Below are 72,089 nucleotides of genomic sequence, written 5' to 3' on the forward strand. Positions count from 1 at the left end.
TTAGAAAAAGATGTACACAGTTATTTACTGTATAAGTCAATATAAATCATGTGACTTCTGGTGCGTTGCCTGTTTTGACCCCAGGGGGCATGATTTGATTTTTGTTGAGGACCACTAGACGATGTAAAATATGAACTATTTAAAATCTGCGCCTTTCGGATTCAACGGAGTTTTTTAAAAGAATAAACGTTAAAATCTATTTTTACCTCTAGTGACCTTAATATGCACAGACCGCAACGATTTGAACAACTTTGAAAGGCCGTCATTTTTGGGAAGTTTCGTGGCTATGTCGTATGGAGCAAATTGTTGACAACACACGGTAAGCAACACATTTCGCCGTGCGCCAGAGAGACGCACACCACAAAAGCTCATAGTGAGCATTTCGTGCTCAGGTGAGCTAATATAGCATCTTTCCTTGTGCGAAAATATGTGTTCTTTTCATTCTATGCTGAACTACAGACCAAATAATGGCAAAAGGTAGGGTCTTTGTTATGATTAGATGTGTGAACTTTAATACACGCTTTTTCCGTGATGTTAAAGATTAATCTGAATAAGGGACAGATATCTATTATTTTAACAAATGCAGATCTCGTGTGTAATGATGATAGAGCAATCTGCAAATAATTGTTATTTTATATTGTCATATATGTTTGTGATCTTAAAAAAATGTCAATAAAATTGACAGCATAAGTAAATGTGTTGAAACAGGTGTTTTATATTAAATATATCATGAAGTTAACAACTATTATGTTTCATTTTAATCAACTGAATGCAGTTAATGTTAATTCATGGTGACAATAATGTTAATTTAAACTCTTTAACTGTGTAAAAAATATTGAAATAATCAAAATCAGATAGCTCCAGGGCGGGGTCAGTTTGAACCCTAGGTGCTTTAGGAAACTTGGTAGAAGGCCAGCATACGATTACAAATATTACTTCTTTTGGTCTTATTGCTTAAGCAAATTTGTTTTATGTGACCACTTGGGTTTGTTCAAGTTTGACCCCAGGGACACGACAAAAACAAATTGATAAGAGCAACACTATCCGATGTTACACAAATATTAAAGACCTGACCCATCTGGTTAAGGGAATTTTTTTATGAAATTTCTTTATTTCGAATTTTATTTTTAGATCTGTTGACCTACATATGTCATGAACCAAACTGATTTAAACAATTTTAAAGAGTGTCACGCAAAGATTATATCTGTGAAGTTTCGCTAAAATATGTCGAGATGTTAGGACCGAGTTCTAAGAAGACAATCTTCATACACGCACTACACGCACCGAATCCCTGAAACCCGACGGACATCAGAGTATCCTTAACGCTCTTCATGAGAACTACTTGCTCAGGTGAGCTACACATTGATCGATGAATGACGAAGTAACAGTTTAAATAAGCTTGACCATCGACCATTTAAAATGGTATTGACCTTTGAACAAGAGAGACATGTTTTTCATGCGACACTAATTCTCCTCTTGCTGGTTGTCGTTTTTTGTAATTTGTATTTTAAAACAAGAGCACCGCCTTGCGGGTGCAGACCGCTCATCTATTTTCTTTTTAAAGGTGAAGGGACTCTCATTTTCAATCACAAAGGAGGGAGGAGTGGAGTGAAGAGGGGTGTATAGTGTGGGGTTGTGGACATTTATTACATTATCTTCCAAAAAAGCGAAAAAAAAAAAAATAATAAAAAAATCGGGGGGGGGGGTATAGTGTGAGGGTGTGGTGATAATTTGTGAGATGATCTTAAAAAAAAAAAAAAAAAAAAAAAAAAATCAAAAAAAAAATTTGGGGGGGGGTGGGGTGGGGGGGTGGGGTGGGGGTATAGTGTGAGGGTGTGGTGGTCATTTGTGAGATGATCTTATAAAAAAAAAAAAAAAAAAAAAAATAGGGGGGGGGGAGGGGGGGAGGGGGGGGAGGGCACGGGGGATGGTTTGGGTGAAGTCTATTGTGGTATGTCAGGTAAGAGTAGTTTCATCAAAGTATCAATCAAATCTAATCATAAATAAAGAAGTTATGGCAATTTTAGCAAAATTTAATAATTTGACCTTGAGAGTCAAGGTCATTCAAAGGTCAAAGTAAAATTCAAGTTGCCAGGTACAGTAACCTCATGATAGCATGTAAGTATTTGAAGCTTGAAAGCAATAGCCTTGATACTTCGAGTGGATCGAAACACAAAATTTAACCATATATTAAAAGTTACTAAGTCAAAAAAGGGCCATAATTCCGTAACAATGACAACCAGAGTTATGCAACTTGTCCTTTTACTGTACCCTTATGATAGTTTGTGAGTGTTCCAAGTATGAAAGCAATATCTATGATACTTTAGGGGTAAAGTGACCAAAACATAAATCTTAACCAAATTTTCAATTTTCTAAGTATAAAGGGCCCATAATTCCGTCCAAATGCCAGTCAGAGTTACATAACTTTGCCTGCACCGTCCCCTTATGATAGTTCATAAATCTTGCAAGTATGAAAGCAATAGCTTTGATACTGTAGGAATAAAGTGGACCTAAACACAAAACTTAATCAAATTTTCAATTTTCTAAGTATAAAAAGGGCACATAATTCTGTCAAAATGCCAGTCAGAGTTACATTACTTTGCCTGCACAGTCCCCTTATGATAGTTAGTAAGTGTTGCAAGTATGAAAGCAATAGCTTTGATGCTTAAGGAATAAAATGGACCTAAACACAAAACTTAACCAAAATTGTCAATTTTCTAAGTATAAAAAGGGCACATAATTCTGTCAAAATGCATGCCAGAGTTATCTAACTTTGCCTGCCCAGTCCCCTCATGATAGTAAGTAAGTGTACCAAGTTTGAATGCAATAGCATTGATACTTACTGAGAAAAGTGGAACTAAACGCAAAACTTAACCAAAATTTTCAATTTTTTAAGTATAAAAAGGGCACATAATTCTGTCAAAATGCACGCCAGAGTTATCTAACTTTGCCTGCCTAGTCCCCTCATGATAGTAAGTAAGTGTACCAAGTTTGAATGCAATAGCATTGATACTTTCTGAGAAAAGTGGACCTAAACGCAAAACTTAACCGGACGCCGACGCCAACGCCAACGCCGACGCCGACGCCGACGCCGACGCCGACGCCAAGGTGATGACAATAGCTCATAATTTTTTTTCAAAAAATAGATGAGCTAAAAATCATTATGAATGATGAACTTACTGTCTGGACATAGTCCGAACAACACACTCATTATCAGACACTCGAACGCACACACATTAAATTAACAATTAGGCCAGATTTATCGTGCTTTTATGTCCGATTCGACTAAAACACTAGAGCTTTGTCTCAATTGTGACCATTGTATACACCCCACCGCTTTTTCAACGGAAGGACGTCATGGCTAAGATCAAGTTCACATAACTCTGCAAGTTTGGATCACTGCGCAAGAAAAATGTGTCTTCTATATATCTGCACTTAAGATGTAATAGTTGCCCCACCTATTATTAAACTTGCCAGAACACTGTATTTACAGTACCGTCAGAATGATGAAGAAACAATAAAAAAATGCCCCTCAACCCTAACAGGCACATATTCTTAATCGGTCAAGTATAATACAAGCAATTATTTTAGGCTAGTTTGGATAAATGTGGAACTTTTCAGATATTAATAAGATTTTCTTTTGCAATATATGGCACACTAGCCTGAATCATGACATATATTTTGTAAGCAGAGTCAGAGCCATTTGTGAACAAACAGAAGATATTATTAGAACACATATGGAGAGTTCGTATGTAGTGCATATATGTCATTACTAAAATTGCAACTTTACTTGTTGTGTTAGATTCATGGCTAATACTATGGTTGATGTGTTAGATCGATGGATGATGACTATGCTTAGCATCCGGCTATTGATAAACTATTAAGTAATATGGCTAATGATTCAATGCATTCAAGGGTATGAAATTTTTAGGAGCATTGCAGTGAAAATAATATTTTAGTGTGGCGATCTTATTTGATACATAAAAGCAATTATTTCTCTACAACCGAAAGAGAAAAAGAAATGTGGCTGGATGGCAATGTTTTGTTTTAATTCTCAAAACACTCAGATTCGACAGATGTCTGAGCAAACGATGAATACTACTGTCTTCAAGTATGATATATTACTGTGTCTGTTCATGTTTTGAAAGAATCAATTTCGTTTTTTATAGACAATTTTTTTAGAGAAACATGTTAACATGTGTATGTTCCCTTTAATTATACCATAGCATTGACAACTTATTTGTTAACATTGATGCAAAGGCTAAACCATAACAATCCGCTTAAATTGTTTAAACATGAATTAAGGATTTATTTTCAATACCCATTCCATATCGGAATAAACTCGGCAATCTGTATCGCATCCTATGGCATTGTACTTTGTATTGCTCATCTTAAAAATAATAGTCTCAGTATACTGTTTTCGTATTGGCCATCTTTTACCCCTCAGTTTCGAGGGAGGATGCGACAAGTAAGGTACTGGTGGTCATCCAACGACTAAGTTTGCGACAGAGGGAACATCCCTGGGTACATTAAATGTAGGAACCCTTCATGCGTGCAGCAAGGCTGAACTGATGCACGAGCTAAAGCGCTACCGCTTTGAAATCATCGGACAAGCCGATGGCAGATGGCTGGGCTTCGGAGAGACATCAACAGATGAAGGGTACAGTACATGGTTCATTAGTGAAAAGTGTAAACACCGCCACGGAGTTGCTTTCATCGTTAGGAAGAAGGTAATCAACAGCGTCATCAGTTGCACCTCAGTCTACAGTAGGTTGATTTCCATCCGTATCTCAGCGAGACCTCACAACATCAACGTCATCCAGGTCTACGAACCTACATCAGACTACATAGTCAAGGTTCCGAAGAAATACACACTCATTTTCTAAGGCGACTGAAACGCCAAGGTTGGACCATACTTCTACAATGACTGGGCATAAAAAGTAGGTAGACTTGGCTTAGGAGAGGCAAAAGACAGAGGGTTGAGACTTATTTTGTTCGCCAGAAGCCACCAACTCATTTCGGCTAACACGCTGCACCCGCACAAACCATCCAGAACAGCAGCATGGCATGCTCAAAACGGGCAAGGACAAAACCTGATCGATTACATTCTGACGCTGCAACGGTTCCCCCAACGGGCAAGTACACAACCAGATAGATTTTATGCTGACGACGAAACGGTTCATGCCCAGCATCAACAATGCGAATACAAGAATGTATCCTGGCGCCGACATCGGCAGTAACCATGGCATAATACTTTCCAACATCAAACTAAAGTTTCAGAACAAGCGCATCACCAAGAACCCTCGCATCAGATTTGACAAATTGAAGGATCCAACGTCCAACGATAACAGAGGCATTTCAAGCACAGATAGGTGGCAAATTTGCAGACCTGAATATCCTAGACGATGGCATCAAAACCTCCAACACAAAATCAAGGATGCTCTGCTGTCATCGGCCGAAAAAGTTCTTGGAAGAGAGAGAAGTAAGATTTAGCCATGTGTGACGACCGAGATCATCGATCTCTAAAAAAAATGAAGAAAGCTGAGACATGAGAAGTACACCAGCCTGGACTCTAGGGCAGAATACCAGAAAATGCAATGGGAGGTTAAGACGAAGATGAAAGAGGCCAAAATGTAGATTAAGGAGCGATTTATCAAAATTGACATATGTGATAAACACAGGCAGCAATAACAAGGCATACAGCACCCTGAATACCATAACGAAGACCAATTAGCCCAAGGCTAGTGTTATAGCATATGCTGACGGTTACCTCCTGTGCAATATGCCAACAGATCTTGGGGAAGTGGCCAAATGTGTTGGCACAGTCTCTTGTCATCCCCACCGATAAAAGGAAGCCTCATGTTGATTTAAAATTATCGCACCATCCGCCGTTTTAGTTATCACATCACACATCACCGTCAATCGATTGAAAAGTAAGGCAGAGAAACAGCTTGTGGAATAGCAGGATTCCGAGCTTGGCGGAGTAAAGATCATCTCCAACTTGGGATTAGATGATGACATTGACATCATTAGTGGCACCAGCAATGAACGCTAATAACCCACAAACGAATCTATGAAAGAGCAAGAGCATAACTAATACCAGAATACCTTAACAAGATATTTTTTCGAAAATTCAGTAATGCACGTAGAATGTGACTCCCAAAGACAGCCTGGCTTGTTTCTTTTCGTAGCATTATAACTTTCAGACGGTCTGTGTATTTTTTTCATCGTCGAATCCTTATGACGTTTAGTAAAGTCTGACTATCTCTTGGACTTTTATATTTCCTGGGCGTAGCCTGATGACCCTCAGAGACACCGGACAAAGTTGCTTGTTTCCGTACGTAGCCTATCGACATCAAAATACAGTAGACAGGCCAGTGACTTGTCGTTGCCTTATTTCACCTTAAGGCATCAAGACAGTCTAGCTGGTGACAAGTCGAAGTGTAGCAACTCTAAAAGAGTCTCTGACTGTCTGTCTTGCTAGTTCCAGGGTGAAGCCCTGTGACTGCCAATTCCTTCTAGCATTATGGATAGTGTCTGATCGTACCCTGATGACTCCCAAAGACTCACAAACTGTATGGATTGTCCCTGATCGTAGCCCCGTAGCCTACTAACTTTGATAGAGGGTGCGCGTGGCCTTCCAGGGGCGATTCCTAATGCCTCTCAAACGATCTGTCAGGCTCTTGGAATTAACCTTGTGATTTTGAAAAACTCGCACAGTTTCTGCTACCGCTTAGACCTCAAAGCACTAAAAAACTCTAAATTTGTCTTGATGGGTCTTGGGCGTACTCTTGTGCCCCTCAAAGGCTCACAAACCGTCGGGCTAGTGACTAGTCGTAGCCTATTTTCTCGCACAGACTCCAAGACGATCTGGTAAACTTTTTTGTATAACATAGTGACTCCTTACGACCGAGGACAGTCTGGCTTGTCCCTGAACTCCAAAACATTCCCAGACAACCAGGCTTGTGCCTGATTATAACCTCAAAACTCTTAAAGACTCCCAGACAGTCCGGCTAGTTTATGGCTTTGACACTTACCTAGGATCCATAATGACTAGATCACGCGTGTTGTACTGATTTTAAAATAGCACGAAGATATAACACATGGGTAGTAATCGCTGAATGTAACAGCAATATGTAGGATATTAGTTCATGGGTAAGTACGCCCTCTAATGAAACTTTGCAAAAGCCAACATGTGTAAGCGTTCACATATATGTATGCTTTCACAGTTTTAGATTGCATTATTCGTGTTCTCACATACACTAGTAATAAACTGAGTATAATGCATTTGCTTTTAACATACGTTCATATAAAAGACGTCATATGTATCGCCATTTATTTCATATGAGAGCGTTATTCAATTGAAAACTGGTGCATTCGTATACCAAGTTTCTATGTATATTATCAAAACCAACAGAAAGCAAAATGGATTTTTTTATCGATCAGTGTGTAAACAATAGTTGCTCATTTAAATAGATCTATTGGGGATTGAAGCTCATACCTAAAAATGGCATTTTGCATTACAATTTATGTATTGTAAAATAAACCATGCATTACATTTAAATATTCGTGATTATACATCACTCATTCGGTTTAAGGCCAAATGTTGCATGAAGCGAAATTACACATTCTCAGCAGATACCTAAATGATTCTTTCTGCCTACGTGAATCCGGGATCCAAATTACGCCTTTTATCATCAAAAAACCTAACGCGTCTTTCCACCCACGTGAATCCGAATTTCTATATATATCGAACAGGATTTCGAAGTAATAAAAATGTATACAAAACTCGGAGGTAGAAAATAATGCACTCGTCATTGACTGGCTGTAACATGTTATTTCAGTTTTTTGCAAACGTTTCACACTCTGACAATTCGCGTTGTCATCACATACGTAAATGCTTTTTGTTCGCCTACGCGAATCCGGATTCAAATAAAAAGATTGAACGAGATTTCAAAGAATTACAAACTATTTATGACTATACATGCTATAACCTTTTCGTTCAGGCTTTGACAGACTAGAGCTATAGCAAGAGGTAGCGCAAAATTTTCTTTTAAGATGCTATCATGCTTTCAATAACACGCAAGTCACCTACCCGGCCCGAATTGTAATGATTGATGTGGTTTTTAATATGTAAATTGTATAATTGCCTTTTAAGATGCTATCATGCTTTCAATAACACGCAAGTCACCTACCCGGCCCGAATTGTAATGATTGATGTGGTTTTTAATATTTAAATTGTATCATTGCCTTTGATCATTGTATCATATTAAAACCAAAACACAATTTCCTTTTTTATTCACCAAATCATGTGGCAGCTTCGTTTCAATAAGGCTGTAAAAAGAGTGTAACTGATATGGTTAAATCGTTTTAACGTAACATTGCACTCAATGTGAGCATAGTTTTCTGCTGTAAAATTGCTTCAATTAATTTTAAGTGTATGTCTTTGTAGATGAAAAGTAAACTTTCAAAGGCTATGTATCATTGATCAAGCATTCTTATGCGAAATACTGTATGCAGCATTAAAATAATTTTATAAACTAGATGCATGTCTTCAAAATTACAAGCCGTGTGTCAAGAAGGCATGTAATTACTTAGCAAGCTGCACCAATCCCATTATTTGTGGTAAATAAATACTTGGTCTTGCACTTCTCACGGCAATACATATCAGCTGGTCAAGCCAAAAATAAGACACAATCACTACCAACATCTTTATTTCAAACAAATACTTGGTCTTGCACTTCACACGGCCATACATATCAGCCAGTCAAGCCTAAGATAAGACACCATCACCACCAACATCATTATTTCAAACAAATACATGGTCTTGCACTTCTCACAGGCCATACATATACGCTGGTCAAGCCAAATATAAGACAAAACCTCAACAAATTTCATGATTTTAGACAATTACTTGGTCTTGCACTTCTCATGGGCAAAACATAACAGCTGTTCAAGCCAATAATATAAGACACAACCACCACCAACATCATTATTTCTAACAAATACTTGATCTTGCACTTCTCACGGGCAATACATATCAGCTGGTCAAGCCAAAAATAAGACGCCAACACCACCAACATAATTATTTCAAACAAATACTTGGTCTTGAACCTCTCATTGGCCATACCTATCAGCTGGTCAAGCCAAATATAAGAAACAACCACAACTAATTTCATGATTTTAGACAATTACCTGGTCTTGCGCTTCTCATGGGCAATATGTATCAGCTGGTCAAGCCACAGATAAGACACAACCTCAATCAACATCATGATTTTATTAATTACTTGGTCTTGCACTTCTCATGGGTAATACCTATCTGCTGTTCAAGCCAAATATAAGACACGGCTACCACCAACATCATTATCAGACAATTACTAGGCCTGGCACATTTCTTATGATAGTAAGTGTCAGTTGGTCAAGCACAATTAAATACAAAACCACCATCAGCCTTAATTCAGGCAATAACTTGGTCTTGCACTTCTGATCCGCAATAAGTATCAGCAGGTCAAGCCAAATATAAGTCACAACCACAACCAACATAACTTTATTTCAGACAATTACTTGGTCTTGAACTTCTCGGGGGGGGGGGGGGGCAATTTGTATCAGCAAGTCAAGCCAAATATAAGACAGAACCACCAACATCAATATGTCAGACAAATAATTGGTCTTGTATTTCTCACTGGCAATTCCTATTAGCTGGTCAAGCCAAAGATAAGACACATTACCAATGCCAACATCATTTTTTTCAGCCAATTACTTGGTATTGCACTTCTCACTGGCAATAAGTTTAAGATGGTTATGGCAAATTTATAAGACACAACCACCACCAATTTTATTTTTTTAGACAAATGATTGTTCTTGCACTTCTCACTCGCAATAAGTATTGGCATTTTAAGCCAAATATAAGACACAACCACCACTAATATCATTATTTCAGACAATTACTTGGTTTTGCACTTTTCGAGGGCAATTATAATCAGCTGGTAATGCCAGTCTGTAAGTTTGTTTTGCAAATCTAAAAGGCAAATATTTTTGCAAGCCATGAAAAATATAATACATGTACACCGCTACCAAGTTACCAACATCATTATTTCAGTCAATATTAAAGTGAGTCTTACATGAATCAAATGTAATTATATATTATAATAAATGTATTACTAGCTATAGACAATACGTATAGAACATCACCACAATTATAATTTGAAACAATATTTTTCGGAATATAAAAAAATGGGAAAAAGCTAGAAAAGCCATTAGAAATATAAAATATTTCCAAGACCAGCACAATTATTTTGGTTAATTACTTGACGAATGATGAAATAACTGTAAATGTATTACACAATAAAACAATATTCACTTTTTGGTTCCTATATCTTAAGTAAATTTGGCAGGATTTAAAAAAAATTAATTTACCAAGATAACAAATCATTATAATTCAATCTAAACACTTACAAATACATAATACCTTAAGAATTAACCATATTTCCACATATAAGCGTTCACAGAATGTGTGATATCTAAACGTTTTAAGTATACTTGTGGTAACACGTTAGTATAAACATATTCATAGACATTTGGGTTATCATTCTATTTTTTTTAATTTTGTACATGTTATTTAGATTGCTACATTTTTATATTTAACACATAATTTAGCAATATTTTACTTAGTTAGAACTGAATAGATCTACTAAGTTACTGAATTTTATTTAACTTTCTTTTTTTGGTTCTTAACATTACATTATGAATTGCAATAACAAAATAGATATAACATATGATTCAGTAATATTTTACTTAGTAAGAACTGAGTTACTAAGTAAATCAGTTTTATTGAACTTTTTTTTCCAAATTGTCAAAACTTTTCTGATAGCAAGAAATAAATGATTCAGTACAATGAATTGCAATGTTATAGTAGACAATATTTGATTAACTCACATTTGACTCGATCAACACTTATTAATGCTCATTCACACTGCTATGAATCAATGGACAACACCTTCATAATATATAGGTGGTACATAAAGTCTCAAAGTGGTACATAAAGGGACTGGTACATAAGGGGTCACACCCTTTCAGGACAGCTTGGTGTCGAAGTTGGTGATATGCAAATCCCATGTGATATGTTGATATCGGATATCATAGTCATTCAATAAGTCGCAAAAATGCTCGAATACAATTTCCAAAGCAAAATTTGACTTAAATTGATAACAAAAAATACCAATTTTGCTGTGTCCAGCTGTCAAGTCTTCAGATCCAAAATTAAGTCCTGCATTCACATCGAATATATCCTTCGAATTCAATCCATTGTTGACATAAGCGGAGATTTAGTTAAAATAAATAACTCATATATCCTAAATGACAGTTTCTAAATAGCCAAAAAAGCCGATGTACGCTGTAAGAAAGTTTTGAAACGAAATTGAACATTCTCTCATGGACGCGGCCATTGTTGTCGACACGAACGACAACTCTCTGGAAAATGTGGATCGCACTAAAACGCGGACCAATCTGAGGACGATATAGATTATAAATCATAATCTAAATCGTCCGCAGACTGGTCCGCGTTTTAGTATCTGCCGGAGATGTTATCAATGCAAATGAGCGAGGTATGCCGATTAGAAAAACTGCGCTATCTCAATCGGACTGGCTCGGTCTTTCACATAGCTTGCCATTGACATTGTATGTTAACCCAGGGACCTATTTGTTTGTATAGGTCCCTGGTAGTCCAAATAATTAGACGTAAGCTACCCCGTAAATCGACCTCATATTTATAGGAGTAAGGTCCCTGGTTAACCTTGACTCGCTGCTGAAGCAGCAACGTCAAAAATTATAAGATGCTAGATCTTTGAGATAGGAACATGTAACTCGTTTTAAGATTGATTTTTTTTCGGCGTAAGCTGCATAAGCCAGCTTTTCACCCTGACTTGACCTTTGTAAGTGTCCAATAAAATTCAAATAAAATTTCCCGCGGCTAGGTACGAATGAATACACTTCATTTATTCCATTGGCTGATTTGAGTATACCACCAGAACATTGGAAACATATCCGCGTCTTTGTAACACTGTTTTACTGTATGAAACAATTTTATCTCTAATGAAAAGGCTTAATAGATAGAACAGTTTTACACTCAATTCTCGACATCAATACAGTTTGTGCGTACACCTTTTATTTTCAGAGTATTACCAGCGCAAAAGCGTTTATACTTAAAAGGCTATGTTCTCATATTTAGTACTTACTTCCATATTCCTGTCAACATGTTAACATGTAAAAGTATAAAGAGCAGTGGAAGCGAGGCCTCACTTTAAAGAATTGCATTTCAACCCGCGAGGTTTCGGGTCAAGTCGCGGACATTCAGAGTTTATATACAGGTCATCACCGGAGTTCGCGGTCAGTAAAATAATCGTTATATAATAAAGACGCTATCCGTGAACTAGGTGACCTGGAATTTTCTTTAGACCAGAAATATGTTAAAAGAAGATATTCAGCAATATAATTATGGTATGTCAATAATAGATTCTTAATGTGTTTTCAACAATACAATGATAAATATTATTTTTAATAAATTTAACAATAATTATTCCACCATATTGCCTAATGTACTAAAGTGATATTATGAGCATGTAACAGTTTATAGGTGTCTATCGCAACCGTTGATTATTTTTGATGTTTCTACTTCATATACACTTATAGTAATTAATGCAGCATCAACATACTAAAACAATATACCAGAAAGAGAAAAATAATGCATTTGAATATTAACCGTACTTTCGGTTGACAACTGATCATGCGTTTACGAGTTGAACCTAAATTTAGTTTTAGTGCAGATTTGTTCATACGACACAAAGACACAATATTGTTTTACGGATCATTTCGGCTTACAGGACTGGGTGGGTCACGTAAGAATATCGAATATAAAATATATTTTTATAAACAACTGGTAGCAAGGTGAGTTGCAGATAATTGATCAGTAACCACATTTTAACTAACTATTTTGACCTGTTAATTCTTTTCAGCTCAATTCAACAGTGCAAAATGCCCATAATATCACTTTAAGCATGAGCACGATGATTCTCGATACTGTTGATAAAATCTGTAAATCAAATAGCAATGCCCGACAGACCACTAAAACAGGTTTGTTCTCGTGTGGCCGGTTGACTCATATGTTTAAATTTCACTTCCATTCTTCTTTTGGTTTTCTGTTTTGTATCTATAGGTTTATGACCAGCAATATGTTATAATGAAAAATAAGCCGCGAAAACTCCCCGTAACATCCCGTACTGCGTGTGATGCAGCTAAGAACTGCACAGAAAAAGACATTCGCTATCCTTGATCTCATTCATTAAACTATTTACGCCGTATATCTTTTTTAAAGATATTTCTTGTTTATGCATTTGCATACTATAAATAACCTTTAAACTGACCTTGCAGGACAAGTTAATTTCTTGTGAAAAAATGTCAACATACGATGTAGCATGGTAAATACTCATAAATAAACAATTTTTTTTTGTGTTACTTTGAAACACTATATGAACAATACATAAATGAGGAAATACTTCATAAGGACCTATCAAGTTTTGGTGAATTACACTATTTACTTGTTTTTGATGCATTTTTGATCGGAAAAAATGGTGACCGTGTCAAAACATTTTTCCGCAATGAACTGCATCATGTGCGATCGTTCTATCGCGAGATTTCACGCGATTTCTATACCCACGAATCAAACAGAACCCACGACTCAACCAGTAACAATTACTTAATTATTGCAACAATTATAATATTTTGAACACAATCATGTCCATATATTTATTAAAAATACATGGTTATCAAAAAACTTAAAAAAGCTTTAGCCCGTAAATAAGGCAGCACCGATTATCATATTACTTTTTTTCACAAGGAAAAAACTGGGAAAATTATTATTATCGAATTATTTCCGACGACGGTTGTTGTTCTGAGTTTATTTACAGGTCCCACGCCCCTTCACGGTGTCATTTTAGCTGGACCTGTCCCGACGACGGTCCGACGACGGTTCGGCCTAGCTTGACCTTTATACATGTGCCTTGACTGCGGCATGCATTCGGCAAAGCGCCTTATCTGTATAAACATTTGAGGAAAACTTAAACAAAATTATTTGAAAGGAACTGGCAACGATAAGGCGATGGTTCAAGGGGCATTCATGAATATTTTAAGATGGTAAACATAACAAGAAAATTATGGCCATGGCATAGCTAGGTATATATAATCATTATAATGTGTTATCTAACGTCTGACCAATCAGGCTAATTTTAGAAATGATAAAAATAGCCTAGGCATTACCAAATATGGTTATAGGAAATCCCTCTCGTCATTCTCTCAGTCGGGTTTGCATTATATGTAAAGTAGCAAATGAGCGATTCACTATAATACAGAAACGCTGAACCAGTCTAATTGAGGAAGCTTGAATTGTGACACATGCAGAGCGAATAAACACTACATTTTTCGAAGAAAAGAGGAAAACAAGGACACATTTGAGTACACCATGCAGGTGAGTTGTTGTTTTTGTATTTAATTTAATATAGTTGATACTGGTTGTCTCTTAAAATATCCGTAAAGGTATTTTTAAAGTATTAGATCTGTCTTTATGTGAGATTAATTTCGGATCGAATTTTCGGATGGAACACATTTGGTGTAACTGTTATTTTCCTCAATCTATGTCTAAAAGCAAAAATGTTATTTAAATCTAAGGCTTAATTTACGACTGAATTTACGGTTATACTTTGAAAAACTGATTTTTGTTAAAGCAATATTTTAACATTGAGACAGAATTAGCCAAAAACATTATCAGTTAGTCTACTCCTATAAATATGAGGTCGATTTACATCGACCTCATATCGTTTAACGTTATTTTGCAATAGCATCGTTCCAACATGAATTAATGTCGGAAGCTTTAACGGCATCAAATTCATATAACAGCACAGAATAATCATGCAATAAATTATTAAACATAAAATATAAACATTATTTTACTAATTGCATTAGAAGAATGTTTATACAAACTTACAAGTAATGATAGTCCAGACCTTAAAACACTACCGCTGTTCAAATTCCATATTGTTGCCATATAGCACTGTGTAAATTGAAAGTTGCATAATGTTACCTCATTGGTCGGTTATAAATACATTGTTTCTCTATATATAGTATTTGATTTAGACGAAAATAATAATTTACATGGAATGTCATATTAGTTTTCCATTAAAACTTTGATCTTGCCATGTGTGTTTATGGACGTTATTAATTATGTTATACTTATTTTTGTATTTCATTAGGAATTAGAATGTATAGCCCTTTTTGTTTACTGTTTTTAGCAAACGATTCGCGGCTTATTAAGTTAAGACACGGAAAATAGTTAAAGCGACACTTTCCTTTAAAGGTTTAATTTGAACAATATTAAATGTAATCTTTTTTGGTATTTATATATTTTATTGACATGTTAAATTCGATACTTGAAAAGGTGTTTAGTCTTTAAAAAGATGTCGCTGATATTGTTAATTTCAATAACTGTTAATATTCCAGGGCCCTCAATTTGTCAAATCCACGGCCGAAATTCGGCCGCATTCCCCCCCTGAAAAGTATACTTTTTTCCCTTTTTTGGGGAATTTTTTTATTTTTTTTTATAGATAGATGTGTCTCATGATTATTATATCTCAATTCCATTTTAATTTAATCTTGTCAAACATACTAAATTATGAAAAAAGCAATGAATATAGTGCAAACATGTACAAATGTTATAATTAGAGAGTAAGTAAACAATCCTCCCAAAAGGGAAACGCCGCGAAAATTCCCCCTGCTACATGTATGGATAGCGACCCGCTTCCCCTAAAATGGATTTAGGGCCCTGTATTCTCAATGTTATATAAGAAATTGAATAGTTTCACTGAGTTGTATTCCCGCCTAAAATCCGATATCGTAAAACGCGCAACGGTTAAGAAAAGGTCTGAATAAGTTTAAGTATTCAGATCCAAATATCAGCAGCTGTGCCAGCTGGGAAGCCCCGTTTTGGCTTAAACAACCGCAAGCGAAACAACATACTTTTTTAAGTCTTGCACTTAGACTCCATGATCACAGAAATAACATTGAAATCCCCAAACCAAGATGATATTTGCATTTAGAGTATGGAGTATGCACAAGAGTTAAATTGGTTGATAGAACGAGAAAGGGTAAATTATCTTAAGGATTTAAGTATAGTGTATGTCCATTAATACAGTGTCGGAGACTTTTTTCGCTTTTAATGAACTATTCGATTATCAGTATTATGTTTCGATGATTATTATGTCTCACTCATAATGAGCTTCTCCACCTTTATTCATGATTTAAATTTTGTTCATGTACGTTTATGTATGTTTTGTTTACTTGTGAGTGTGTGCGTGTGAGAATAGGGCTGGTGCGTATTTCTGCATTTTTGTTTACTTTTTGTTGACTTCTTATGAAAATATGTTGTTCTCGTGGGCCTCATATGGCGTATTAGATCGTAATAAACACCTACCATATATTCTTAAAAAAAAAATGTTTTATAAAAGGGGCCTTTTTACAGATTTTTGGCGTGTTTTGAAGTTTGTCATTAAATGCTTTATATTGATAAATATAAACATTGGATCTAAAAGGCTCCAGTAAACAATCAAGAATAAAATTAAAAAAAAGGGAAAAAAAAGTAGCCCGCATCAAGGCTTGAACCAGTGACCCCCGGAGTCCTGGAGTAAAAACCAATTAGACCGCTTGGCCATCCTGCCAAGTATGTATAAGCGACCTATTTTAAACTTTATATAAGCAATCTTCGTAGTTTCACAAAATTAAACAACAAAAACAGGATTCTCAAAATTATTCAATCGTTTCGCGTTGCAACGCGTTATAATTTTCAGGTTTTTAAATCGCCAAAATTGCGTATAATGGCTATATTAGACCATGGTAAATGTTCAGTATTACTGTTTCCTCACAAAAATCATAACTAAAACAAAAATTTGCGAATCTGAAACAACTTTTTTCAATTTTGTCAATTTACCAAAACGTGAAAAGATCCCTTTAAGTATTATTCCGTGTTTGCTGTCAAACACATTTTTATTAAAGAATACATTTCATAACGTTGCGCAACAATTAATGATGCATACAACTGGTAGTTTTAACACACACATATAGGTTTCATTTAATTAAAGAGAACAGAAAGCTAAAAAGTGATGTGGTTTGTTGTACAACAACAATTGGTTATTTGTAACCTATTCAAAAAATAATTTCGTTCAAGATAATTCAATGTAATTCTATAAACGACAAACACACTTCGTGTGTTGTGTATGTTTATTTTTAAAATGTACAAAAGTGGTTTAAAAGCACAATTTTTACACATTTAAGAGGAAATCGCTCACATTTATGTCTAATTAATGATAATTTTATGCATTAGCAAAGATTTAACGAGAAAAACTGAAGTTTAAGTTGAAATCAATTTGCTATAGGAAAACGACGTTAGACGTTTAGACGTAATCGGTAGATAAAGTCTAATTATTTGGACTACAGTTAGTCAATCTATCAAGATGGTATAGTACCAGAAAGTCCGTTTACCAAAAAGGCAGCACCAAAAAGGCCGCATAAGTGAACCAAAAAGGCCTTATGGTATACCAGAAAGGCCATACAATATTTTGTATTATCATTGAAAAGTTATGCTGAATATAATTATCATATCTATGAAATAGTCATAACTTGTTTATTAATCTACTTAAAAACCGTTAATTTTATAATCAAAGTCGACAAAAATATAGCGAATTATCGCATACAGTATGAATTATTCGTTAGTCACAATAATTTTCGTTGAGTAATAGATGTTTCAGTTTTTTAATTAAAAGCCGTTAATTTTGTAATCAAAGTCGGCATAATTATTGCCAATTAGCACGTAGGAATAATCCGTTTAAGAAAATTTAAATTTTCTCTTAACTCTCTGTTTGCATCAAAAAGTGTAACAAATGAGTAATGAAGGTGTTGTAAACTTACGTATCGGCCAAATATATATAAGATCCAGAATTATTGAGAAATATATAACCCGTTCATGTGTCAAAGCTGTCTATAGTAGTTGCTTTGTTTTATTCGTTATATTGAAAAGTATATCAGACTTTATTTGGCGTTTGAAATATAGTGTTTTTAAATCATGTAAATTATACGAATTTCTTCACGAGTGTTAATTTATTGTGTGTTGATATTGTGTGAGTGTTGTGGTATAAGCATTGTTATAATCGTATAACATAGTCAATGTCGTCAAAAAGTAGCATACACAATAATTAGTGTACAACGTTATTCTTGAATACTATGTGAAGCAATAAAATAAATAAAATAAAATATACGCATATGGATTAGTGACTGCTAAAAGACAAATATTTAATATATTTAACATATATAATTAAGTACAAAATATATCATTATATATTATTAATTTCCTCTTAAACTATTTTTTTGGCAATTTTTAAAATATAATAAGTTGAAAGAATTTGCATGTACAAAAAACCACAGGTGGTTAGCGTGTGGCTATGCTATTAATTAGTGAAAACATCATTTTGAATGATAAATAATCATATTATAACGAAAAATTAACTTTTCTGAAAAAAAATATTTCACTATCAAATATATATATAACAAGGTATGCAACTCAAAATCAGCCCAAAACGGGGTGCATCGCTTTGAACAGCCATATCTTCATCAATTTTGCAGCGATTTTCACGATCTCGGTCTTATTCAACGCAGAAATGAATTTCCTTTCTGGAAATGTATATGTCTTGCAATATTTTTACAAATGCTGGGTCAACTTTTAAGAAATAACACGATACACAACACGCATGACCCAGTTGACAGTGATCATGTATTCTTTATGAATGAAATCTCCAGTTGTAAAGACACACCTCCGCATTGGACCAATGAAATCACTCGTATGTTTAAAATGTCAGTTAGTTGAAATGTATGTAAACAAAGGTTTCAAACGGCGCTGGACAGTTAGTCTTGATGCAGAATGTAACGACAAGAACGGTAATAATGTTTTTTCATACGTTTTATTGAATTATGGTATCGAACTACATGAACTTTATAGGGAAGTTGCCCTTTACTCCGTGAAGATTTCAGTCTTAAAGACAGCATGATCACTGTCAACTGGGTCATGCGTGTTGTGTATCGTGTTATTTCTTAAAAGTTGACCCAGCATTTGTAAAAATATTGCAAGACATATACATTTCCAGAAAGGAAATTCATTTCTGCGTTGAATAAGACCGAAATCGTGAAAATCGCTGCAAAATTGATGAAGATATGGCTGTTCAAAGCGATGCACCCCGTTTTGGGCTGATTTTGAGTTGCATACCTTGTTATATATATATTTGATAGTGAAATATTTTTTTTCAGAAAAGTTAATTTTTCGTTATAATATGATTATTTATCATTCAAAATGATGTTTTCACTAATTAATATCATAGCCACACGCTAACCACCTGTGCAAAAAACTCGCTTATCAGGCCGGGTATCCAAGTGTCAAGGGTCATTCACAGTTTGCGGCATCTGTTTTGATAACGGATTAGTAGAATGCTCACATACATGTATGGTGTAAAATGACACTTATTGGCACCAATTGATAATGACTTGTGCATTTTAAAATAGTTTCTTAACTTTTAACGATATAAAACTAGCTACATTAAATTTGGAAGACTTAAACCGTCAGGGGTGTCAATTTTCCGGATTATTCCGGAAATCCGGATTTGAGCCGTCCAGGGTTGATTTTGAGGTGAATGTAAAATTGATGAGTTTGTTTAAGGCGGGTGGGGGTAGGGACAAAATTCTTTTAGTGCGGGATCATTTCAGAACGAATGTTGTTATAGCATCGTCGGAATTCCGGACATTTGCGCATGGTACCGATTTTATTTATTGATTTCTGATTGGTAAGCGGCTAGCACTGACATGAGCAGTAACTGACAAAGTAAAGCACTGCAATATCATATTTTAAAACAATATGTTAATCAAATTACATATTGACTGCGTATTTGCTAGGTTACCGGTTACTGGTTTACTTTTTCTGCAGTCAAATGATATGCATATTTTATTTCATTTGCAAATGATGTATCGCGACATGTTTTCGGACAGTTGTTTTCGGATACGGTATGGTTTGTCGATTTTAATTTAATTTTGAAGTTCTTAATATCATTTGTTTAGAATGACAAATACACATGCGGTGTTACGGATGGTTTGGTTTAAAATATTTTGCATTGTTCTCACCAGAAATTGCACCTAGAAAGACTATAAAAAAAGAACAATAAGCTAGGGGCTCGGGGGGGCTCTCTTCCCTTTATCCTACGGCCTCAGACTCTCGGCTTGATTTTCCGGATTTCAAATTTGGGACAATTGACACCCCTGTAAACCGAAATAAATAAAAATGCTTTATTCTATGTGATATTATTAAAAATTATAACAGATTCATTGATTGTCTATATTATTAATTATTACGCATTTCATTATCATTAAAAATATATTAAGCAAAGTTAATAATGTCTTTTTTTAGCCGACTGCATTCGAATGTCAGATTTATTTTATGTTGGCCACCTTTGAAAATATAGTTTTAAATGTTCCATTCTAATTTCTCTATATAGAGGACAAACAGGTAAAAAGTGACACTCATTTTCTATAGCGTGTCCGTTGCAAAACTTACATTTTCTATTTTCGCGTAGTATCTTATTATAACGACCACTTTTGATCTCTAATTTATGTGACAAGTATGAGGCGAAACAGTGCACCACCTTCGAGTTCCCGGCCAAGGTCGGTCAAGTGTTCGGTGTTGTGCTGGAGTAATGCACATGTACATGTATATTGTTGAAATTCTGTTGTATTTTGTCATGTTCACTGTATATTCTATATATTTTTTGTAAATGTATTTTTTGTAATAAAGAAAATAAAAAAAGTTCATACATGTTTAATGTCGTACTCCATTTTAATTTAATAGAAAATAGAATAAACATGTTAAACAATATTATTATGTACTTGAAATTAATTGAAATGATGTATATTTTGTAGTAAAGAAAAAAAACAACTTCATACATGTTTTATGTCGTATTCCATTTTCAATTAATTGAAATATGTATATTTTGTAATAAAGAAAATAAAAAACTTCATACATGTTTATGTGGTACGCCATTTGATTTAATAAAAAATAAAATTCACATGTTTAACAATATTATTATGTAATTATGTTGTATTTTGTCAGTGTGACTGTATAAAGTCTGTAAATGTTTGCTTGTAACTGTTTATTTTGTTTTATAAATTGTGTGATTGTGCTTGTACATTGACTGTATATATCGTAAATGTATATTTAAACATAAACAACAAATGAAGAAAATAATTAACTTCATACCTGTTTTATGACTTATTCCATTTTGATTTATGTGTATTTGTTTGTAAACAAAATTTGAAACCTAAAATAACAATAATTGCTTTAAGGCCTTTTTGGTTCATTTTTTTGCCTTTTTGGTACGCTTTGGGGCCTCTTTGGTAAGGCCTTTTTGGTATTCGGCCTTTTTGGTATGTGGCCTTTTTGGTTTTCGGCCTCTCTGGACCTAAACCATCAAGATTATTGTTTTCAGAGTCAGAAGATACCGTAAATACCATAGAATTGTTGTAAGGCTAGTAAGTAAAGATCAGGATCCTTTTAAGCCTACATCTTTGTTTTATGGTGACTTGACTTCACTTGCATATGCAAGCGGTCGAGTGGATTCTTCAAGGCCTGAAATGTTTCTGTTAAGTTAGTTATAAACCCTTCAATTTATCCAAGAACACGGGTAGTACAATACTACCTGTATTTTTTAATATTGTAGTACAGGTACTAATTGATTTTCAGCATTACTCCTTTTTAGCTCACCTGAGCGATAGCTCGGGGTGAGCTATTGTGATCACTCACTGTCCGGCGTCCATCCGTCTGTCTGTCTGTCTGTAAACAATTTGTAAACATCTTCTTCTACTAAACCATTGAGCCAATTTCAACTAAATTTCATGTGGAGCATCCCTAGGTCATGGGACAAAAGAATTGTTAAAAAAAATTTGATCACATAACCAAGATGGCCGCCATGACCATATATGGTAAAAACCTTAAAAAATCTTCTTGTCAGAAACCGCTCATCAGATTTTCAAAAAAATTCACAGGGATGACCTTTGAAGGCTCCCCTGAAAAAGTTGTTCAAAGAAATTTGATTCGTCAAAAAACATGGCTGCAGGAGCTCGTTGAACTTTGCATGTTTATTCGTTTTTGCCTATTTTGTGAAAACTTTCAAAAATCTTCCACATTTTTTGTCCGATCCTTTCCAAATTTGCACAGTGTCTTTATATCAATGAGGACACGAACCCTACAAAAAATGAGCATCATTGGTCCATGAAGTACAGAATTACCTCCCCTTGAATTGAGAAAATGGTGTTTATGCAATAAAGTCCAAATTTTTCATCCAATTCTTTCCAAACTTGCACAGTGTCTTCATATCAATGAAAACTCGAGCCCTGATGAAAATGAGCAACATCAGACCATTAAGTCCAGAATTATCTCCTTGAGATGGCAGATTTAGAAATAATTATAGTGTACTCTTTTTTCCAATTAATAGTGCTATTAGAGTAAAGGATTTGCTGGCTACAGGCCAGGTTTCTCTGACACGATTCTCTTCTGATGGCTTTGCTGCAGACCACATAAACCCTTAACCCAGAACAGTTAATTCTTTCTGCAAATGTTTGTGACTGTGGAAATCGTTGAAATAAAAGAAGAAAATGCTGAGATTAGCATTTTCTCCTTTCATCACAATGCTTCCTACCCTATTAAATCTGTTTATTCTTATTCCATAATAACTTAATTTGTCGTCTGCAACCTCTTTCAATTTGAAAAGGGTAAACACTCAGAAATCAATTAATGCTGTAGTTTTGTTGATGAGAAATTATTTTTCCTTTAAAATGGGAGGTGATTATTGCTTAGGAAATTGCTCTGGTAGGGTTGAATCATCGTGGGAAATTGAGAAATTGTTCAGTCCAAAATATGTTGATTGGTAAAAGGATTTATCCTTATGCAAACATGGGTTGCCTGTTTAGTCGATGATATCTTGTCAATTTTGAGAAAAAGGAGGAATCTCTTCAAAACAAGCAAAAAATCCTTTTATCTCAATGTTTAAGTTTTTAGCGTACCTGAGCAGATCATATTCTCCTAAACCATTGAGCCAATTTCAACCAAATTTCATGTGGAGCATTCCTACGTCACGAAAAAAAAATATTGTTAAAAATAATTTGGTCACATAACCAAGCTGGCCGCCATGCCCATATATGGTCAATACCTTAAAAAATCTTCTTGTCAGAAAGGGCTCGTCGGATTTTCATTTTTTTTTAAAAGGATGATCCTTAAAGGCTCCCCTAAAAATTTGTTCAAGAAAATTTGTTTCTTGTCAATTACCATTGGGCCTAAGGCTATTAAATTTGTCCAGGTGAGCGATTCAGGGCCAATGTGGCCCTTGTCTTTCTGTCTGTGGCAGTACTGTTACTAATTTCACAAATCCTTATCTGGAGCAATGAGATAGTACGATGGCGACACTGCGATAGTAAGATGGCGACAATGCGATAGTACGATGGCGACAATGCGATGGTACGATTTCGACAACGCGATATTACAACGGCGACAATGCGATAGTTATCGTATTGTCGTCATCGGAAATTATCGCCATTGTACTATCCCAGTGTCGCCATTGTATTGTCGTCATCTAACTGTCGCATTTTCGCCATCGTACTATCGCAAACATTTCTCGTGTGTGTCGTGTACAGATGAAAATCATTCGATAATTAGACTTCATGTACAACATCACATCATTCTTCCTCGGGGGAAAGCGTAGTCTTTAATATTTGATTGCTAAATAAAATCTTCGTATCGCAGAGGTCGCTAATATTATTGTACACAGCTACATGTGGGGTGGCGTGTATTCGGTTGCCTGAGCGCTGAGCCAGATGCGCTTATCAAGAAGAATTTGATTGACAGCTGGAAAATCAATATTGGCCACTCGCTGAGAAATGCATTGAAAACAGTAGCTCTTAGGCGAACTGAATGACCAATTTACTGTTGAGTGTTGACATTTCAATGTGTTGTGTATTTGACAATAGCGTACATGCAGATTATAGGACGTCCAAGGGACTTCCACTGTGCATAATGGACGTACAACTGCCGTTTTCGAGCGTAATTTACGCCCGGTTGTCCACCTATGTCAGCCTAGAGAGACTGCTAATCCTTTGTGTGTATGTTTGAGCATCAAATCACTCTTATTAACCTAAATAAACATTAAACAAACATCGATTTTTTTTCAATTCAATGTTGCTCATATTATTCAACCGATGCCCGCTATTTTTAACCAGGTTTTCCAAAGGAAAAAACTGGTTATTAGATTGGCGAATGCGGGCGGGCTGGCTGGCTGGCTGACTGGCTGGCTGGCTGGCTGGCGGGCGGAACAAGCTTGTCCGGGCCATAACTATGTCGTTCATTGTCAGATTTTAAAATCATTTGGCACATTTGTTCACCATCATTGGACGGTGTGTCGCGCAAAATAATTATGTCGATATCTCCAAGGTTAAGGTCACACTTTGAGTTCAAAGGTCAAAAATGGCCATAAATGAGCTTGTCCTGGCCATAACTAAGTCATTCATTGTGAGATTTTAAAATCATTTGGCACATTTGTTCACCATCATGGGACGGTGTGTCGCACGAAAGAATCACGTCAATATCTCCAATGTCAAGGTCGCCACGACTGAAAATAGATTTTTTTTAAAAACAAACTTACAAAAGGGTTTAATTTTGTTTGTTCATTTCAAAAGTTCAGTTTGAGTTTTCTCCCTTTATCAGATTTTTTTTTCACAATGAAAACCTGGTTTTGTGACAATTTTGTCCCTTGTTGTTTATAATCTCACTATGTAACATACATGTAGTGGGTGGGGTAAACATGATGAAAAAGGCCGGAATAAGGAGAAAAACATTTGAATATAGGGGTTTATTGCATGAACCTTCATTTGTAAGGTACATGTAAGATAAGATGATTAAACTTTCAAACTCAAAACCACGTCGTTTGTATTCGTCAAATATTCAGTTCGGGAGGTGGCGAATAACGAATACGATTCGTCCACAGCCGTATTCGAGTAATTCGAATATTCGAATGTATCGTTACAGCCCTAATGGTAAGACGACGGTGTCTAGCCATTATATGACAGCAAAGTGTTTTTTTGACACCCTTCCGTTACGCGCAGACATATTGTTTTTTACGGGTTAAAGAGTACAGAAATCACGCGACAGAATAGACAATAAAACCGGAACCCAGTCTACAATTTCTTGGTAATTTAAATTAATGAAAAGCGTCGTTAGGTTAGAGACAAGCACATCACGCCGCGCTGACGCGAACGTATCGGTACGGCCAGATTTTTTTCGTAAATTTGTAAAAAGGATATTAAAGTCGTAATTGTTCGTCCTTTTTAATAAAAATAAAAGCGTAAACCTTCATTAAAAAGCCGTATTTAAGGTTGTACGGCTCTTATCTGGAGCTCTGAAAGGTAAATTATTCCATTCATATATATACCTGATACAATTTCTGATATGAATTATTACGATGGTCCTTTTGAGCACAAAGTTGCAAAACAAATGAATATTAAGCTACTTCATTAATTTGTAATATTTGCGGGCATTACAACTGAATACTAAGAAATTTATTGGAATAATTTTTATATATATTTTTTTATATATCTTTTGGTGTTTATGCCGGTTACAACTCAATCAAAGTTTGGAGTTAAGAAACACAAAGTCTGTATGTATTAATATAGTAGCCCATTTAAACCAGTGTGTATATCATATTTTGCAGAATTGTGCACGTTGTGTACATGCCACACTAAATCTATATAACAGAAAAATACACAAAAAAGTGCAACATATATACACAACAAAAAATGTTCACAACTGAAAGTATGCAGTATGTATAACACAGACATGTACACTGCATGTACATCGCAAGAATGCACACAGATGTAAATTGGAAGAATGTACACAGAATGTACACTTATTTAAGCAAACCATTAACTGACCTACTGTAAGTTTGTCTCATGTTCACCCCAGAGCAGCAGTACTCTGGAGGTTGAAGTGTTCACGCCGTGTACTCGCTGTCTATATGGAGTTCTCATGCTCTGTGTTCCAACAAATGCAGAATGCCCCATGCAAACCATAGAGATTCTCTGGAGCCAGTTTTTATGTTCCCCACTATAGTAGTGGGGGACATATTGTTTTTGCCCTGTCTGTTGGTCTGTCTGTTGGTCTGTTGGTCTGTCTGTTTGCGCCAACTTTAACATTTTGCAATAATTTTTGCTATATTGAAGATAGCAACTTCATATTTGGCATGCATGTGTATCTCATGAAGCTGCACATTTTGAGTGGTGAAAGGTCAAGGTCAAGGTCATCCTTCAAGGTCAGATGTCAAATATATGTGGCCAAAATCGCTCATTTAATGAATACTTTTGCAATATTGAAGAAAGCAACTTGATATTTGGCATGCATGTGTATCTCATGGAGCTGCACATTTTGAGTGGTGAAAGGTCAAGGTCAAGGTCATCCTTCAAGGTCAGAGGTCAATTATATGTGGCCAAAATCGCTCATTTTATGAATACTTTTGCAATATTGAAGATAGCAACTTGATATTTGGCATGCATGTGCATCTCATGGAGCTGCTCATTTTGAGTGGTGAAAGGTCAAGGTCAAGGTCATCCTTCAAGGTCAGAGGTCAAATATATGTGGCCCAAATCGCTTATTTTATGAATACTTTTGCAATATTGAAGATAGCAACTTGATATTTGGCATGAATGTGTATCTCATGGAGCTGCACATTTTGAGTGGTGAAAGGTCAAGGTCAAGGTCATCCTTCACAAGGTCAAGGTCATCCTACAATGTCAAACATCATATAGGGGAACATTGTGTTTCACAAACACATCTTGTTTTCTAATGGATTCAAAGTTTGGCTGCCCAGTTTGGGCACTATTTGGTAGTGGTACACATGTTTCTCACCTAGGGGACCGGGGTTAAATCCCTGTTCCCAAGGCATGTGAGTTTAGTAAGTGGTCACCATAGGGGACAGGTGGGGTTTCCTCCCTATACTCGGGCTGCCAACAACACAAGACCAAACCAAAAATAAAAAATGTATCTTTCAGTAAAAATATTTAATGGTTTTTAATTGCGGCTATATTTCCAAATTCGTCCCAACTTTTGTGAGTCAAATAATTAATCAAGTAGGAGTGCTGGGACACATTCCGGCTCAACACATTATGCAGCCTCAGGTGTGAAAAGACCTCATTATATTCAAAATAAACACATAAATGGAAATAAAGCATTATATTATATGATGTGTAAATATTTTCTAGGACCCAAACTTGGACACAGAGTGGAATGATGTACTCCGAGCAAAGGGCATCTTGCCTCCAAAGGAAGAAAAGGAGATTACAGAAGAAGACCTCATCAAGATGGTCGAAAGCACCATAGAAAATAAATCCAAAGGTAACGCTCAAGGGTTACCGGTAATTAAAAGCATCATAGAAAATAAATCTTAAGGTAATTTTTAAGGGTTAATAAAAAGCATCATAGAAAATAAATCTTAAGGTAATTCTTAAGGGTCAATTAAAAGCATCATAGAAAATAAATCTTTAAGGTAATGCTTAAGGTTTAATTAAAAGCATCATAGAAAACAAACCTGAAGGTGATGCTCAAGGGTTAATTAAAAGTATCATAGAAAACAAACCTGAAGGTGATGCTCAAGGGTTAATTAAAAGCATCATAGAAACCAAACCTGAAGGTGATGCTTTAGGGTTAATTAAAAGCATCATAGAAAACAAACCTGAAGGTGATGCTCAAGGGTTAATTAAAAGCATCATAGAAAACAAACCTGAATGTGATGCTCAAGGGTTAATTAAAAGCATCATAGAAACCAAACCTGAAGGTGATGCTTTAGGGTTAATTAAAAGCATCATAGAAAACAAACCTGAAGGTGATGCTCAAGGGTTAATTAAAAGCATCATAGAAAACAAACCTGAAGGTGATGCTCAAGGGTTAATTAAAAGCATCATAGAAAACAAACCTGAAGGTGATGCTTTAGGGTTAATTAAAAGCATCATAGAAAACAAACCTGAAGGTGATGCTCAAGGGTCAATTAAAAGCATCATAGAAAACCAACCTGACGGTGATGCTCAAGGGTTAATTAAAAGCATCATAGAAAACAAACCTGAAGGTGATGCTCAAGGGTTAATTAAAAGCATCATAGAAAACAAACCTGAAGGTGATGCTTTAGGGTTAATTAAAAGCATCATAGAAAACAAACCTGAAGGTGATGCTCAAGGGTCAATTAAAAGCATCATAGAAACCAAGCCTGAAGGTGATGCTCAAGGGTTAATTAAAAGCATCATAGAAAACAAACCTGAAGGTGATGCTCAAGGGTCAATTAAAAGCATCATAGAAAACAAACCTGATGGTGATGCTCAAGGGTTAATTGCGCTCTATTGGTCGTTGTAGGCTCAGTTAATGCATAAAAGTACCCGGGGTACTCTTAAGTATTCTACAATGGACACTGTATTGAAAATACGCTTTAAGACACCTTGCCCTACTCTAGAATACTTTTTAGTATATTTTCAGGACCAAGGATATTTTGTTATTATCCCCCGCCAAAGGCGGAGGGATATTGTTTTGGCGTTGTCTGTCCATCCGTCCGTCTGTCAGTTCGTCTTTCCGTCTGTCCTTCCCTCCGTCCGTCCGGAGCCATATCTTGGAAGTGCTTTGACGTATTTCATTGAAACTTGGTATGAGTATATCAGTGCTCACTCTGGCCTTCAGAAAATAATAGCCATCATTTTTTCCTTCAAAAAAAATAGCCAAAACAGACGCGGACTTTTCCGCAAAATGGTACTGAAGGTATAAAGAAAAAAAATGATTATCATGTTATCTATGTTTAATCAAATGTATATCTATATCTATCCAGACCATCCGTAACACCGCATATGTATTCGTCATTCTATAATTTTTTTATAAAGAATGCCGAAAGCAAATTAAAATCGACAAACCTAACTGTATCCGAAAACGACTGTCCGAAATAATGTCGAGATACCTTTTTTGAAAATAAAATAAAATAGGCATATGGTTTTACTGCAGAAAATTAAACCCCGTAACCTTGCGAATACGCAATCAATATAGGTTGAAATATTGTTTTAAAATGTGATATTGCAGTGCTTTACTTTACTCATAGATAAATGATTTAAATTGCGAGATGGCGGACATTTGCAACATGCGTAAAATGGTACCGTTTTCAGAAAGTAGCGAAAGCGTGAATACATGCAACATTGCAAGTTTTTATACTACTTACCTTTTGAGAAGTGTCAAATGTTTTCAACGTTAATTAGTATTTTGAGCAACAAAAACACATTAATGAAAGAAAAATAACAAAGTCGGCTTCTTTATTATAAACAAAGATCTATTAATATATCTTTGGGTATCATTTGAGCAACGTAAACAAAATAATTACAAACAAAATTGAAATCATTATCACACATCAAGACATGTTGAAGCAGAAGACAGATAGCGGTAATGACGGGGATAATTAGTTGATGGCGATTAAATAATTATTTAATCAAGAAATGTTCAACGTAATCTAATTGCAGAAAAAAAACGGTGTGAAAAACTAAACCAGCCGACAATATTCGTGGCGATTTTCAATAATTACGCTTTAAAAAATAATAAATTGGCGAAAAAATAACGAAAATTTAACAGTTACCGATACTTGGTAAAGCACTGGGAGATTAAAGACGTTTTTTTTCTAAATATATCACTTCTGTATGGACAATGATTCAGAAAAACGCTCTAGGCCACGATGTCGCAGAAGTTATTGACACGTGTATGACAATACACAGGGTCGAGTGTGTACACAGGTAATCTTGTTATTGATTTTTCCTGCTTGATGGCCCAAATTTACAGGCGTTTCGCATTCGCCAGAGGCAAATTTATTTTTGATGTAGGCGGATGAAAAAATTGCCATTTTTTCTAGACAATTTTAAGAAATACTAGCCAGTTGGATTAAATAATCGCCATTGGCGATAATGTCTGGGAGCAGCGTGAGCACTGAGTATATATATGGATAACAGGATGATGCACGCAAACTGGCATTGTACACCATCCGTTAATAACGGAGTTATGGCCCTTTTTATCTTGAAAAAATGCCTTTTTTGTGTGTCCGGAGCCATTTCATGGAAGTGCTTTGGCAGATTTCATTGATTTGAAACTTGTTATGAGTATATATATATATATATATATATATATATATATATATATATATATATATATATATATATATATATATATATATATATATATATATATATAAGAAGATGATGCAAGCCAAATGGCATTGTACACCATCTGTTAATAACGGAGTTATGGCCCTTTGTATCTTGAAAAAATGCTTTTTTAGTGTCAAATATAACACTTGTGTGTCCAGAAGCATATTGGCGGGGGATATCAATTCAACGAATTTGCTTGTTTTTATAGTACCTGGGGTTCCTGTAAGTAGTACCTGAGGCAAAATGACCAATAGAGTGTGAATTGTTTTGAATTGTTTATAATGCTAAGCAACTTGAGAAGTTTAAAAGCATCTGTAAATTGGTAGAATACAATGTTAACAGATAATTTAAGGGTGATTGGACTTCATGAGTAAGAAATACGAAAACAGTTACCATACAGTTGTTTTTTAGATTGCATTGTTTAGTGTACTTATAATAATGCAGAAGCTACCATTTTGACTTAAAGACATTGTTTAAACAATTAAGCTGTAACCCCACCATTAAATATATATTTAGCCCAAATTTAACCCTCTGCATTCAATTGAACTATTTTGTTGAGAACTCTATATTCTTAAGTAATTAGACTTTGCTATTAATCTTGATATTTTGATGTGTACTCTTACATTTCTAAAATAAATTGTTCTTGCATTAACCCTTTCAGTGCTGGAACCGAATTTTGAAGGCCTTGCAAACAGTTTGGATCCAGATGAGACGCCACAGAACATGGCATCTCATCAGGATCCAAACTGTTTGCTATTCTGATAATATTTTTTGAAAAAATCGAAGAAAATGCTAATATTAGAAATTCAGCAGACGACATTTTAGCAGACGACAAATTTCCCAGCATGCAAAGGGTTAAGGTGGTGATATATTTGAGCTGTGCTCTTGGTAAACAACACTTAACGCATATGCGAAAAGTGTTGTCCCAAATTAGCTTGTGCAGTCAGGTTTTTTTTTTGGCCTGATTTTATAGCCGAAATTCGGCTATGTTCCCAATCCCAAAAAGTATATTTTTTCCCAAAAATGTGGCAAAAAATTCCCAATTGCAAAAAAAAAAAAAAAAATTTTTTTTTTTTTTTTTTAGAAAGAAGTCTTATGTGTATTTTATCTCAATTTTAATTCAATACATCTAACAAAGTATTAAATGATTTTTTCTTTTAATTTGAATGATTATAAAGAAATAAATCAAATTTAATATTTCCCTAATCAGTGGACTTTTCGTGTCGAAAAAAAGGCTAATGAATTTATTTTCCCAATTTCATGAAAATGCCGATAAAATTCCCAGTTCCAAAGCCATGGGCTATCTTCCCAAAAAGTGGAAAAAACCCTGGCAGTCCACACAAGCTGATCAGAGAAGACACTTTCATTCTGCTTTTATTTAATTTTTCATTAAAAGGAAGTCTCTTCTTTGCCAATGTTCATTATAGGCAAAAAGTGTCGTCCCTGATAAGCCTGTGTAAACTGCACAGGCAGGCTAATCTGATAGGACACTTTACCCACATTCATTAAACCCCATTTTCTCATAGCGAGGCTCAATTGTATTCCGCTTTTAGGTCGTAAACTGCACAGGCTAATCCGACACAACACTTAACGCAAAGAAGCCCTGTATTCAAAGACCCCAGCCAAATGGTATTCCGCTTTCAGGTCGTAATATGGGAGAAATGAGCCTTGATGATCTCAATGAACTCGAGGACAATGTTGATGAAGAAGAGGAGAGAATATTTGAACAGTACCGGTAATTAAGAATGCGATATTTGTACTGAGATTTAAAAGGGAAACAGGGCTATAGATAACTTTTGGGGTATATTGATAATTGAGTAATTCACCCCCTGTTTTTGACAACAATAGGGTTTTTGTAAATTCAATAGAGTTTTAGCACAAATTTTCACCCCCTACATTTGAGCTAAATTGGGTTTTTCACCCCCAGTTTTTACCCCAACGTGCTCATGGTGAGCTTTTGTGATCGCTATTTGTCCGTTGTGCGTTGTGCGGCGTCAATATTTGCTTTGTTAACTATCTAGAGGCCACATTTATTGTCCAATCTTCATGAAATTTGGTCAGAAGATTGGTTTCAATGATATCTTGGATGAGTTCGAAAATGGTTACGTTTGCTTGAAAAACATGGCTGCCAAGGGGCGGGGCATTTTTCCTTATATGGCTATATATGGCTATAGTAAAATCTTGTTAACACTCTAGAGGCCACAGTTATGGTATGATCTTCATAAAACTTGGTCAGAAGATTCATCCCAATAATATCTTGGACGAGTTTGAAAATGATGCCGGTTGGTTGAAAAACATGGCCGCCAGAGGGTGGGGCATTTTTTCTTATATGGCTATAGTATGGCCGCCAGAGGGTGGGGCTTTTTTTCTTATATGGCTATAGTAAAACCTTGTTAACACTCTAGAGGCCGCATTTATTTTCTGTTCTTCATGAAACTTGCTCAGAAGATTTGTTCCACTGATTTCTTGGATGAGTTAAAAAATGGTAACCTTTGCTTGAAAAACATGGCTGCCAAGGGGCGGGGCATTTTTCCTTAAATGGCTATATATGGCTATTGTAAAATCTTGTTAACACTCTAGAGGCCACATTTATAGTCCGATCTTCATGAAACTTGGTCAGAAGAATCATCTCAATAATATCTTGGACGAGTTCGAAAATGATGCCGTTTGGTTGAAAAACATGGCCACCACAGGGGTGGGGCTATTTTCCTTATATGGCTATAGTAAAACCTTGTTAACACTCTAGAGGTCACATATATTTTCCGATCATCATGAAACTTGGTCAGAAGATTTGTCCCAAATGATATCTTGGATGAATTCGAAAATGGTTTTGGTTGCTTTTAAAACATGGCCACCAGGGGCGGGGCATTTTTCCTTATATGGCTATATATGGCTATAGTAAAACCTTGTTAACTCTCTAGAGGCCACATTTATTGTCCAATCTTCATGAAATTTTGTCAGAAGATTGGTCTCAATGATATCTTGGATGAGTTCGAAAATAATTATGTTTGCTTGAAAAAAAAATGGCTTCAAAGGGGCGGGGCATTTTTTGTTATATTGCTATGGTAAAATCTTGTTAACACTCTAGAGGCCACATTTACTGTCCGATCTTCATGAAACGTGGTCAGAAGATTCATCCCGATAATATCTTGGAAGAGTTCAAAAATGATGCTGGTTGGTTGAAAAACATGGCTGCCAGGGGGCGGGGCATTTTTCCTAATATGGCTATAGTTAAACCTTGTTAACACTCTAGAGGCCACATTTATTTTCCGATCTCCGTGAAACTTGGTTAGAAGATTTGTCCCAATAATATCTTGTTATCTCAGGTGAGCGACTTTGGGCCTTTCAGGCCATCCTGTTTAACTCAATTAGGTAATTTAGGGAGTGACATATATAACATTATACAAATCTACTAAGGTTACTATATTATTTATACAAATGGAATTCAAAAAGGTACCTGTACATAACAACAAACAATTACTTAATTTCTGATCAAAGTTCATTGATTTTTGCGTTGAATAAGACCGAGTTCGTGAAAATCGCTGCACAATTAATGAAGTTATGGCTGTTCAAAGCGATGCACCCCGTTTTCGGGTCATTTTGAGTTGAATACCTTGAAAATGAAAGTAGAAATCAGACGTGTCTACGAATAATTACAATACTACCCCAAAGATTGATAACCGCTGGAAAGACTGCCTTCTTTTCGTCATAGGATGGCATATAAACTATGCGGTACATTTTTGTACGGAAAATAACCAGTCTAAAAAATATTCCCGGTGTTCGTAAGAATTGCGTTTCGTGGTGCAAGGTTTTTTATGGGAATTACGTTATTAAATTTGTATTTGCGTTCTTGTACGCTTTATTTTGAATTTAATTACGTTTTTGGTTATTTTAATTTCGTAATAACGCAAGTACGTTTGTTATCTATAGCCCTGGGGAAAGATGTGAAAATGGTCTTATTTTAACTTTTGAATAGCATATTGATAGAAGAACCTTGTGACAAATTGATATATGTTAGCATTTCTAACTGGGTTTAATACAATATTGTTTGTTAATTCTAAGTTTTCATAATATGGTTACAGTTGTTTTTGATTTATAGGTAATAAACTTATTTTTGTGTATGTCATTTAATAAACTAAGTTAATACAGATGCTAATATTCAATATTCAAGGTTGAAAGTAAAAATATTTTAGATGCATATATGACTGTGACATGTCTAATTTGTTCTATGATTAATTGGTTGTATATTAAAATGTTTAAAAAAAATAAATATAATATAAATTCCAATTAAATTAATGTCAATATTTTCAAATACATTTAAATTTATTACTAATATTTACTCCTTATTTCTAAACTATAAATTATAGTTTAGAAATAAGGAGTAAATATTAGTAGTAATTATTATATTTTTGTGACTGAAAATTCCTATTTTAAGGCCAGAATTTAAACAGCAGCTGGCTGTGCATTTGTTTGTTTGTCTGTCAGTTCCTATAAGGTTAGCTGTAAATGACATGTTTCGTTTAACATCAATAATTCTCAATACAAAGCTTTAATACTATATGTATCACCACAATCTCATCCCCCTAAGTCATTTTGATTGTGATATTGAAGTCCTTCTGGACAAATTTTGTATCACACTTGGTATTCTTCATTAATGCAAAATTACAATTTTCATCTAAAATCAATCCTGCTTTCTGCAAAGCTTTGACACTTGCTTGTGTGATATCTTTGAACACTTTCAACACAACCACTCACTTTGAGTCATCTTTACCTTGACCTCATTTTGATCTCGACATTGTTTGCGTACTTCGGCCACTTAAAAAGGTCCATATTCTTTGTTAATTGACTGTTCTCTTAACATTATTACTTCTTAATGAAAAGCATTGATAATTCAATTTTACACTGTATACACTTACATCACCTGGCCTAGTTTTTGAGCTCGGCTGTTTTTGGAGAAAACCTGAGGTATTGTCATAGCCAGCTTGTCGTGTTGTGTCTTTTTGCCGTCCGGCGTCCGCCGTGCTAAAACCTTAACATTGGCTCTAAAATCAAAGTGCTTCCAACTGCAACTTTGAAACTTTAATGTAGATGCACCTTGATGAGTTATACATGCTTCACCCATTTTTGGGTCACTAGGTCAAAGTTCAAGGTCACTGTGACCTCTAAAAAGATAAAATTCTGACAAGCTTTCATTTATTCAAAAATGCACCTGCAGCCGAGCGTTGGCACCCATTATGCGTTGCTCTTGTTTTACATGCAATATACATTTGAAATGTGTTGACCTTAACATTCTGCTTCTTTATAACACTTGAATGGGTCGATGAATCAATGCTGGCAAAGCTTCCAATGGTGGCATCAGTTTTTATTGAATGCAGCATTTTGTTATTATTATTGTTGTTTTATATATCAAAAGTACATAAATTAATTCAGCTTTGAAAACTGGTACTTTCAGTCGACAAAGACTGGCAGAAATGCATGCAGCTCAACAAAGAAGCAAGTTTGGTGAAGTCCGTGAAATAAGCAAATCCGATTGGGTAACAGAAGTGAACAAAGCAGGAGAAGGGATATGGGTTGTAATTCACGTATATAAGGAAGGGTAAGTTGGTGAATGAAAACAAATTCAGTACAAAATAGTGTTACCCTTGATTTTGCCAGATATATTACAACAACACTAATTGGTATTATAAACATAGCTTACCAATTTAAAATCTTTTCAAAATAACATTTCATGTCTCTTGCTCATCCTTTGCCAATATCATGGTGAAACGCCTGCATATATACTACAATTATCTGAATGAAACCGCTATTTGTATATACAAGTAGGAATATGATGGGTTGTCTTAAAGTTGTTAAGGTCAAAATTTAAACTATTAAAGAGATTGTATGTTCAAATATATATTAAATTAAGTTTATGGCTGTGAGATTTGGGTTTAAATTTAATTTATCCTTTACATGTAATATACACTTGCTGATGTACTTTTTTGATATACAATGCAGAAATACGTCATAGGCATCCAATATAGGCCCTAACTCCCCTCTCCCCTAAAAAAAATGTTGGAAATTGTTACATATTAATATTTTGATTTTCGTTGATAACTTTTTACTTTGTTAGCGATAAATTATGCTATGAAATAATTCTTCTATTTTTTTCAGAATTCCATTATGTAAACTTTTGAATCAGCATTTATCAAACCTGGCACAGAAATTCCCGGAGACAAAATTCCTACGTAGTGTGTCGTCATTGTGTATACCAAACTATCCTGATAAGAACTTACCAACAATATTTGTCTACAAAGAAGGGGAGATGAAAAAACAGTTTGTTGGGCCTCTTGCATTTGGCGGCATGAACTTGAAGAAAGATGGTAGGAATATGTAACCATTTTTAGCTTGACTATTATATATGAAATATATATAGTGGAGCTATCCTACTCACCCCGGTGTCGGCGTTCCCGTTAGCGTTAGCGTGCAAATGTTAAAGTTTGCGTACTACCCCACATATTTCCTATATCCCTTGACATATTGCTTTCATATTTTGCATACTTGTTTACCAACATGACCCCATCCTATAAACAAAAGCAGACAACTGTATCAAGCATTTTGTAAGAATTATGGCCCTTTTTCACTTAGAATATGCATATTATTGATAAATCTATGTTTAAGTTTGCGTACCACCTCAAATATTACCTATGTCCTTCTACATATTGCTTTCATGTTTTGCATACTTCTTTACCAACATGACCCCAATCTATAAACAAGAGCAGACAACTGTATCAAGCATTTTGACAAAATTATGTCCCCTTTTATACTAAGATAATTGAACATTTGGTTAAGTTTTGTGTTTTGGTCCATTGTACTCCTTAAGTATCATAGCTATTGCTGTTTAGACTTGGGAAACTCACTAACTATCGTAAGGGGACTGTACAGAGCAAGTTGCCTAACTCTGGTTGGCTTTTTAACGAAATTATGGCCCTTTTTTGTATCTGTAACTTTGAATATTTTGTTAAATTTTGTGTTAAGATCCACTTTACTTCCAAAGTATAAAGGCTATTGCTTTTAAACTTCAAATACTTTCTTGCTATCAAGATGTTACTGTACCTGGCAAGTTGATTTTGACTCTCAAGGTCAAATTAATAAATTTTGCGTAAATTGCCATAACTTCTTTATTTATGATCACATTTGATTCATACTTTGACAAAACAACACTTACCTGACATACCACAATGACTCCACCCAAACCATCCCCCACGCCCCACCCCAGAATCCCCCCCCATTTTTTTTTCTTTTTTTTCTTTTTTTTTGAAAGATCATCTATTTAATGACCACACACCCACATTATACCCCCCTCTCCATGATGGCTTACGTTATACTGATAAGCACTCGAATATACGAGCGCGCTGTCCTCTGACAGCTCTTGTTTTACTGTCTTGTTACTTAACATTTTCAGGAAAAAAATCACTGGCTCTCAAATTTGACATAATTTTAAGAGCTTTGTAGTGTTGCTTAAACAATACACCAGCAGCAAGTAAACCACTTTTGTGGTGCATTAGAACAAACGGCCATTTTTAGGGCAACCCAACCCTCTTAACAAAGAATTGTCTTATTGTCACACGCAAAAGAGAAAAATAAGTTAGATGGTTAAATGTTAAAAAAGCATTTACATTTGTTTAGAAGCTTGTTTGTTGAAAACAGGTCTGGAAATGTGATAGTTGTTTCTTACATAAACTACACTCCAATAAAGGATGGTATGCATAGCCAACATATTAACAGACCTAGTAACCAGTTGAGCCAAGTGCAAATGTTCACTGATAATGCCGTTTTTTTTATTGTTTTGCACCGATGTTCTTAAAAAAAATATTTTTTTTTTAACTGTCAAAGACCTTACTTGTTCATTATTTCAATAGCTGGCAGTAAGTCATGGTATCTGGACTTGAAATTGGTATTTGGAAAAAAAAAGAAAAATATTTATATTTTGTCTGCCAATCTGTTTAATAAATGCTCAATAGGCTTAATAAATGAGCCTTGTGCTGGGAAACCCATGTTTCAAGCATGCGTTGTCCCAGATAAGCTTGTGCAGTCTGCGCAGGCTAATCATTGAAACGCGTTCCGGAGATGCATCTACCCCTTTTTCTTCCAAAGATGCATTAAACCCTGTTTTCCTCAGAAGAGTCATTAAACCCGGTTTCCTGAAGATACATTAAACCCCGTTTTCCTCCGAAGATGCTTTAAAACCCGTTTTCCTCCAAAGATGCATTAAACCCCGTTTTCCTCCGAAGATGCATTAAAACCCGTTTCCCTCCGAAGATGCATATAACCCCGTTTTCCTCTGAAGATGCATTAAAACCCGTTTTCCTCCGAAGATGCATTCAACCCAGTTTTCCTCCAAAGATGCATTAAAACCCGTTTTCCCCCGAAGATGCATTAAACCCTGTTTTCCTCCGAAGATGCATTATAGCCCGTTTTCCTCCGAAGATGCATTAAACCCAGTTTTCCTACAAAGATGCATTAAAACCCATTTTCCTCCGAAGATGCATTAAACCCCGTTTTCATCCGAAGATGCATTAAACCCCGTTTTAATCCGAAGATGCATTAAACCCCGTTTTCCTCCGAAGCTGAAAAAGTGGTACAGGTGTAAAAGCCTTGTATCTTACAAAGCTCCTGGCCCAGTGTTTGAGCTCAGCTCAGAAAATATGATTTGAGTTTCCACTCAACTGAGCATTGCTACAACCTGAAGTGTAATAAATTTCATTACATGATTACAATTGCGAGACAACCTGAATTCAGGGTTTGCACAGACCTTGAAAAGTGTTTGAAAATCAAGGTTTTTCTTGAAAAGTCCTTAAAAACGATCTAAAGTGCTTAAAAGTGCTTATTTTCAACCATAGCCTTGAAAAGTGCTTGACAAATTGCTTGAATTTGGCTGGAAAAGTGCTTGAAAAACGGATACAAATATTTAATTTCCGTAAGTGGGAATTGGTCTGCTTCGGTTTTTGTTGTACGCGTTATGCCATTACGGTGCTGACAAGTTGAAATATGCCAGCGAATAAGTGCATTTTTCAGAAAGGGTGGCTTTTGAAGTACCCGTGGGTTGTTGACAATGCTGATTCTAAAGTCAAAGCATCTTGTAAAGAACGCAGAACAGGTATAGAGATCGACAGTATGGGGGAATCGGCGTAGAAAAGCCACCTAAAATGCAGTTTGTCTGTGAAGCAAACTCATTCGGTTAACCCAATTCATTCAGACATACTGCTAAAGACAAAAGACAAAGAAGTTGCACTTGACTGATTGTCAAATAAAGTAGATGATACTGTGAAGAAACTGCAATCTGTTTACATGAGTGCAGACTCTCAGTCTGAACATACACAGTACACTATTGAATCTATTACAGATTTTACATGTACATGTACATGTTTACCTGCTGTAGGAAATTACATAATAAGTTTAATTTTTACAAGCCTGAATTAATACATGGCATTTTATATTGCCGTTGCGATTCTGTGCATTTGTAGTTTCTATTTTTACTTCAGAATTAATTTGTACCAGATGCATAATTGTCTTTAACATTTTGTAGCAGCTATATAATATTATACCACTGGAATATCTGTTATGAACAATAAGATTACATAATGATATTCAATACAAATAGCAGTTTTTTTTGGTATGTGTAATGCCTTGGTCAATTGCTATATCATAATGAAATATCTTACTTTTGATTAAACAGTTGTTACTGTAGCAGGGTAGTGCAGACTGTTGAAATTCACATAGAATGTTAGGCAAGAAGAGCCCAATTTAGCGAAAATATTGTCAGTATTGGCCACAGAATAATATACAGTTTTCAGTAGGTCGGACTAAAAAAGTGCTTGAATTTGGATTTTTTCCCTTGAAAAGTGCTTAAAAAGTGCTTAAAAAGTGCTTGAATTTCATTGGAGAAAATCTGTATGAACACATGGAATTGTAATAACGCCCAAAAGTGTAATAAACTTATTTCTTGGTTTAAAATTGGATTGGATCGCATTTTTAAACACAGATTATTGCAAAATAGAATGCATACATGTACAATAGGGCAAAATGACCTATGAATGACAAAATCGTGTTCTCATACAACCTCAATGGTAATAAAGCTATTACATTATTGCAATTGCTTGGCAACCTGAATTGTAATAACGCCCGAAAGTGTAATAAACTGATTTCTTGGTTTAACATTGTATCGGGTCGCATTTTCAAACACAGATTATTGCAGGATATAATGCATACATGTATATATACAATTTATATTAATAGGGCAATAAGATCTATGAATGGCAAAAAAGGTGTTCTCATACAAACTCAATTGTAATAAAGTTATTACATTATTACAATGTGCATATCGTCCTGAATTGTAATAACGCCCGAAAGTGTAATAAACTTATTTGTTGGTTTAACATTGCATCTTATCGCATTTTCAAACACAGATTATTGCAAAATATAATGCATACATGTATATAAAATCTAAATTAGGTAATACGACCTATTAATGACATTAAAATGTGTTCTCATACAAATTCAATTGTAATAAAGTTATTACATTATTACACTCGCTTGTCGCCCTAAATTGTAACTACATTGTTTTAGTTACAGACTTGGAAGTCTTTTCATGTTGAATTCACACTCATGATGCAGACTGCATGCTTATCAGCTCTAGGTATAAATAATGGCTGTGACTAAAGATCTAAAGATAATTAGACTAGGTGCTAATTAATTACAGTCTTATAGAAGTAAAGAAATAAGGTACTGTATGATTGGTGGATAAGAGATTTTAAGATTGGTCAGTGATGTGTGTGGGCTAGACTTGGTATGAGGGATGAAAGGGTTTCGAAAGGGGAGAAAGTCAGTGAGATGTTAGGAAGAAACAGAGAGTCAGTTCGAAATAAGTTAGAAGTAAGAATCAGATGGAAGTAAGCTAGAAATAAGTTATAAAAAAATGAGTTTGGGATTGAATAGAGTTCGGAAAAGACAGATGATAAAACAGAGCAAGGAGTTTCTATTTCTGTTTCTATTAAAATGCATCAGTACCAGAGAAGCATCTGTTCAAAACTGGCCCGTGCATGTACCGTCTTTTCGATTTTTGTATAACACTTGACAAAACGTAACACAACAATTGACAAATTCTTGTTCGTTTTCTGATTTTCAAAAAACTAAATCAAACAAATAATAAAGAACACACAATTGTTTCTGAGTAGCCGTGTTCGTTGTACTAATAACAATACACAAGACGAGACATATCCCAGTTCTGATAGCGTTTTAATCTTACTATACAAAACTCATGGTTTGAAAATTCTAATAGAATGTTTATAACATTTTACCGCTTACAAGTGTCGCTGCTGTTTACGCCACCTAAATCTTGATTTACCCGTTTTGTGATAAGCCATTAGTTGCACAGTCTAAGATAGTTTAAAAACCACTTATCGACTAATTAGAGACTACATGCATGCATTTTTTGCGCCGTTTGTACATGATGCCCAACACAATGTTTACAGTAGTTCATACAATAAAGTGTTTGTTTTGCAAGCGAGGCATTTTAGACAAACGCATGTGAGCAATTGTTTGTTGATCGGGGCTTAACCGTGTTGAACACTTAAACAAAAAATCTTTATCTTAACCGCTCGTTAATCGCAACCTGTCCCGAGATTTATTGATAGTATTAATGTTGATTTACATGCGAAGTAACACTTTCGTATAAACAATTAAGTAGTGTAATGTAGATTTACAGTTATAGATTTCATTAAAAAATATGTTTTTCATAACTTCTTTTTCGGGCTTTGTTTGGTCAATAAAACATCAAAGATTATGCCAATATAATAACACATTTATAATTTATTATTACATTTATGCAAATTGTTATATTTATGCCCCCCTTCGAAGAAGAGGGGGTATATTGTTTTGCACATGTCGGTCCGTCGGTCCATCTGTCCGTCCACCGAATGGTTTCCGGATGATAACGCAAGAACGCTTACGCCTAGGATCATGAAACTTCCTAGGAACATTGATCATGACTCCCAGATGACCCCTATTGATTTTCAGGTCAAAGGTCAATGTCACGCTGACTAGAACCAGTAAAACAGTTTCCGGATAATAACTCAAGAACGCTTACGCCTAGGATCATGAAACATTATAGGTACATTGATCATGACTCGCAGATGACCCTTTTGATTTTCAGGTCACTAGGTCAAAGGTCACGGTGACTCGACACAGGAAAATGGTTTCCTGAAAACTCAAGAACGCTTACGCCTAGGATCATGAAACTTCATAGGTACATTGATTAGTGCTGCAACAATACGCCAAAAACCGTATTGCAATATATTGTCAGTTCAAAAACCCGTATTGCAATATATCGCAATATATTGCTAACTTGTACCAAAATTATAACTTGCCAATTACCCGATAATCCCATAAATTCCAATTTTAAAGTAAATTCTGGTAAATATTTACTATAAATGTGCTCAAGAATAATAAGAAACACAAACATTCGCAAATTTTCTTAAGTATCAAATACATTTTTTCAATTGTTACTATTTAAAGATGTGATGAAATAATGTCCAACCGGGGCGTTTTTCCCACTGAACACGCGTAATTCAGCTGACGTGATGTTCCCGTTTTTATACAACACAAAATACACCCATACTTTCCATGCGACGTTCTACATGTCTGTATAATTTTCGCGCGCTTTTTATTGAGACAAAGGATAAAGCACTTTTTATTTGACGCTATAATTTTTTATTGTCGCGTTAGCATTCAAATTTGGAAGCGTGTTTCCGAAATTCGGAATACAAATAATGCTCAAATCAGAATCGAACGAAACATTTACAGCTGTGCGCAATTAATTCAACGATAATCTGTTCAAAAGCATCGAATGAATGCTCCCATGTAACAACGCTACTCTGTATAATACACTTTTTAGAATGCTATTTTTACGTAAAAAATAATTTACACTGCTTTGTTTTGTTTACCTTTTTATCATTATTTCGGATGGCTTTTCTGGACAAAATGTGAATGAATTTTTGTAAAATTTTCATACCGGTATGATGAAAATCATATCGCAAAACAATATGCGGATTGCGTATTGCGATATATACCGATATACCGGTATATTGTTGCAGCCCTAACATTGATCATGACTCGCAGATGACCCCTATTGATTTTCAGGTCACTAGGTCAAAGGTAAAGGTCACAGTGACTCAAAATAGTAAAATGGTTTATGGATGATAACTCAAGAATGCTTACGCCTAGGATCATGAAACTTCATAGGTACATTCATCATGACTGGCAGAATACCCCTATTAGCTTTCAGGTCACTAGGTCAAAGGTCAAGGTCACAGTGACTCGAAACAGTTAAATGGTTTCCCGATGAAAACTCAAGAATAATTAGGCCTAGGATCATGAAACTTCATAGGTAAATTGATCATGACTGGCAGATTACCCCTATTGATTTTCAAGTCACTAGATCAAAGGTCAAGGTCACAGTGACAAAAAAATGTATTCACACAATGACTGCCACTACAACTCACAGCCCATATTTCATTCATTGTATGTGTGTGTCCAAAAACTTTAACCTTGGTTAAAGTTTCGTCGGTCCGCCCACAGAATGGTTTCCGGATGATAACTCAAGAATGCTTACGCCTAGGATCATGACACTTCATAGGTACATTGATCATGACTGGCAGATGATCCCTATTGATTTTCAGGTCACTAGGTCAAAGGTCAAGGTCATGGTGACTCGACACATTAAAATGGTTTCCGGATGATAACTCAAGAACACTTATGCCTAGGATCATGAAACTTCATAGGTACATTGATCATGACTCGCAGATGACCCCTATTGATTTTCAGGTCACTAGGCCAAAGGTCAAGGTCACAGTGACACGACACAGTAAAATGGTTTCCGGATGACAACTCAAGAGTGCTTACGCCTAGGATCATGAAACTTCATAGGTACATTGATCATGACTGGCAGATGACCCCTATCAATTTTCAGGTCATAAGGTCAAAGGTCAAGGTCACAGTGACTCGAAAAAGTAAAATGGTTTCCGGATGATAACTCAATAATGATTAGACCTAGGATCATGAAACTTCATAGGTAAATTGATCATGACTGGCAGATGACCCCTATTGATTTTCAAGTCACTAGTTCAAAGGTCAAGGTCACAGTGACAAAAAACGTGTTCACACAATGGCTGCCACTACAACTGACAGCCCATATTCCATTCATTGTACGTGTGTGTCCAAAAACTTTAACCTTGGTTAAAGTTTAATAACTGTCAAGGTCACAGTGACTCGAAACAGTAAAATGGTTTCTTGATGATAACTCAAGAATAATTAGGCCTAGGATCATGAAACTTTATAGGTACATTTAACATGACTGGCAGATGACCCCTATTGATTTTCAGGTCATTAGGTCAAAGGTCAAGGTCACAGTGACAAAAAACGTATTCACACAATGGCTTCCACTACAACTGACAGCACATGTGGGGGCATGCATGTTTTACAAACAGCTTTTGTTAGAGTCTATATATCACTTCTTGATTATACGAGATTATAATGAAATAATAATAACATTCACCAAAGAATGCAACATCTTTAACACATTTTATAAAAAAAAGATACTGATTTACATTTTAGTGAAATGCTTAAACAAGTAAGACTTTTTTGAATTCATAATGAACGAATACAGACACCTATTTTATGTGTGCATTCTTAAAATGTGTAATTTAGCGTAGGACGTGGTTTGCAAAAATGTAAATTGTATGTCGTGGTTGTTAACGATGTCAAACATTTTTTAACGTATTTAACGTAATGACAAACATTATATATAATGGCTACTTCAAAACAAACTGCAGATAATTTGATGGTGTATGCATATTATTTCGTTCCAATGAATTACTTTATGTGTAGTTTACAGATTTTATCTATCAAATGTAGTATCTAATTTACAAAATGCGGTGTTGCAAAACGTGGAATTGTATTGCATAAAACTTTGTGAAACCGCAGATTCGATAATAAATTATGTGAAATTATGGATAACAAGTGTGGTAATGGTTCATGTTTATTGCTGTTAACAGTTAAGTGCCATGTTATTAAACTGCAGGTAACCTAGGTTCGATAATAAAATCTTAAATATATTCTTATAAGTATGTTTCTGTTTCGTGATATTGCTACATTTTTTTCTACGTTGGTCCCCATCAATTAACATGTTGCTTATATCAGCCAACCAAAATACGTCACGATAAATAAATGAGTTTTTGTTTTAATGTGTACATATCATAATCTGACATTAATGTTTACATATTAATAGGGTTAAAATAGACCAAATAGCCAACTATCAAACAATTTTTCATGTTCAATGTGTCATTATGTCATAAAATTATTAGCAGAGCTATATATTATATTTATGCCCCCCCCATTCGAAGAAGAGGGGGTATATTGTTTTGCACATGTTGGTCCTTCCGTCCGTATGTCCGTCCACCAGATGGTTTCCAAATGATAACTCAAAAACACTTATGCCTAGGATCATGAAACTTCATAGGTACATTGTTCATGACTCGCAGATGACCCCTATTGATTTTGAGGTCACTAGGTCAAACGTCAAGGTCATGATGACCCGAAATAGTAAAATGATTTCTGGATGATATCTCAAGAACGCTTATGCCTAGGATCATGAAACTTCATAGTTACATTGATCATGACTCGCAGATGACCCCTATTGATTTTCAGGTCACTAGGTCAAAGGTCAAGGTCACGGTGACCCGAAATAGTAAAATGTTTTCCGGATGATAACTCAAGAACGCTTATACCTAGGATTATGACACTTCATAGGTAAATTGATCATGACTGGCAGATGACCCCTATTGATTCTCAGGTCACTAGGTCATAGGTCAAGGTCACAGTGACCCGAAATAGTAAAATGGTTTCCAGATTATAACTCAAGAACGCTTATGCCTAAGATCATTAAACTTCATAGGTACATTGATCATGACTCGCAGATGACCCCTATTGATTTTTAGGTCACTAGGTCAAAGGTCAGGGTCGCGGGGACTCAACTTAAAAAAATTGTTTCCAGATGACAACTCAAGAACGCTTACGCCTAGGATCATGAAACTTCATAGGTACATTGATCATGACTCGCAGATAACCCTTATTGACTTTTAGGTGACTAGGTCAAAGGTCAAGGTCACGGTGACTTGACACAGTAAAATGGTTTCCGGATGATAACTCAAGAAAGCTTACGCCTAGGATGATGAAACTTCATAGGTACATTGACTTGCAGATGACCCCTATTGATTTTCAGGTCACTAGGTCAAGGTCACAGTGCCAGAAAACGTATTCACACAATGGCTGTCACTACAACTGACAGCCCATATGGGGGGCATGCATTTTTTACAAACAACCCTTGTTATAATCATAATCTATAAATGATAGGAACAAATAATGAATAGATAATGTTGACCTCTGCTGGATTTTTATGGGGGACCATTGGTGGCACATTTCTATGCACTACAACTTGGTCATTTTTGGTTAAAAACCCGTATTAAAGAATTTGTCCCTTTAAAAGTTTGTTTTAACATTGTCACATAGAAGTGTATAGCTATAAAGTGACACAGATGTGGCATGTTTATGTTATAATATATGTCGTGTCCACAATTTTGTAACTCAAACTGCGTTATTTTAATTTATTGTTTACGGCGTTGCCACGCATTAGTTATCTCGTTCCAATGCATCATTAAATCCATATATAGTTATAACTACAACGATTCAATAAGTCATTACTACGAGTTAATAGTTCTCTCGTTCACACAGGTAAATAAGTCGATACCGCAAGTCCATTATATCGTCATCACGACTTAATATATCTCATAACCAAGAAATAAGTTTATTACACTTTTAGGCATTATTACAATTCGGGTTGTCAAGCAATTGTAATAATGTAATAACTTTATTACAATTGAGGTTGTAGGAGAACACTTTTTTGGTCATTCAAATGTCATATTGCCCTATTAATATCAATTTTATATACATGTATGCATTATATTTTGCAATAATCTGTGTTTGGAAATGCGATAACATGCAATTTTTAACCAAGAAATTAGTTTATTACACTTTCGGGCGTTATTACAATTCAGGTTGTCAAGCAATTGTAATAATGTAATAACTTAATAACAATTGAGGCTGTATGAGAACACGGTTTTTGTCATTCATAGGTCGAATTGCCCTATTAATATCAATTTTGTATACATGTGTGCATTATATTTTGCAATAATCTGTGTTTGAAAATGCAATCAGATGCAATTTTGAACCAATAAATAAGTTTAGTACACTTTTAGGAATTATTACAATTCGGGTTGTCAAGCAATTGTAATAATTTAATAACTTTATTATTACCATTGAGGTTTTATGAGAACAAATTTTTTGTCATTTATAGGTTATTTTGCCCTTTAAATATAAATTTTATATACATGTATGCATTATATTTTGCAAAAATGTGTGTTTGAAAACGCGATCAGATGCAATGTCAAACCAAGCAATAAGTTTATTACACTTTCGTGCGTTATTACAATTCAGTTTGTCAAGCAATTATAATAATGTTATAACTTTATTATGCCCCCTTTTGAAGAAAAGAGGGCATATAGTGATCGGACTGTCTGTCTGTCTGTCCATCCGTCTGTCCGTCCGTCCGTCCGTCTTTCCGTCACACTTTGCGTTTAGGTTTCGAAATATTCTCATAACTTCTATGTCCCTTGAGATATAACCTTTAAATTTGTTATGCATGTATATATGGACAAGGCCTTTCCATACGCACACAAATTTTTACCCCTGTGACCTTGACCTTGAACTTAGGGTCAGCATTTAGGTTTCGAAATCTGCGTTTAGGTTTCGTAAAATGCTCATAAAGTCTACGTCCCTTGAGATATAACTTTTATATTTGGTATGCATGTGTATATGGACAAGGCCTTTCCATACGCACAAATTTTTCTACCCCTGTGACCTTGACCTTGAACCTAAGGTCGGTGTTTAGGTTTCGAAATCTGCGTTTAGGTTTTGAAAAATGCTCATAACTTCTATGTCCCTTGAGATACAACCTTCATATTTGGTATGCATGTGTATATGGACAAGGCCTCTCCATACGCACAAAAGTGTTTACCCCTGTGAACTTGACCTTGAAATTATGGATCGCGTTTAGGTCTCGAAATCTGTGTTTAGGTTTCGAAAAAAGCTCATAACGTCTATCAAGCGTTTATAGGGGGCATAAGTCATCCTATGGTGACAGCTCTTGTTACAATTGAGGTTGTGTGAGAACACCTTTTTGTCCTTCATAGGTCGTATTGCCCTTTTATTATAAATTGTATATACATGTATGCATTATATTTTGCAATAATCTGCAGGGCTCGAATTTAACTTTTTTTTCTACTCGCAAAACATTGCGAGCAGCTTTAATACCAACTCGCAAAATCAAAAACATTCTCGCAAATTTTTCTGGAAACATAATTTAGTGTTGTTGTTTTTTTATTCAACAGTTAACTTTGCTTTATCTTTCGTATTGTTATTTCCATCTGTGGGCAAACAGAAACTAGTTATTTTTCGCTTCGACGCCATGTCTGATCAAGTTCAATGACCACGTGTGAATTAGTCGACTGTTTAGCGTTATTTGTACCAATACCATCCTGGTATCTGTACTATAAGTATACTAGTCTATATACATGTACAAGGTGCGCGCTTACGCATAAGGGTATTAGGACGTTCTTTGACCTATAGTTTAGCGTTCAGGACGTCAAACGCAATATTACTGGTTTTTTTTTTCACTATTTCTTTACTCGCAAAAAATTACTAGTGGCTTAAAACTTAACTCGCAATCGGTATTTTTCACTCGCATTTTGCGAGTGTGCGAGTGTTAATTTCGAGCCCTGATCTGTGTTTAAAAATGAGATCAGATGAAATTTTTAACCAAGCAATAAGTTTATTACACTTTCGGGCATTATTACAGTTCAAATTGTCAACAATGTTAATAATGTTATAAAGTTTATTACAATTCAGGTCGTTATTTCACTTCAGGTTGTAACAGAGCATTGAGAAATCTCAACTTAAAAAATATTCACATATCGATTCTTAAACTAAGAGTTGAGACAGGCCCAAAACTCAAAAAGCCTTATGTGAACAGCTTATTGAGCATGATAAAAAATAGAGAAACAAGTTGAGCCAGAATATTTACTTAACCCTTTACTACTTAGATACGTATTTTGATATGTTTGTTGTCCCATAGAAAGTTAAATGTTACATGTATAAAAGACCTTTCGTACTAGGTTCAAGTTTTATATGTTCAATTTCCAACCCATAGATAGTGATGACCATCATACAGCATAAATTCTGAAAAGACTGCGAGTTACTTGCAGGCTGTTCTGGTTTTATGCTTTTTACACATAATAATTTTCACTTTGCTCCTGAGTGGGAAAGGGTTAAGTATGTTCGTGATAACAGGCCATGGTTACACTTCTCACAATAATTCCTTTTTAGAACTCGAGTGGATGCTATCTCAGACAGGGGCAATCAACACTGACCTTGAGGAGGCGCCGAGGCCTGAGGTGAAGGACGTTATGAACATCGCCATACGAGACAGTGCAATAAACAGAGGGGATGATGATGACGATGATTACTGAGAACGTGAAATGTGAACATTGTTTTAATATTTGATGGTGGATAAAGACTATGTTAGCCTTGCTATGGGGAAAATGGGCTTCATGCATGTGCGTACAGTGTCGTCCTAGATTAGCCTGTGCAGTCTGCATAGGCTAATCAGGAATGATACTTTTCGACTAAACTGGATAGTTGTTCAGAAGAGACTTCTTTTAAAAAGAAAATACAGTTGAAGTTGAAAGTGATGTCCCAGTAAGTCTGTGCTGTCTGCACAGACTAATTGGGGACAATACTTGACGCACATGCATAAAGCCCAGTTTTACCACAACATGGCTCTTTGGAAAAAGGATAACTTATCATCCTCATGACTGCAACATGCTGAGAGCCTTTAAGACATTTTAAGCTGATGTTGATGATATAGGCATTTCAAATATCTCAGAAGGTCACCATGACGTAGTGGATATGGTGTCCGCCTAGCAATCTGGAGGTCCCAGGTTCTATCCCCACTTTAGAATGCATAAGATCTCCCCCAAAGACACCAAGTACTGGTTCTAGGCCCAGGAAACAGACTCGAGAGCGATTAAATAAGCCTTAGGCTTATGATGAAATCAACTTAAAATAAATAGGTTTAAACTAAATATCTGACCAATTCAACATGGATTTAACATTGTTCATGTTTTATATTGTCGATTACAAAAGCTGTATCTATTTTTCAACAGGCAGCAGGTCATTATGTTTATGTTGAGTTCCATTAACTAAGAAGTACATTTAGAATACAAATATTCTTTTATGTATATATACACTTAAAACACTTACTATACACTTAAAATACGTTTTTTACAAGTCTTGTAAAGGCTAAATAATAACAAAAAATCTATGCAATATTTAGTAATCTGTGCACTAGAATATTAAAATGTATTTACTTTCATTTACAATCTTGGCAACGTTTTTATCAACTGATCGAAATCAACATGAAATGGACATCTAAATTAGCAAAAGATATAAACATAAATAAACATTGGTACAATTATAATACCTTAGTAATTGTTTATGTATGCTTATCCTAGAGATCAAAATAAACGTTGCAATATTAGCCAATAATGTTTTTTCTTCTAACTCGGCCATTATAAATATAAACCCTTATAAATCTTGTGTACTTACGTGCAGTTAAATACTTTCATAAACTTTTTTCTGGTGCAATTTAATGTGCACAATAATAGAGTTTGGCTATAACAATTATGATAATTTCTTTACACTCTTTGTGGAGTTACATATATTGCATAACACTTCGTTGGAGTGTGGACTTAAAAAAGCAATTTAACTTTTATGTATTGAATATTTTTAACAGTTTTTTAGATACTTTTGTGATCTGAGATATTTGTGTTATGTGATTGCTAAATTCAATAATGTATCTGTTTGCTTGTTTGTGACTTATTTGTTAGTTCTTTGCATATTCCTTGATGTTACTGAAGGCATGTTGGTGTGAAAGAAAATTAATTATTAAATCACTAATACCATTTTTTTCTGGCTTTTGTAAAGATTTTTAGCGCCTTGAAGAAAACAACAGTTCACTATCGTTTGTTCCTAATGCAGTAGCAAACAACAAAAAATATTGGAATAACATTATTTCAAATATTGGAATAACATTATTTCATGCTCTTCATCTTGTGTATTTTGAAATGTGTATTTTTAATGCAATGTTTACTGTGTGGTGTTATTGCTTGATACAGACAAGTAATACATCGCTACATTTTGGTATGTAGTATTATCATCTTTATCCTGAGCTGATGATCGTTTAGCTGTTGAGAGAAGGTGTGTCTTTACTCCTGAGGATTTCCTTCATAATCGTATGTCTCGCGAGTTTTGTATCGTGTTATATCTTAAAATTTGACCCAGCATTTGTACAAATATTACAAGATATGTACATTTTCAGAAAGCAAATTCATCTCTGCTTTTAATAATACCGAGTTCGTGGAAATTGCAGCACAATTGATGAAGTTATTGCTGTTCAAAGCGATGCATCCTGTTTTCGGGTGATTTTCAGTTGATATATATATAAATCTTTTTTTTCTTCATAGAAGTTGATTTTTCGTTATAGTTTGATTATTTTTCATTCAAAACGATGTTTTTACTAATTAATATCATAGCCACACGGTAACCACATGTGTTTAAATTGCAGGACGTCATGTGGTTCTTGCGCACGACACTCCAATATGTCTCCAATATGTTATCATTAAATATCCGTCAGTACATAGGGAAGTTAGCTAAAGAGGTTAGTTTCGGAACAGAAGAACGCACATTTTAAATGTGTACTAACGTTAGTTTTCATAATTGCAGTTGCTGCTTATAAATGCTCACTCTCAATTACGCTAACCACTTACATTCACAGCACACTTTATACAGCATATGCATATTACAGAATTACTTAGAATACAAAACACCATAACAAAGTGTACAGCATATTTCCTTCACTCAAGAAATATAAAGCATAAACAGCGATGATACTAATCTGAAACAAACATTTTTAACGCATCTCTAAATATTTATTAAGATTGACTTCATCAAATATAGGAAAATTACTAATCAAAAGTATTTTATGATATAAAATGCGTGTATAGCTAAGTGTAATAATGAACACCGGATAACTGTTTCTATTGTATGTTTAACCACTTATAAGACGCCGCATACGCCGAACGTGCCAGTTAGCAGCATTGTTCGTACCGAGACATCTCAAAGAATGCCTGTAGTAATCTAACGCCAAGTTATAGTCTCTTTCCATTTCATAGCAGTGTCCCAGCAAGGTTAGTGCGGTCTCTTGGTGATAGATGTTAAATGTATTTCTTATATCATGTATATAACACTCTAATACTGCCAACGCATGTAGCTGCTTGTCGCGTTCACCTAGTCCTTCATACGTGAGGTACTGTAAATAGTGTAGGAATGGACATGCAGCAACCACAGCACTGTCCATCCAATTTTTCTGAGTGCAACATCTATGTGACACTTCCTCTACAGTTATGTTGCGATTCATTTCAAACAACAATATCAAAGGTGTGCAGTACGATTCTTGCGTAAGAAACGTGACACAAAATGCGAATGGCAGTTCAATGAATCCGTTGTCATAGTAATTCGACATCATGTTAGCAAACACCTGAAGATCAAAGTCTCCAACTAAACGTCTACATCCACTCACAGCCTTGACCTTGCCATGATACTTTTTCTCCACATCCTCCTAAACTCTAACTGCTGCTTGAAGATGCCCCATACAGTACAGTGTAGAAGCCAGCTTTAAGCGACTAGATGCCACATCGGTGTTTAAGGAATATTGGAAACAACTTATAATTGTGCTGTAATTAATGGTTTTTAGCCGCAAACAGATGATTGCACAGATATGTGTAATGCGTACTGGTGTTTTAATAAACTCTAAAGCAACAGTTTTTGATCTACAATTTATGACGCAATCAAAAACATTCCTCTAAATAAATATGTTATACCTTGCTCGAGGGTTGTTTGACAAATGGGTTTGTGATATATTAAAGCTCGGAACGGCATGTTAAATCTGTCTAAGCACTCGAAGTTCAGCAGAAAGCTGATGCTGTTACGTAAGCATAGACGTCCTAATTCTTCAGTTTCTCCAATACGCCGCATACAAAATGCTCTAAATCGGCATCCTATGTGATCCATACCAATATAAAACATAAAATCAAAGTACTGGCAGTACTGGTGTGACGATGCTTTTGAAGAGGATGGATATAAAACATCAATTCAAGTTTATCTATATCACCACAGTTGTGTCTGTTGATACGAACATTTGGGTACGATAAAAAATTTGGGTACGAAAATTTTGGGTACGAAAAAAAATTTGGTACGAAAAAAAATTGCGTATGAAACATTTTTGGTACGAAAAATAGTTTAGGGGTACGGAGAAGTAGTACCCGTGGGTAACTTGACCCATTGAGCGAAACTGGGAGGCGGGTCACATTCTTGTTCATTAAGTATGGCAATACCTTCATGATGATTCTCGAAAGTAGGTATGAGCACATAGCCGGACCATGTGAGCTCAATCGTATGAGCACTTGACTATCCGAGTTCGCCCACGAACATATGGATAAGTTAACTAATAGCGAAATGACCTTATACATGTTTATGCTGAAATCTAACAATCGAACGAAATATCAAACATGGTATGTACACTTAGGTGGTTGTGTAATTTCTGTTAGAATATCGTATTCAATATGTAAATTTTAAATGATTGCGCCCGCACTTGAGTTTGTTGCCTTGTTTGAGTCTATAGGCTGCACCCAGTGTGTGCATTTGTGTTTTTCCAAGGTAATGAGTTACCTCCGCGCTGAGGCTGCATAATGTTGGGACCCGGAGTGTGTCCAGCACTCCTACCTAATAAGATTAGATTGACGACAGTTTGGACGAATTTTGAATAAAAGCTGCAATTTCCGGCTATTTGTTTTGTACTGAAATACTTTTTTTAATTTTTTATATGGTCAAATGCTGCGGGGGGATGAGATTATCCGGAAAAAAACACCTGTCCGGAATGGTGACCACAAAACATACAAAATATAACATTGCGCCGGGAGCGGTAATCGAACCGGTGTCGTAAAGGTGAAAAAGCGAACGTCCTTACCACTGTGCTAGCGGGACGGACAATTACGTAAAGAAATGTTGTTTTATCTATATATATCATAGCAGTGCAGCGTTTACAATTTGCAGGTTCGAAATCGTTCGCATTCTTTAGTTTTGTGATCACGTAAAAAGTTAATTTTACATGTTTTTATTCGCAATTTATTTACTAAATCGAGAACAAATATCAAACAAAATAGAGAAAATATATAGTTGTTTCATTGGTCCATAAAATAAAATGGATGTAAAATTACTAATTTGAAATTAACGTTTTGATACACTTATTGAATCTGTTTCCCCAGGATATGCTGTTCTATTAATATTTACCTTTATCAACACGAACGACAACCCTGCTAGGAGAATGTTATCAATGAAAATCAACGAGCAATCTCCTACGCAGTGGCGAATGCCAAGGGAAGTAACTGAAAAATCGAGTTATCTCAATCGGACTGGCTCGGTCTTTTACATAGGTCGATATTGTGAAGATTTTTTTTACTGGTTATCAAACCTTGGACGCTGCTGTTTCAGCATCGTCAAAAACCTCTTATAAGTTGTTCCTTATCATCGAGTGTAAATACACCAAAAAGCGTCTCTGCAGCAGCTTAGAAAGTTTTCCATTAAACAAGTTCACTCCTTCTATGACATTATGCGGGAGCCGTCCAATACGCAAGACTTTTCTTAATACGTAAACAAAACCGAAGAAGAAACATAAGGTTATGTTCGCACCAAAGAGAAGGATGTGTGCTTTCTATGCTTTAAAACATTAACGTGTTACAATGAAAGCTTGTAGTAGACTCTCCTACAATATTAGTAAATATGGAATTTGTTTTATTAGTTTTAATACAATGTAACATTTTATTTGTGTCATGTTAAGGCTAAACATCATCATTCGTTCTATAAGATTAGAAGAAAGTCGCCATTCTTCGCGCTTGTGATCACTGTCTGGATGTCCTGAAGGTATCTGGAAACACGGGGCTACCCTTGCAGCATCAAGTTACTGGACAGTAGGCCACTGTCTACTCCCACATCTTTATATCCAGTGTTGTATTTCAGGAAGAGGATTGCATACGGGAAATGCTTGTACAATGTCCCAGTTAGCTAGAAAACTATCAGAAGGCCCATTTTTGGTTGCCTCTCCAACATGTTTATAACGATACTCAATATCCTGTTTCCATCGTTTGGCGCTGACCAGTATTTGTCCAGAATCTTTCCTTACGAACGCGTTTTCATACATACTTGTCTCCGGTTCCGGAGTGTCCTGTCGGCAGAATTGTAGCAAGTACTGTTGAGGTGGGGTGTTGTCATTAAGCATCAGAAGGATCCTCATCCCAGCCTTCCAGTCTCCCCAGATTATCATGATATTTACAATGTTTCGCTGAATAGAATATCAATATCAGACTGGAGACCAGGAGTTGTCGTCCCTTCCGATTGATTCGCGAAATGAAAACATTAATTATAGTACCCCTGTAAACGCTCTTAATATTGTCTCGAAGCGCTCTCTCCACAAAAAAGTTCCTCCGCTCGATTACAGTATCATTCTCAGCTCCACTGTCATCTAGCGCTTCTTACATCCGGATAGACGATTCTGTGAAGGGCTCTGGAATCTAGATATACAAAAACATGTATAAATACTTTTGATCACTAGTGAATACTTTTTTATCAGTAAAATGTTGGTACAAATCGATTTTATATCGTAATATAGTTTGGCTGATACAGATGTTTATTTCATATGTTTGAATTAAAATATATATTCTATGTTTCTGACGCAAAAACGCAGCGGGTGTTATGTATGAAATCAATTGTATTCCTAGAATGTAAAGTCCTACAGTTTAACTATGTAAAGTCGGTAAACATGTACTCGAGGATTGATAAATCAATAAAGATGCAAATGTAAATTAACTTACATAATGCTTTTGCAGTTAGATGAAGTCTGTTTTTAAATAGTGATTTTTTATGTTTAAAGAAAACTTAAGTTTTGATTAAAGGGAAGGATGAAACAGCTTCATTACGTAAATATGGTTGCCCTTCTCACATGTATTTCAGTCGGTCCGTCCGTCGCTCCGTCCGCACGCCTGCCCATCAAGTGTCCGTCCGCTAGTCAGAAAGTATGTCTGTCTGTATGCGTTTTTAAGTCTTTCTGCCCGTCTGTTTGCCAGCTCCAACGATCTCCCACCTTTCAGAAGACCGCCCGCCCACCTACCGCCAGCCCGTTTAGTTTGTATTTATAATGTTCAGTATAAACTATAAATGAAACAAATGTTAATGATGTACCTGCATGTTTATTTGAAGTTTTTGATCCCGCATGTTGTTCGACAGCTTTGTTGTAGAGAACACAATGCACGTTCTCCTGACACGAACAGAGCGCTTCTTATTGAAACAATGTGCTTTAATAAACCAAAATCAATTTAAATACATAAATATTTAATAGCGATTGTAATAAAATTACTGGAACTTCTATCACTTATCAGTCGACTTATTTTTAGTTGCATTCCTGTCTTTGACTGTAAGCAATAATTATATCATATCAATTTTATTGCAATTGTGCAAAACTAACATGTATAAATATACTCTGTTTAACAGTTGATATTTTCCAACATGATTAAGTATTTCGTTGTCACACCTGTATCAACAAATCTCTTTAAAAGGCAATCTTAGGTATACTTTTTGTATTAACAAATTTAAAAAATAATTGACAACTCATTGTAGTTATGTCAACAACGTTGCTTTAAACGGATGTCCTTTATGGAAGGGAAAGTCCGTCAATATTATGTATCACCAGAAATGTTGCACGTGTTGAGTATTCAGCTGATATGGTCCATGTTGCAAATATAGATTATACATAAATGTCAAATACTATCCATTCACATAAACAATGTTTGGTATTTAATGTTTTAATTTTCAAAAATGTTAATTTTTAAGGTGGAAACATCTCAAATGTTCATCTTGTGCATAGTCGAATTAAAACTGTTAAACGAATAAAAAAAGAATTGTTCAAAATGTAAAATATTCATTTTCTTGTATTTTTAAATCGCATACACAACGCACAAAACTTTTTCACAACTCTAACGCTTCTTGACAAAGGTGGATGCTAAAGTATACAAATTTGCAAAAGTAACTTGAACGAACTGCCGATTTCCACTGTAAGCATGTAAACACGTCTAGATTAGTCATCGCGTATCTTAACATCTTGCAATGTTACTAGTTGACATTTGCACAGTTGTAAAGTATTCATGAAATCTACACGCGGTGGAAGCGACAAAATTATTTTTCGTCTTAGCCTGGAACCAATGCCTCGCTTACGGGCCAGGAACCATGGTAAATGTAAACAATGATTCGTCTGGTGCACAGGTGTTGCGCGCGTGGCGAAGTCACTTTAACGCTATATTTATGTAATAAAACAACTTTTTTTTATCATTTTGACCAAAAAAATATTCTGATATAATATATATATCGAAGGTAGGTATCTCTTGAAACAGGAAAATCACGTACATATACATTTTTAAGCCATTAATTGCCTAAATGGCGGTCGAGTTTTGTATACTGTGTTTTATTTTTTGGGGAAAAATTACCTCGTGACGAAAACAATGACCACGAACGGCTACTTGTCAACATTAACTACAATAAAACAATTCTCAACTCGTAGAAATGCTATGTCGGCTCTCTTCTGACCGAACGTTCAGTGCCGATTTTACAAGAGTAAAAGTATCGAAATACCCAAGCTACCGAACATAATCCGTATTAGTACAATAAACAAATAGGAGTTTATCAACTATCAACACAGATTTTTCTTTTTGTTCACACCAGACACTAATATAATCGTTATGTTTGAATGTTTATTTCAATCGTGTGAGATGATCCGTCCTTCACCTTACGCTATTTATCAAACTATTTGTTCCGCGCCTCAGAGTAACCCAATACCTGAAACCGAGGACCGTATTTACCTTGAACGTCTGATCGACATTGAGCTTGACTAAAAAATTGCCGATAAACAATTCCCGATTTACAACGATTTCGACGTTATAACGCAAACAAAATGTTGCATTTTAAAAATTCTATGTTAAACAAATTAGCTGAATATTCAACAATTGCAACATTTCTTGCGATGAATAATATTGGCAGTATTTCCCTTCCATAGTCCATATGTTTATTCTAATTTAGTAATATATAACAATGTTTTATTGTGGCAATTATTAACGGTTTGGTGTTCCGCTGAGAAGGAAGTATTGGGCAGTAGACAAGTATTTGAACGACCAACGTTTGCTTTTTAGAGCAATAAACAACGCTTAACAATTTCATTTTAATGCATTTTATATCTGATATAACTTTTCTTATCCGCTCATTCTATCAATGTTTCTGTGCCGTAAGAAAATGTAACATTTTGTAATGATCCTATACTTATGTATGCATATTAAGTGGAGCAAATTTTCTGTCGGAAATTGTAAGCTTTATAAACAAATGCAGATACCTTTTTTGAATATCTATGTTAAAACTCCTACAATTACGGTTAAGAGAAATGGACAATGCAAACACAATGATTTAAATATGATAGATGTGTCATCGCTGATTAGCGCTCATGTAAGTAAGAATGGTCACTTAAATCTAGAACATTCTTCCACGTATTGGTCCCGCTCATACTTTTTTTTTCAGAATAAGCCATAGGTTTTTAAATATAAGACAATATTCGCCTGTACTGTTAACATAAGAAACACTATACGGATGGTTGAAAAGGTTCGTTGAATAAAAGCAACAGACACGCACTAAACTTGCTTTTTTATCTTTGATTCCCGACGCGAGGCAAGGTTTTTCCTTGAGGCGATCACGTTTGGCTTATAATGCCCTATACTTCTTTCAACTTGTGCAACCTTATTGTTACACAAATTAAGAATTATTACTTTACAATCTGTAATTATGTTACTTTTGGTTTTAGGCACATACGTCGATGGAATACCTAGCCGCATCTTTCAAAGCAATATATATAATGTGACTGCAACGCCTTGAATTGTTTCGAATGCGAATTACGGAATTTTTTTCCTCATGACTGTGCAATCAAATGCCCATTACGGAAAATATATGTTTTCTCATGACTGTGCAACACTGAAAAAAGATTGGATTTGCATTTTCAGTCATTAGGGAGAACATGCCATTTTGAAGGGCGCAATAGTGATAACGATTAAAAAAATATATTGTTTAGCAAATAACGATGGACTATAATAACGGATGCATCTCTCTAAATAAAACAAGGAATACGTACATGCATTGTGAGATATAAATCATTTTATTATAGTGTTGATGTGTTCATAAATCGTAAATCAATTCACTTTGCCTAACACCAACCATGTGCTCACTTCTGTTTCGTGCGCTAATCTTACTTGAAAGAACGTAATTTAACTGTCATTTTATAAATACCTGCGTGATTAAAAGTTAACTTTAGACACTTAAATAAACGCGTGCTATAGTAATTGTTAATTGATGATTTCCTATATTATGAATTTTATGAATATTGTTATTAGAGAATACATGGATTCTGTATTCTTAGTATTTACAGAGGATACAAGCAAACATTTCATTCAAAATGTCATTGACATTGACTTTGGCTACATGTATAACGTATTTTATTAATCGCATTGACAAAGAAAATGATCCGTGTTCCTTTGCTGTAACGCTGTTGATGTTGTTGATGAAAATGCTGATTTCCACGTTGGCCGGCGATGAAAATGATGATGATGATGCAAAAGGTGATGGATGTTGCATTTTCAAATGTCATACGACAGGCCATAGTTAAATAATTTGAGTCACCAAAAATTGAAGACATAATAGTGTTAGAGTTTTTTTTTATAACTGAGACCATTATAATTCGTATGAAATTTGTGTTTTTTGATTTCATGTGTAGACCGATCAGTGAATTAAATATTCCAACGAATAATTGTGTTCACTGTTTACATGTTTAAGATTGAATCACCACAGGTATGACAGCGATTAACATCGAACGTTATGCACTCACACATCCAACGTTGTTTTTGGTGATCTAGATAAATCCAAAAAAACTATTAAACGCCGGAAACTATACGAAGATGACCGAGCCAAATTCGTTACTTTTTTGTGGCCAAAATTAGAAATCCACGAATTTGTGTTTCCTACAAATAATTTGAAAAAGCGATTTTTCATGCCGACAAACATATACGGTTAAAGGGGACCTTTTCTCAGATTTTGGCATGTATTGAAGTTATTATGGCAATAGATGCCTGTAATGAATATCTTAAAGCATGTTGAATGTTAAATATTACATTTTCCTCACAAATATTATCACTACATCGAAAATTTACGATCTGAAACAATTTGGTTTAATGTTGTCAATTTACCAAAACGTGTAAAGGCCCTTTTAACGCTATTAAACTGTTTAACCTTGTTATAATAGGATATGCATTGGCACTGAGTAAGAATGAACAATTATTTTTGACGATGCTGGAACAGCATCGTCCAAGGTATCATAACCATCCTAAAAATTTTCACAATGGCGACCTATTTAAAAGACCGAGCCAGTCCGATTGAGATAACTCGATTTTTTAGTTACTTCCCTTTTGCATTCGCCACTGCGTAGGAGATTGCTTGTCATTGATAACATTCTCCTAGCAGAGTTGTCGTTCGTGTTTCAACATTCAACAATGGCCGCCCCCATGAGAGTCTCGATTTAAAACTTTCTTACTGCATAAATTGGCTTGTTTCGCTATTTAGAAGCTGTCATTTAGGATATATGAATCATTTATTCACTAAATCTCCGCTTATGACAACAATAGTTGGAATTCGAAGGATATATACTCGATGTGAATGAAGGACTTTCTGATTGTAACAGCTTGACACGGCAAAACTGGCATACTGGTATTTTTAGTTATCAATATAAGTCACATTGTGCTTTATAAATTGTATTCGAGCATTTTGCGACTTATTGAATGACTATGATACCCGATATCAACATTTCTTTGGGGATTTGCAGATCACCAAGCTGTCCTGAAATTCAACATTGATTTCAAACTCTCTACTGGTTTGTACTTTAGTGTTAGTACTTTTTATCATTTTTAAGTTAAATGAACTGTGTCACAGTAAAAGAGACATTAAGGCGATTGTGGCCAGTTTGGATCTAGATCAGTCTGCAGTCGCTTGAAAGCTGTTTGCTTAAAAGCGTTTTTCTGACAATAACAAATAATTTAATTGGATACTGATTTGACTGCGCTTTCCCTGTGACCTGGCTCAAATAATAGAATTGTCATTAATCAAATTATTTATTTCGAACATTAATCAATTGTTTTTCTTGTCCCTCGGGATCAATGACTCTAGCACTTTCCTGTTGAGAATTGAATACTGCTAAAGGCGATGCTAGGGGGCGTGAGAGATGTTGCACCTTCCAGTATCGCTCGATTGTTCATTGTCGGCTCGGGTACTACGTACATGTACCCCGGGTACTCTTAAGTATACTTACATGTATCCCGGGTACGGTAAATATACTAAAATATACCCGGGAAATTTAACCCTAAATCAGTCGTTGTCGACTATTTTTTTGTAATAATTATATATACACATTTATGTCAATTTTCTGTAGAATGGCCTCTATATTATTAGAACACATACTCAAAAAGCATGTTGATGCAGTGTTTTTTGAAGAGAAGTGTGTTTAAGATAATCGGTTGCGCGTTTTACGACATCTGATTTTGGGCGCGAATACAACTCGGGTACAGTCTAATATGGACCGAGTACAATTACGTTTATTTACCGTACCTGGGGTACATGTAAGTATACTTAGAGTACCCAGGGTACATGTAAGTATACTTAAGAGTACCCGGGGTACATGCAAGTAGTACCAGACCTGACAATGACCAATCAAGCTCCATTATCCCTCATGAACCGACTCAAAAAACCGTGTCGGCAATATTTGACTTAATTTTTTATTTGGTTGCTCTCTAGGGATCGAAAATTTCAGAATCTTCCTAAAAGCCCTACGGGTTTGATCCCCAGAAGCGACATTGAAAACTAGCATACTTTAATTGTTATCTAAAAGGCTGCTTAACCTGATATACAATGATAATGTGAATTTTCTCTCACATGATGTTCATCAGTCATATTATATAAAAACTTACAGCAGTAGTAAACAACTGAACAATAATTAATGAACGCATCTTTCATTTGTCTTTGACATTTTGATTTTGACATGGCCTAGATTTAAATATGTGACTGGACTTTACCAGCACTCTTGTAACAGATAAAGTTTAAATGTACCATTGAAGATCACCTAAATCCAGATTTGCTATTATAGACGTGTGGAAAGTTTTAAAGGTGTGACAAGTAAGCAAAAATTGGCCATTACCCAGAGGCCACAACTGATCTATGACTGTATTAAAACAAGATGTCCTTAGATAGTTCAATAAAAACTAATTTCATAAGCCTGGTAACAGTTTAACGGTAATGCTACCAATGTGTCACACCAGGGCCTTGAATTTGAATTCTAGGACATGCATGGTCATTTCTTCATGAAATCAGGACACAAAATTGTATTTTAAGTCCTTAATTGACCTGGCTATAGTTCTCAGATTATTATAAGCTCAATCAGTATATTTATATCATTATTTATGCTTTGTGTATTGTAAACATATACACAATCATGCAGTTACATGATAGCAATAAATAATATCAAAGCTACCCATACTATAAAGGTCATTGACAAAGCCTATGGTCAAAATGTGAACACATTGAGTGTAATCGCCCTCTCATGCCAGCAAAAACAACACGTTGACAGGTTGTCATTTTTGACAGTTCTACTTTCACTTTCATTTTGTGATATCAAACTATTAACAATTATGTGGCTGAGAAAAATATCGCCATTGCTTTTTATGCCCCCGGTAGGATGGCCTATATCAGTTGAACTGTCAGTCAGTCAGTCAGTGTGTCAGTCTGTCCGTCCGAAAACTTTAATGGCCATAACTGTTTTAATATTGAACATAGCAACTTGATATTTGGCATACATGTGCCTCTCATGGAGTTGCACATTTTCAGTTGTGAAAGGTGAAGGTGAAGGTCATCCTTCAAGGTCAAATGTCAAATATAAAGCGTCTGTCTGTCTCTCCGAAAACTTTAACAGTGGCCATAACTTTTTCAATATTGGCGTGCATGCGTATATCATAGAGCTGTACATATTGATTGGTGAAAGGTCAAGGTCATCATTCAAGGTCAAGGTCAAAGGTCAAATTTTGCAATATTGAAGATAGCAACTCCATATTTGGCATGCATGTGTATGTCATGGAGCTGCACATTTTGAGTGGTGAAAGGTCAAGGTCATCCTTCAAGGTCAAAGGTAAAATATATGGCTTCAAAGCTGCGCAGCAGGGGGCATTGTGTTTCACAAACACAGCTCTTGTTTAATATATTTTCTGCACATTTCTTTAAAAAAACTTACATCAATACACGATTTTCTTCGTTAATTCAATCATTCCTGACAGACTTGTGTACATATTTCGCTTACATTTGGACGCGCGTAGGTAGGACCGCATTACCGCTTCCGAAATGTGTATTCATACTATTGCCTTCGAGGAACTTATCTGATGTTTGACGGAAAGGGCCAAAAGTGTGCGAGTGTGGGTTAAGTTCCCCACAGGTACTACTTTCCCGTTCCCCCAATTTTATTTCCGTACCTAAAATTTTTCGTACCCAATTCTTTTTCGTACCCAATTTTTTTTCGTACCCAATTTTTTTTCATCCCCAATTTTTTGTTCGTACCCAAATTTTTTTCGGTCCCATTTTTTGTGTTCCCAAATATTTTTTCGTACCCAAATTTGTTTTCATTCCCATTTTTTTTTCGCAAAATGTTTGCATCAATTTTTTTTTCGTACCAACATACACAATTGTGGTGATTGTGGTGATGTAGATAAACTTAACTTGATGCTTTTATATCCATCCTCTCAAAAGCATCGTCACGCCAGTAATGTCAGTACTTTGATTTAAAAATGGGTTTTGTGTAATATGCTTTGTTTTTAGCTCCACTGGCCAGAGGCCAGCGGGGCTTATGTCATGGTCCTGTGTCCGTCGTGCGTGCGTCCGTGCGTGCGTGCGTTAACTTTTTCTTTAAACATCTCCTAAACTACACGTCCAATGCTGATAAAACTTCTCACAAATGTTCCTGGGATGAACCTCTTTCAAATTTGCTCAAATTATGCCACAGGGGTCAAATTTGACCCCGCCCCGGGGTCAATAAATTGAACATATGCTTTATAAAGCCTATTTTGTGCAAACTTTAAAAGTCTTCTTGTCCATAACCACTGGGCCTAGTGCTACCACATTTGGTATGTAGTGACATTTAATAGTTCTCTACTTTGTTTGTTCAAATTATGCCCCTGCGGTCAAATTTTACCCTGCCTTGGGGGTCACAAAAATGAACATATGCTTATATAAAGCCTATTTTGTGCGAACTTTAAAAATCTTTTTGTCCATAACCGTAGGGCCTAGGGCTACCAAATTCGGTATGTAGTGACATCTTATAGTTCTCTACTTAGTTTGTTCAAATTATGCCCCTGGTGTCAAATTTTACTCTGCCCCGGTTGTCACAAAAATGAACATACGCTTAAATAAGGTCTATTTTGTGCAAGCTTTAAAAATCTTTTTGTCCATAACCGTATGGCATAGGGCTACCAAATTTTGTATGTAGTGAAATCTAATAGTCCTCTACCAAGTTTGTTCAAATTAAGCCTCTGGGATCAAATTTGACCGTTCCCCACGGGTCACAACATTGAACATATGCTTATATTGGGCCTATTTTGTGCAAACTTTAACAATCCATAACCATTGGACTTTTTCTACCAAATTCGGTATGTATTCAAATCTTAAAGTTCTCTTCCAAGTTTTTTTAAATTATTCCCCTGGGGTCAAATTTGACCCTGCCCCGGCGGTCACAAAAATGAACTAATGCTTAAATAAGGCCTATTTTGTGCAAACTTTAAAAATCTTGTTCATTATTATAGAGCCAAGGGCTACCAAATTTGTAGTGCTATCTAAAAGTCCTCTACCAAATTTGTTCAAACTATTTCCCTGGGCACAAATTTGATCCTGCCCCGGGGGTCACAAAACTGAACATATGCTTATATAAAGCCGCTTTTGTGCAAACTTTAAAAATCTTGCTGTCCATAACCATTGGGCCTAGGGCTACCAAATTTGGTATGTAGGGACATCTTATAGTTCTTTACCAAGTTTGTTCAAAATATGCCCCTGGGGCAAAATTCATCCCTTGAACTCATCCATTAAAAAGTTGTTCAAGAAAATTTGTCAAAAGCATGGCCACAGGAAGTCGTTGAACTTTGCATGTTTATGCGTTTTTGCTTTTTATTCATTATGGGATGAATAAACTATTTTTTTCTCAAACTAAAAGTTTATCAAAATACGCGTGGAATAACTTTTTAATAAGATATTAATAATAATAATAAGATTTAATAAGAGATAAATGCATACATGTCGAGCGTTAAAGGTAGACCAACATGTAATCTATCCATAAATGTTAACCCTTCACCAAACGACACATTTTGGACTGCCTCAAATTGAAAGAGATTGCAGACGAGAAATAAATTGTTAAGTACTATTTATAAATTGACTGGGTGTGGTAGAAATCATTTTGATAAAAGGAGAAATTGCTCATCATGAGCAAGTTCTCCTTTTTGAAACTGAAAGTCCTGTTTTCAAAAAGAAAACAAACTCTTCGGAAGGAGTAATGGTCTATTGGAAGGTCGAGAATGGCATTTGGTACTTAATCATCCCATATCTACAAAGAAATTAAATGGGTGAACTAATATTTATGCTTTTGGTTTCGCTATTTTTCTGGAATAAAGAACCATTTAAGAAAGATTTAATTGGTTAAGATTTGAGAAACTTAATTCTGATCAGATAAGCATTGATTTGATATATGGATAACGGAATTAAAATCTACATGCCAAATCTCGACGGGGCAGTCCCGCCAGTTTGGTGATTGTTCCGGCGTTCCGATATGAGACAATTTGTCTAGATATTCGTAAAAACGTTTTATAAATTCAAAATAAAATTCGCTATTCAAGCTCTGTCTGGCTAAAAGTTACCATCGCTAATTCCTTTATTGCCGCTATTAACATCCAACTTCTACTTATCGAGTGCAACAATACCGGTATGGTACGCGTAGACAGCTCTGTAAGACTGCATTTAAGATTTAAGGTTAACCAATCGCGACAAAAAAAATCAGCATTTTTTTAGCTTAAACAATGTTCTGTATTCTATACTCTTCAATATGTATAAGGTACAGTAAGCTAAGTGAACAAAGCAATATGTAGACTAATCAACTATGTAAGAATTAAATTAAATAAAGCTTAATTGAAACATAATTTTAGTGATGTTACGTATATTAATTCGGTAACTTAAAACGAACGAAGTTATCATTTTAAGTTCCCAATATTTAATGCTTTATGACATGAACATTAAATACATATTAGCTATTTAAATACAAACTTCAGTTAATTTGATACACAATGCAAGTTATTTCGTTCCAAAGAATTATTTTATGTCTATTTTACTTATTTCTTACTTCAAATATAGATTCTATCTTGAAAAACGCAGTGTTGCAAAACGCACACTTTTATTGCTTCAAATTTTATTCAGCCGGGTTCGATCATAAACTTTGTGAAATTATGTGCAAAAGCATGAAACTGTATTCTCCCGGGATTCGATAAAAAAATTATGGGTTCGTTTCGTTATATTGCTTCGCTGCACTCTACTTCGGTTTATGTGAATTACCGTGTCGCAAATGTAGACTAACCGCAATAGTTATATCATCTCGATAAATTAATGAGTATTGCGATTTAATGCGTAAACATCATAACCAGACAGATCCTTTTAAAGCCCCATTAACACTCAAAATCAACGAATATTTCGTTCATTGTATAAAAATGTTAATATCAATTAACAGCAGATAAACGTTATGTATATTATCAGTTTATACATGTACCATGCGTACATGACCTTGGCATGTATGTTAAAATTATACATAGACGCGCATAGAAGTACGTTGTTGTCGGTAATTACACGAATGTCGAACATACTAAGGCATTTTTAACGAAACAGAAGGTGTTCTAGTAACATACTTAAAGTGTTAATTGTTTAATATATAGTCTGAAACCAAAAATTCTAACAATCTAATAAATCCTAAAGAGTCAGTGTAAGTACCAGTGCAATAACATCCTCAACAGAACGTGTCAGTACAAATGCAAAGACATTCTCAAGAAACATTCTCAGTATCTATGCAATATCATCCTCAACAGACAGTGTAAGTAGTTATGCCATACAAAAACATGGGACGATGTCAGTACCAATGCAATATTATTTTAAGAGGTGTCAGTAATGCAATGGCATCCTCAAGAGGCAATTTTAGTACCCATGCAATAGCATCCTCGAAGAGCCAGTGTTAGTACCAATGCAACGATAACGATTTCCCAATTTAATGACAACATCAAAAAGATGTGTCAGTACAAATACCATAACATATCAAGAGACAATGTCATGATCAATGCAACGATATTACCGAGAAACAGCGTCAGTACCAATGCAATGATATCATCAAGAAGAGTGTCAATACCAATACAATCCCATCCTCAAGAGGTTATGTCAGTAATGATATTATCAAATTCAAAATAGATTGTCTCAGAACAAGTGCAACGAAATCCTCAGGAAACAGTGGCAGTACCAATACAATGCATCCATAAGAGACAGTGTCAGTACTAATGAAAGACAACCTCAAGATACAGTGTCAGTACCACTGAAATGACATCCTTATGAGACAGTGTCAGTACCAATGCAATGAAATCTCAAGAGACAGTGTCAGTACCAATGTAATAACATCTCAAGAGACAATGTAAGTACCAATGCAATGACATCTCAAGAGGCAGTGTCAGTACCAATGCAATGACATCTCAAGAGGCAGTGTCAGTACCAATGCAATGACATCTCAAGAGGCAGTGTCAGTACCAAATGCAATAACATCTCAAGAGACAGTGTCAGTACCAATGCAATGACATCTCAAGAGGCAGTGTAGGTACCAATGTAATGCCATCTCAAGAGACAATGTAAGTACCAATGCAATGACATCTCAAGAGGCAGTGTCAGTACCAATGTAATAACATTTCAAGAGACAATGTAAGTACCAATGCAATGACATCTCAAGAGGCAGTGTCAGTACCAATGCAATGCCATCTCAAGAGGCAGTGTCAGCACTAATGAAATCACATTCTCGAGAGACAGTGTCAGTACCAATACAGTGTAATCCTCAAAAGGCAGTGTCAGTACCAATATAATGACATCCACAAGAGACAGTGTCAGTACCAAAGTAATGACATCCTCAAGATTCAGTGTGAGTACCAATGAAAAAATCATAAATAAACAGTGTCGGTACCATTGCCAAGACATCCTCAAAAGGCAGTGTCAGTACCAATGTAATGCCTGCATCAAAAAGACATCAGTACCAATACAATAACATCGGCAACAAGCGGCGTGTCCGTTGCAATGAAATGAAATTCTCAAAGGACAATGCCAATACCAAATGCAATAAAATCTACAAGAGAAGTGTAAGTACAAATAAAATAACATCGACTTAAGGCAGTGTCTTTTTTATGTATGACTAGTACCAATTCATTGAATACCAAGAGAGATAATACAATGCAATAACGTACACAAGAAACAATTTCAGTAACAATACAATAACATATTCAAATGACACTGTCAGTATCAATGCGTTGACATTCGCAAGAGACTAATTCAGTACCATTAAAACAACATCTTCTAGAGACAGTGTCACTACCAATGCATTGGCATCCGCAACAGACCTTTTCAATGCAATAAGTTCCTAAACAGACAGTGTCATAACCAATGATATAATAACCTCAAGAAATATTGTCAGTACCAATGTATTGACAACATATATCAGTACCTATACCGTGACATCATCAATTAACAGTGTCTTAAGTTATAAAGGGAGATCCACAAGAGGCTGTCTCAGTTCATATACAGTGACATCCACAAGGGACAGTGTCATTACCTATACAATGACATCATATAGAGACATTGTCAGTACCTATTCAATGGCATTCTCAAGCCGCACTGGCAGAACATATGAATGATATCAGACAGAGCCGTTGCCAGTACCTATACAGTTCCATTATCAAGTAACAGTGTCAGAAGATATAAAGTGAATTCCACAAGAGGCTGTTTCAGCACTTATACAGTGACAACCACAAGAGACAGTGTCAGTACCTATACAGTAACATCCGCAAGAGGCAGCGTCAGAACCTATTTAGTAACATCCTCAAGAGATATTACCAATGTAATGGCATACTCAGGAGACAGTGTCAGGAACATTCTTAAGATACATTAGCATTACAAAACAAATGTTGTAACATACTTAAGACAATATATCAGAACTTATGTAGAGAAAGTTTCAGTACAAATAAATGTTCACAAGGAAGTACAATAACAGTGGAAGCCTCAAGAGACATTGTCATAACATTTTCTGGAGGAAGATTCAAAGGTTAAAGATCATTATTTTTGGTTTGTTTAAGTAAACAAAAGTTTGGTCGGCGATACCCACCTACTGTCTTTACCTTCATGCCCACAACTTACTTTCAAGTTTGAAAAGCAATAGTTATCTTTGTATTGTTTTTATAAACGATTCTTTTTAAGTGTAAACCATTTAGGCTTTTCAAGTCAACAGTGAATTTTAAATTAATTGTTATTAAACGCCCTATTTCCTAAGCGTTGCGGACATTTGTAACAAATGTTGATTATGGGATGTATTGCTGATTTAAAATAAGCGAAACAATTGTTGTAGCTATTCTCTAAAAGAGCGTTATTTCCCTGTATTGAAATGTAATGTTTACATTCTTTTTCGAATCTTGGACACATGTTTTCGAAAATTGTCATTTAATTAAACCGTTAACAAGTCCATTTTAAGTGATATTTACTGCAGAAGAGTATAGAAAATCGCAATAGTAATTTATATTTAATAAAATGCAGCCACGATTAAAGTATCAATTTATATTCAAAACACGACTTTACAATATATTAGTCATTATTTAACATGTCTATTATTGTATGTACTACGCCTTTAGACAGCAACATAAACCAATTCTCATTTCAAATTCGGCTTCATGCTTAATGATTTGCAAACTTAAAACACATTCAGCCAGGTATGAAGAGTATGAAATGTAACACAAGGTATGTTCCTTCTTCCTTTTTAAGAAACACGGTAAACAATTTATCGCTTCTAAGTATGGGATATTTAAAATCATTCGGGTAAAGCGGTGAATACGTTTCAAGATATGACTCAACGTATTTACAACCACGGTTATTATATCAGTCAAATTTGAATTTAAAGTTACTTTAAGACAAGGAATATATATCATTTATATGAAAGTGATGATGTTTTATTCGCAGTATACTGCAAATAAAAAAAATACAATATACATATAGTGAAACAAAGCATTATTAAAAAACGTATTTCGTTTATATTTTTAAATAATACAAGTTACGGTGCGAGCATCGCAATTGACTTAAAAGAAAGCAATGGCATATACGTATGTATAATGATATTGCAATGAACCGTTTCATCAAGTATCAGACCTATATTCTGTAATGAAGTTAACTCTAATAGCATAGCCTAGTTTGGTATTATCTGGTGACCCCTAGTGGATCTGTTTTGTCTGAACACAAGGCACAATTACACTTTGGCATATGATTAAAGCAAAGACACTAGACGGATTAATATTGACTTACGTTAAAAATATACACGCAAAGTCATCTATTTTAATACATTTCAGATTAATGCTAAATTCACCACGTTTATGTGTACAAAGACAGTTATGCAATTACTAACTATCAGATAGAGTTAAAAAACACTATCTTAATAATTATTTGTGTATACTACTGAATGGGTTAAACTTTAAATGAGGACTAACATTAATAAAAAGTGTTTTATAAATATTATCTTATGATAATGTTCGATTTCGAGAATGTATGTACAGTGTAAAAGCGATAAATCATATGTTTGAAAAAAGGTTAACAATTTCGTTTAACAACAAATATTTTGAAGATTGCAATGAGGCAAATGATAAAAGGATGCAACAGCAATATAATGTATTATTGCATGCACGAACGTGTAACTGGGTGGTTTAAATGAAGCGTTGACGGTGTTTAATTATCATGTAGTTAGTACTAGCCCTTTGGCGAACGTTTCATTTAGTAATCGACAACTCAAAAAAACGTGCAAGTGCATTTAAATATACACTAGGCGTTTACCCTTTATTTACTGTGTCATATTTACCGATAGTGTGGCGCTTTTTCAGTTTCTTACTGAAGCTGCAGTACAATGACAA

General features: G+C 35.2%; 1 protein-coding gene across 2 annotated transcripts; it reads left to right on the top strand.

Moving 5' to 3' along the window:
• The first annotated feature begins 14,383 nt into the window (after positions 1-14,383).
• On the top strand, positions 14,384-51,559 carry LOC127863535 (phosducin-like protein 3). 2 transcript variants are annotated; one of them, XM_052403082.1, is made up of 6 exons: positions 14,384-14,518; positions 27,430-27,562; positions 32,029-32,119; positions 35,837-35,980; positions 36,538-36,746; positions 49,921-51,559. In XM_052403082.1, the coding sequence occupies exons 1-6, from the start codon at positions 14,513-14,515 to the stop codon at positions 50,061-50,063; spliced, it is 726 nt and encodes a 241-aa protein (XP_052259042.1). In that variant the 5' UTR covers positions 14,384-14,512; the 3' UTR covers positions 50,064-51,559. The 2 variants fall into 2 exon arrangements, with proteins under 2 accessions (XP_052259042.1, XP_052259043.1); XM_052403083.1 differs by lacking the exon at positions 14,384-14,518 and adding an exon at positions 19,751-19,895.
• Positions 51,560-72,089: the final 20,530 nt, after the last annotated feature.

The sequence above is a fragment of the Dreissena polymorpha genome, unplaced genomic scaffold (genome assembly GCF_020536995.1).
Source record: "Dreissena polymorpha isolate Duluth1 unplaced genomic scaffold, UMN_Dpol_1.0 chrUn013, whole genome shotgun sequence".
Taxonomy (NCBI): Eukaryota; Metazoa; Mollusca; class Bivalvia; order Myida; family Dreissenidae; genus Dreissena; species Dreissena polymorpha.

What these genes read in the sequence shown, in the direction of transcription:
- LOC127863535 (XM_052403082.1), top strand. An exon ending in AGAATATTTGAACAGTACCG is followed by an intron (nt 32,120 to 35,836) that starts GTAATTAAGAAT and finishes TGGTACTTTCAG; the next exon opens with TCGACAAAGACTGGCAGAAA. An exon ending in ATTCACGTATATAAGGAAGG is followed by an intron (nt 35,981 to 36,537) that starts GTAAGTTGGTGA and finishes TATTTTTTTCAG; the next exon opens with AATTCCATTATGTAAACTTT.